We start from the raw sequence: 58,827 nt of genomic DNA, 5'->3' as shown, positions 1-58,827 counted from the left end.
TATTCTCCAAAAGGTTAAGCATTTTACTGTGTTGCTGCAAAAACAGCAAACAGCTGTAGAGCATATCAAAGACTAACAATTTTTTTTAAGTGGCACAAGCTTTGTAGACTATTGTCCATTTAATTGGATTCATTAATTGTGTGACTCACTGAAGTTAAACACACACACACACACTCACACACATAACTGGAGATAGGCTTGTAGACATTGGGGCAGTTGCTGAATGTGACAATGGCATCATTTGACTGATCATTTACCCAAACATCTTGGCACCAGATAAACAAATTAACCAATGTACTATGATCAGAACCCATTGTTGTTATTTGCTGTCAAGTTGTTTCCAGCTTATGGCAACCATAACAGGATATATGTGAAGATATCAAAACTCAACAAGAACAATATAGTATATGCGGGCCAATGCAAAGAAGAGGGTTTGGAGCTCTACACTGGAGAAACCAAACAGCCACTAAACAGGAGAATGGCCCAGCACAGGAGGGACAATGGCCCAGGACCACAATCAGCAGTGTTCCTTTCATTAGAAGGACAAAGGACACTCATTTGGTAACCAAGATGTCAAGACTCATTTTGGACCGAGAAGATAGGTGGTTTGAGAGAGGGGTCAGGGAGGCCAAACACGTGCATATAGAAAATCCCTCACTCAGCAAGAGTGGAGACCTTAGAGACAATTTGTCTCCTATTTATCATGCTGTCCTTTCATCCCTCCCCAGAAAGATCAGGACCACACACACCAGAAAGTCCACTGTTAACAACCATTAACGACCCATGACAATGGGTGGAGGACGACTGCAGAAGTGGGATTATCCCTCACCCCCAGTCCTTTGTCCTTCTAAGGAGCCTATTCAGACCAGGGAGAAGTGAAACCAAGGTGGAGGATATACCAGGGGGTCTCCTACCAACTCTCCTCAGACTGAAGAAACTACTTGGATGAGTAGTGAAACATTTAAACCTAACAAGAAAGAAGTCCAGTTGCCATGGCTCAACTTCCAGATAAACCTAACATATTTTTGCTGAGGGACATTAGATGTTCCAGCTGTGGTTTACCCATTGCCAGCCCCGAACAGGTTTTCAGGACTCTGTCCACTAGATCAGTGGTTCTCAAACTTGGGTCCCCAGATGTTCTTGGACTGCAACTCCCAAAAATCCCGGCCAGCACAGCAAGTGGTGAAGGCTTATGGGAACTGCAGTCAAAGAACATCTGAGGATCCTAGTTTGAGAACCACTGGACTAGACTATAATAATGATGTGCCATCAAAGATGATGCCTGGTTTCAGTGACGCTTGTTCACACACCCTTCCGAAGGCTTCTTAGTTTGGGTAAATCAGCTCCTTTTGCACTATCTGAAATCTGTTCCTTCCTCACCCTCTAATTGCTCAGAAGTGACACATCTGTGCAATTTATTTGTTTTTCCACAGGACTTTGATCTGTGAATGTTATGCTGAACCACAACTAAGCTCAACGCCACTTTGGAAGAGTAACTGTCTTGGAGCCATTCCCAGGCATCGGCATTCTAATCAACAAGCAAGTCAAAAGAGCCAGGCCAGCTGTGCATTCATTCCATTCATTCCAGCTAAAGATTGTGTGTGTGTGTGTGTGTGTGTGTGTGTGTGTGTGTGTGTGTGTGTGTGTGTGTGTGTGTGTGTGTGTGTGTGTGTGTGTGTGTGTGTGTGTGTGCGCACGAGCTCAGCAGATACAGAAGACTCCTCTAGGCATGGAGCAAGCAAACCCATTACAGACCATGCTGGCATTCAAACCAATCTTCTCAGTGGTGTGGAGGTAAGTTTGGAAGCGCAGGTGCCTGTTGTGAGCATCGCTATACTGATCTCCTTCCTCAGAACAGTCCAAAAATAAAGGGACGTGGATGGATTCCAAATAACAAATGAGTTTCTGTTTCTGCCAGCAGGAGGTCTTTTGTAAACAAAGTTGCTCTTGATGGTCCATTCAAGACCAAACCATCCCCAAATACTTTACCTATGACAAATGAGGTAGTTTGCACCAATATTCTCTTCCTGAGAAAAATCAGTTTCTTCTCCCATCTAATTTGGCAGAGAAGTTCAGAAGTAACAAGGGAGTAATCCGAGAAAGGTGGTAGACCATGTCATAGTCTTTGCTCCTCAGAAAGTCCCATCACTCTGACTGTGGAGGCCCTGACTCTACTACACCATGGCTCCTTATATGATTTCTGGTCAGACCCTGAATTCCATGACAAGGGCTCCAGGGGCTGTCAGAATGCCTGGCCATGTGTTTTTTGCCCCTCGCACATACTAAACGACCATTCTAAAGTCTATCCTAGTGTCAACATGATTTTGTTTTGTATTGTCGCACAGTGAGTTCCCTTCTTGTTTGTTTGGAAACACACAATTAAGACTATGTTTCCCAAGCTGAGAACAAATGAATGTGGGTAATTAGTACAGGAAATAATGTACTCCATTTCCAAAGAAATCTTGTGGTTGGAATTTCAATATCCCTCGGATGGTCGGCACTCCTGACCAGGGCTCCTTCTCTGTAGATGTACAAAATTATGGCTTTTAAACAATGTAGTCTGTATAAGATGATAGAGGTATTTATATGGGCAGTAGGGAGACCCTTTCAGAATTGGAATTGTTCAATAAAACCAAACTAATATTTATTTATCTAAAATGTTTATATGCTGTCTTTCTCCTAAAAGATCCAAGGCAGATCACAGAATTAAAAGAAACAATGTTAAAAGATAAATAATACATTAAAAGTTCAAGGAAAACAACAGAATAAAACAATCCCTTTTAAAAATCCCCTTGGTCAACCAGTCATTTAAAGGAAACGTTTGCCCAAAGAGAAAGGTCTACACCTGCTTGTGGAAGGACAGCAAAGATGGAGACAGTTTAGCTTCTGGTGGGAGGGAGTTCCAGAGTCCAGGAGCAGTGAAAAGAAGGCCCTCTCCTTTGTCTCCACCAAACACACCTGTGAAGCTGGTGGGACCAAGAGAAGGGCTTCTCCTGGTAATCTTAATATCTGAGTAGATCTCTTCTATGATACAATGTCCTTCCTCCCCTTTAGCAGAGCTTATCATTTTAATCATTTTCCTGCCAGTGCTTAGTACATACCCTTAAGTACCAGGGATGGGCAAGTGCTGCTCCAAGCTTTCCCTGCCATGGCTAGGATGCCAAGAACTGTTGGGAGTCACCAATAACATTTGATGGGTTGTGCTCAGCTCACTCCTGCTTTAGTCCCACTGATTGAGGAATGGCCCTTCCTTCCCTTTCCCAATCATGAGATCACATCTTCCAGTTTCCAGAAGGTTAATAACCAGTGCTTATCTGGATTTAAATATAAGTGTGGACAGAAATTCAAGTAAGATCTATGCTTATGCAGCATCAGATGGCACTAGCCAGTACAAACAGGGAAGAAAAAGTGCTCCATCTGGAGAACCTCAGTTTGGCCTATCCTCCTTTAAAAAAGAATGAAAGCCAAGCAAACAAAACAAAAATCTACCACCTGTCCCCAATTCCTTCTGGGAGGACACATTTTCAATTTAAAAAAAAAAAATCTAAAAGGTACTGTGCATCAGCAGTGCTCTAATATGATTTAAAAAAAAAAAACCTTTCTTTTTCCCCATCCAGTTTCAATTTCCCAATATTGTTATGCTTAACCACATAATGATATTGGGTAACTGAAAACAGGAGGCTCAACTTTGGTTCAATTCCAGCAATCACACATGTTGGAAACAAACCAAAACACAGCGCTCTTTCTCACAACTAAAAAAAGTAGCCCCTGACAGGGAGCCAGAAAGGTGTGGGTTGGGGATGGGCTGGTTCATGCTGGCACTTGTGTCGTCTGATTGCTGGCCAAAGGAGCGAACCGGCCCGTACCCACAGCAAACCAAATATCTGGACAAATGCCTATGTAACTAACCTTAAAACTACCTAACTACTTCTATCTGGAAAATGTGGTGACATTTGCAAGAAGTGCAAAAATAAAAAATAAAAAAATGGACCTAGTTGGGTTATTTGTACAAATCCAGGACAAGGAGCTACTGTTAATCCCCAGGTCGGAACAAGGGCCACAGTCAGTCCTTTGTAATACATTTGGCATTTGCAGGCTTGAAGACATGGGACAGTGATTGGAACTGAGAAAAGGAGGACTAGAAAGTAATGTTGAAAAAGCACTCCTGGTGCCGAAGGAGAGACCAGTGATAGCCAAACACCACGATAAAGCTAAAATCTCCCCTGGGCATGCTAACTACTGAGACACTAGGAAGGCCTATGTGTGGTATATATGCCCATTTGCAGCCACTCTGCTAGCTGTAGGGCAAGAAACAATACTCTTGTCACTGTTTAAATAGTTATTTCTCTTCTGGAATCTTCTTTTCCTTCTCTTCCTCTTCCTCCTCTTTATTTCACTCATCTTAGGGCCTGTCCACATTGGCATATAGTTAAGATATATGGTTCCCTGATAGCACTATTTGGTATGGAAAAAAGGCCTTGTCTGCTTGTGTTTCTACTTGGAATGATCCATTCTTCCCCTTAGAGAGCTGTCCCACACCAAACTGGCACAGTGCTGAGGCATGCAATCTATTTGGCAAGATTCATTGAGATGCAAAATAGCTCTTTGTTTTGTCTTCATGGAAGAGTTAAAAGAAATTGCATTAAAGGTAAGAACGTTTTAGGCAGCAGCCTGGTCGCACCAAATTTCACAGTGTGGACACTAGCTTAGTATACCAAAATTCACTAAAATAATATTATGCTACTAAGATTGGGTGTGTGTCACTGTGGAAGGATGATTGTTATAAGAACTTTGAATGGATAGGCCTCACCATCAGGGTGATATGTGCATGTCGTCGTCCCCCTCCCACTCCCCCCAGGTCAAAACTGTGTTTCTCCTCTGTTGTGCTTTTTTGATCTGGACATTTATTTATTTTTATTTATTTAAGGGATTTATTTTGCAGTCTTTAGCCTAATATCCCAGGGTGGAGTATAATGATAAGAACAATATATAAAAGCTCAATATTTTAAAACTATTTACAATCATTAATAATCACATAACTCATTAAAGCCAATGACAAATAAAAGCTTCCATGGTTTTGCAAAGAGGTCTTGGTGAAGAATCATGTTTGATTGTCATGGACCCAGGAATAGAATGGGTCAGAATGTTTCCTGTACCTTTCTTTGGATACACCATGAGCTGGTGTCTTAGCTTCCATTCTTACTGAATTTTTTGAGATTGTGTCACTTGCTTTTCATAGTGAGAAGAATCCACAACTTTGCTTAGAATTTCACACTGAGCAGTATTTCAATGGCTCAGTACAGTAAGACTTGGGACATTTTAAGGCTCCTCTCATATTTCTCATTCCAACAATCTTAATGTGGTTGTTTGTGGCACAGAAAAATCTCTGCTTTCTACTTGTAGGCACAGGAGTGACTTGTGGGTGTATTCCAAATTTGAATTTTAAGGAAAACACGAACTTGCAGTGGGTGAAACAGTCCACAGAAGTACTAATTTGGTGAATTTCTTGCTCTGCAAGACTAAATGGGATGGTTATTCTGGCCTTAAAGATAATGTTGCTGTTAATTATCATGAAGAAATCACCAGAATATCTGGACTATCATCCGTTGGGTGGCCAAAGTTAATTGCTGAACAAACAAAGATCTTGCCTGGAAATTACAAGGTGCAGGTTTTAGAAACCAACTGAATTAAGTATGCTTTTGGAAGGGTGTGTGTGAATGAGAGCAAAAAAGAGATTGACAGAGGAATTTACGTGAAGATTTGTTAACTGTGAATAATGCAACGCAGTGCATTTTACTCTATTTTCAATGTGGCTTGCTCCCATGCAAGGAATGAGAACTGAAATCAGGTTAAGAACATGTTGCAAAGCTATGTAGGACACATCAGCAAAGGGGGATGAGAAGGAATCAGAAAAACAAAACCACAAAGGATAATTCTGTGGTCATATTTACCACTTTTACAAATATTCTGAATTTTGGGTTTCTCCATTAACATCATGTAGCTCAGTTCATCCATTCAGTGCTGACTGAGGGGAGGCAGTAAAAGGTGGCTTTCCACCCATTGCTCTGCCTGGTTTTTGTTGAGCCTGCTTTGTTGTTAGCAGCCCTCACTACAGGCCCACCCATTCAGGACTGTCCACCACCCTTGGGGAGGATTTTCAGAGTGTTTCTGGGGTTTCCAAGGGGACGGTCATCATCTACTTGCTCCATTCTGCAGTTGGGCCCACACTTACGAAAGCAGCGTTTTGCATTCTGTAAATATAAATGGTGATTTAAATTGAATCATTGACAGTGCTAGCCTTCATATGTCTAGATGTATATTTGATTCTGTTCAGTTTGGGCCAGGGAAGGGAGGGAGATGCAGAAGGAGCCTCCCCAAAGAATGCGAGGACTGTGAACACATTTGGGCATCCCCTGGATAACTACAGCGCCCTGTCAGCTGATCCTTCTATCCTAGAAGGACCAGTGGATCCTTTCCAACATGAGCAAAGAGGAAGACAGAGAAGACGATTACATCCCTTATGGGTTTTTTTATTGTTTTGATTATGACAAGAGTCTAATATGAAATCTCAGCTGTCAAATATTCTTAAATATGAAGCAGCAGCACTGTATGCCCATTGCTAAACACTTTAGCATGCTAACAACACCCCTACATGTCAACAAAGGCTGTGCACTAAAATACATTCTCATAGTCAGATGTCAAGTCTTTAAAAAACATGCTATCCCATGTCCAATAACATATTCCTGTTTTCACACAATCTGTGATAGATATCTGGATTTAAAACCGGAAAGTAATTTTGAGATCACATACATTTCAGAGGTTAGTCAAACTAGATTAAGGATATGTTGAATAAACAGAACCACCCTCTTTAGATGCAAACATGCTTTTCCCCGGTTATCACCATCTCCTTAACAAGGTATTGGATGCTATCTCAAACTTTAGAAAGGCACTCCCTTATTTCAACCGGTTAGAGACTTGTCCAAACTACTTGTTGTATTCTTTTTTGTTGTCAGCGTTTTCATTTTTTTTCCAAGCGTGTCTCAGCATTTGATTCCTGCTTCCCAAACTTCTAGATTCCTATCTGGGCATCAGGAAGAATAGTAGGAAAAAAACGCAAGGGACAGCCTGATATAGTTTTATGTTGATGAGGTTTTAGATTAAAATCTGCACTGAACAGAGTGTGTGACTGTCTACCCGGCCATAATAATGATTTAGTTACCTAACTTCATAAATGTATTCCACATTGTGGACTGCAAAATCTAGTGTCCAAAGCCCCTCTAGTAATAAAATGAGCACCCACAGAGTGCATTTCTACATGTCCAAAATCATCTGCCAGTTGTTCAACAGATCTGTCAGATAGATCAGTAATCCCAGCATCGCTGATGAGAGAAAAATGGATTAACTGAGTCAATTTTAATAATGTTGTGGGTCACTATAGGATTGTTTAGATGTGACTAGAAAGGGTGAGTATTTCGGTGCTTATACGTAGGCCCACGTTTTGGTCCTTTCTTATAGAAACCAAAACATTTTCTGTAGTGGGGGGTGTGGCGGCAGAGGAATGGTCTGTTTTTCCATGAAAAGGAGCACAAGGATGAGTGAAGTGCCATTTGGCAAAGAGAGGCAACCATCAAATTTGGCAGACCCCGAAGAGCCTCTGTGGCATCTCCCCAGCCATTCTTCCTAACATCTAATGCCCTGCGATGCACACAGCTCTGTCATGTGATGCACACAGGACAGAGCTGTGTGCATCACATGACCCATCTTGGACCCCCCCAACTAACCTTCAGATGCTTTGGATGGTGCTACTCCATCCATCTTCACCAGTCTTGAAGTATAACACATTGCCAATCCAGTTTGTTTTGGTATGTGAAACTGAGGGTGGAACACCATCTTGTGCTTTACCTCACACATAGCAAAACCCTTGGGGACAGCCCTGGTGCAGTAAAACATTTCTCTGTCCCACAGCACCCCACACAACTCAGTTGCTCAAAGCCCTTTTCTCTCACAAAACAGGAAGTGAGCCAGGCAGCTGCAGAGTCAACTGCCTGAGGGAAAAGGTGGTTGTGAGATAAGCTGGAGGAGGAAGGGAAGAACTTCACCCACACAACTGTCATGGGCTCCATTTTATACAAAGAAAAGTCTTCATTGCACCTTTATAGATGAACTGGACAAATGTGTGAATCGGTCGGAGTTAGTTTAATCTCCATTTTAGCTAAGCCCCATGGAGAGAGCTAAATAAACTAGTCCATTATTTGTTCTTCTTGATCTGTATGTCATGTACTTTATAGGCCTTCCAAGTCCTGAATTCGCTCAGAGTACAGAAGCAGCACCTACTTTAACTGGATGGGTTCATCATCCTTGTAGGCTAGGAGTAATAATACATTGTGTTTCTGAACATGCAGATTTTTCTCTCAAGTGAGAAACTACAACTACCTGACCACATCCAGTTCTTTTCAGAGACAAGAAAAATATTCCCAATTCAGTTTACTTATCCATGCCCAAGCTGCTCGTGGTGTTTGTGATGTCAGTGGTATGGAGGTTGAGGAGAAACAGGCAGATAGCTATTGAAGAGAACAGGGTGTTTGTTTGTTTGGAGTGAGTAACCCTGGTATAGTTGATCCATATATCCACAAGAACAGCAGTGGCTGCAAATACTCCCACCTTAATTTCTTCTGTGAACAAAGAAGAGGGGTGCCTAGAATTATTCAGTATTCAGTCTGAAGGTGCTTAAGGTGGTGAATTGTGATGCAGTTGCAATTTTGGGGGGGGGGGTATTTCTTTGAGGTGGAACTAATGCTGTGAACAATCCATCTCTCAAACTCAGACTATTTGATGTACAAAATCATTAACCAAAGCATATCCTTTATTTAACATCCTTAAAAACAGTGAAAGGAAACAGACTGATGTAATTGTTTTGATTTATATACTGCCCCTTAGTGTCAGAATAATCTCTGGGTTCCAAATAAATAAATAAATACATATAGGTGTACATTCAGTTGAATGCCTGAAGCAATGCCAGTGAGGAGATTTTAACTCTATGCTAAGAAAGAAGTCACAAGGATTGGAAGAAGGGGCATACTTTTACTACTTGCCCTGTATTTCTAACTGGATCACAGGCTTTACGTATCATTATTATCAGGTGTTTCTTTAAATTTTCAAACCACAATATGAACATTCATATTGTTATGGTGCACAGAGAAATGGATCCTTCATGTCCTGCAAGCTTTCCCCAAGGAGTGGTGCTAAAGGCTGTTGTATCCATGTTGTGCATGCACGGTGATGCTGGCTGTGTTGGCTGTCTCCTTTCTTCCTTGCCTTTAACCGGTCCTTCAGTCAGGAGCTGTACTATTCAGAGAAACATGTCCCCTGGACTGATGTAGCCTTGGCTACATTTGCCTTCTATCACCAATAACTGCTTCTGTGGTCATCAGAGCCAGCTCTCAACTCAGGCAATAAGGCCACCGCCTAAGGCAACAGATGCTGGAGCAGTGGCAAAGTGCTCCCGGGCAGATCGATGTGTGCTGTGGGGCTTCTCCAGCATCCATTCAGCTGTCTGCAAGTGTAGTGGGAGGGTGAGGCCCTGCTGCCATTTTCTGAGGAAGTGGCACAAAAGTGGGGACTCATCACCTTGTGGTTGTTGAGGGTTTTTCGGGCTCTTTGGCCATGTTCTGAAGGTTGTTCTTCCTAATGTTTGGCCACTTTCTGTGGCCGCCATCTTCAGAGGACAGCACAGCTGAAGATGCCGGCCACAGAGACTGGCGAAACGTTAGGAAGAACAACCTTCAGAACACGGTCAAAGAGCCCGAAAAACCCTCAACAACCATTAGATCCCGGCCGTGAAAGCCTTCACGAATACATCATCACCTTGTCATTGCCTTAGATGGCAAAGTATCTTTCAGTGGTCCTTCTGGCTTTCTTACATGCTTTGGGCTGTGTTGAATAAATCTTTGATGTCTTTGGTCTGTACCTAGACTCAAAATAATAATGAATAAGTAAACAAAATTGTGCATGCTCTCAGGGTTAGTGCCAAGATGGCAACCTTCTCTGAAACAGATCATGCCCGCTACTTATGGCTCAGTGATTGTAGATGGAAGGTCGTAGAGTCGTTGCTCCCTCACCTGTTCGGCAGTGGTGGCTAAGAACTGAGCTTCCAAACCTCACCTGTGATGGCATAACCACAATCTTCACGGTGTACTATAAATCAATTTTGTATTATGGGAGCATTATTAACCTCCTATGCCTACCCAGAAAACTCCAATCCAAGAATGCTTGAAATGTAAGAAAATCCATTCCTTTTTTAGATTCACCATCCTGGCCTCTGCAAGAGGCAATTTCCCTTAGCTGGGAATTTTTGAAGTTTGAGAAGGGGAAATTCCATGCTGTTGTATCATTTTCAGATAGCCAGTCAATTTCCTTCTCCCTAAATATGGGGAGGCTGATTGAGAAACATAAAGGGAAAAACCAGACTTTCTCAGCTTGGCCTTCAGTCCCATGGATGGCTTGATGTGGTGGAGGAAATAGTGTTATAATGGTTTGATTTTTCACAAGGACAAGGAAATTAGTAAGCCAGCACCTCCTTATTTCACAGATTTCAATGTGGCTCCTCTAAATACAAGGACTCGACCCAACTCATTGTTTGAGAAGAAGCGATATCTCCCTGTGTCAAATTGACCCTGAAGGGTGTGAACATAAGCCATCCTCCATATCTACCATATTTTCAACTTCCCAAAGTGCCTCCCCAGGCCTGCCATACCTGTTGAGGGTAGGGACGCTGCCATTAGCTAGAATGCCCCTGTTGCCAGTGTCTCTTATGGAGGTGGAAGAAGGGGACAACAATTGCAGGAACTCATCAAGAGGTTCTGGAGGGTGAAGAACCTGCCCAAAATGGAAAGAGTCCAGAAAGTGAGGTTCAGGGTGAAGGCTCTAGAAGTGGGAAGGAGAGTCTGGAAGCTATAAAAAGAGAGGGGAGCTGTGATTGGTACCAGTGGCTGAGAGAGGAAGATCTGTGGGTATGTATACGCCGGTAGGTCCAACTAGGGCTAGAAACAATTCCTGTCTGAAATACTGAACGGATACTGTTGATGAGAGAACAAGACCCAATGGGTCAGTGATCTGTTCTTAGTATAATGCAGCTTCCTCTGTTCTGGCAAATAACGTGGCTTGTATTGTGAGTGCAGCAGAATTCAGGTTTTCTTCTGCTATGAAAATGGCCTGATTAGTCATATTCCCCATTTTAAGGGATACATTTTCAGTCTTTTCCAACGCATGGGGAGTCATGCCATGTCACATACGGAGTGTTATCTTTCTCTGTGTGGTGCAAGTACTCTAGCCATCTTGATTCTCCAGCTTCGATTCAGCGTGGGAGTGAGACCGAAGCATGATTCAATCTAGTAGATCACTTTGTCCAACTGAGAGCAGGTAAGCTTTTTATGAGTATCAGTTACTGGAAAGAACTGAAGCAGGAGGCAAAGGTAAATAGCACTTTTTTCCTTCAGGTGTTTTATTCCGTGAATCATCGTCACTGAAATATCTCGGGCAACCATTTTATTATTAATGCACTTTCTTATGGAAAACACCAGAAACATAAGGATTTCAAGCAAGTTCTCAATCTGTATATAGTGTTACTATTTTATGTGTAAAGACGGAAATATACAGTACTTTTAAATTGAACCTGAACCTGACAGATCCATCTAGGCAGGCAAAGGAATTTACATGCTAAAGTCTTTACAGTCTGACTTTGAATATCTCTGGATAGTCAACCATGTTTGTGGTGCCATGTTAAGAGTTGTTGTCTGTCCCCCCCCCCCCCCCCCGTGAGATGCTTCTCATCTGTAACAGTTCCATTGTAGGCTAGTACAATTCGTTTATTTCCACACTGAGAGATGGCTGAAAATTTCTGGGTGGGCTGAGATGGAATTGGTTATTTTTGTTCAAAACAGGAACTTAACAAAATCCCCCCTTTTTTTCCAGAATGGAACAGCTTGGGATTGACAAAAACAGTACGAGGACAACAAAACAAAAGATTTGTCCATCCCAAATCATGAAACACTAATGTAAAAGCGGGATAAAAATCAATTATGGTTCTATCTGACTTAAAGTCAATGGGGCGTAATGGGGCGGATGCCGGATCAGAACTCAGGAGACTTAGCATCATATTCCTGCTCATCCATAGAAACCTCCCAAGGAATGCCCATGGTAAGCCACAAGTGGAAAATCTCACATATCTTGAAATCTCTGTTAAGGGGTACAGTCAGTCAGAAGCACATAACAACAAACCAATTCTAAGCATTGTAAAGAAAGGCTAAGTTTCCTTTTTTTTACAGCTCTCTGAATTAAAATAAAAACTAGAGGACATTGGCACCCCTTGTATGAGATGTTTGAGGGAGGGGAGGTGTTTTTACTTTACTTTTCTTTTGTTTTAAATTACCAATTCCAAGAATATGTTTCATGAAGCTGCCAGTGCCAAATTAGTGGAGGAAGCATGTCTGATTCAGCAGTAGACATTTCTCTTAAAGGACAGGAAAATTTCCATGCACTGAAAGGCACTAAAAATTTAGATGAACCAAGATATGCAGGCATGTTGCTAAAAATATTTCATGATCAATGTTTCACACCCTCAATGCTAGTAGGAGTTCTGATTGCTGCGGCTAAGAAATTGAGAATGAATTTCTTTCCAAAATGGGAAGTTTTACAAAGATTTTTTAAACTGTGGGGTTTCTTAAGGGGCCTCTCCTGCTTCCAGAGGAGTAGCAGCTACTTACAGAGGTGCTACTCCTCCAGTGAAGCAAATATCACCTACTTGTCCAGGGTAACAGACACCCACAGGAGCTTGTACTGCTCCAGGATAACACACATTGAGAGGACCACCTGCTCCTACACAAGGCATCCCTCCTGAAACCCCAAAACCTCCTGCAGCTGGGATGCCAAAACACGGTCCACCAATATTTCCAATTCCAAATCCAGGGTGGCAGCCCACAACTATGGGGCCACTGACAACTCTACGGCCCATCCCTCCATCCCCAAATGGGTGAACATCTACTGGTCTGTAACCCCCAGAGAGGTAGCCTCCACCGGGACACGTTTCTGCTATACCTCCAGAGATTTTCCCACTGCCTACATCCTGGATGGATCCATGCACAATTCCTGAGCCGAATCCCAGACCTTGGTTGGTGCCTCTTCCCACCCGAACTCCTCCAGTTTGACAGGAACTGTCAATGCTATGGTTACCAACATAACAGCTCCTGGAGTAGGGGACTGCTCCAGGGTGGAATTCTGCATCTGCAGAGCAAACTCCTGGAGTCAGGTTGTGGCTGCTGTCCTTGGTCCTCGAGGGCTCTCCAACACTTCTGGAACCATAGCTCCTGTTGTAACTTCTCTGGGCCCATCCACCATATCCTGAATTGTACCCTATACCCATAGGACTGTAACCCTCTGAGCTGCTCAGGTGGAAGGGTTTGACCACATCTGCAAAGAGAAGACAGAATCATTTCATTTCAGAGCCACACCAATGCCTGATTTCCCACCTGTGTTGTGGCTGAGATGCCAGATGGTACAGGATGAGAAATACATTCAACAATTGTGAGTGTTTGTGTGTGTGCGAGTGAGTAAAAGAGAGGAGGGGAAGGGGGATGGGTGGGGTGCTTTGAACCCTCTTAGAACAACCTGAAGTGGAATGGTTGGATTAAATTACTTTTAAGAAATCCCACCTGATATAAAGAGATATTACAGACTCACACCCACAGAACAAATTTGGTATCATCCTATTATATTTTATTAATAATAACTTATTTACCATTTTACAGTAACACTGGCTGAAATCTAGTTATTAGTAACAACCAGAGTAGGCCCATTGAATCAGTAAAGCTTATGGAGGAGGTGATTCACCAAATCTCCACTGATGCAATGGGCCTATTCTGGTTGTGACTTATTACTGGATTCCAGCCAGGAAACTATGGGAGTGGAATGAGGCAGCCGGGAACATGGAGAAACAGGGGAGACTCCTGGAAAAAGAGCGGTTATGCTGACTTTTGTGGGGGGGGGGCAGGGCAACTTTTTTGGTCTACAATAGATATGGACACAAACCAAACTACAAACTGGGGAAAAAAACATGAACCAGGCTGGTTGGTGGTTTAGTTCATGCAAGCCAAAATGAAGTGTTGAACTTTTTTCTGCTCATTTTTGTTTGTTTGCTTGCTTGGGCAAAATGGATGCCGCCCACCCCCTTCCCACTGCCTCCCTACCTGGTCCTGCTGCTGCCTCCTCTTCCTCTTCCTCCTCCACCATCTTCAGAGACAGGGGTCCAGCTTTCCTTCTGGACACCAGGCTTCCTTTCTCTGAAGAAGGTGTTACTGGAGGAGGAGGAGGAGGCAGGACCAGGTAGGGAGATGATAGAAGTTGTAGTAAGGGGGCAGGTGAGCAGCTGAGCGGGTAGAGGCATTGGGTTCTCTTCCTCCCAGACACGAACTAGAAAAACGAAGCACTAACTGGTTTGTTTTTCCAGGGTTCAGTGGTGGTTCAAGCTTCATGGTTTGTTGTTTGTAAGTAGTCATCATGAACCACAAACTACTCAGGTTTATTCTTTTTTCAATTCCTGTCCATCTCTAGTTTCTAGATCTTGGAAACCCCCCAGCTCAAATAGACTTTGACCAGACTGACTGCAAATAGATCAACATTGGAAACTTTTCAAAGCTCTGTGCTAACCCAAGAAGACTGCATGGGAACTCCAAGGGAAACGGATTAGGGCTCAATGAAGGGGTGTGCAAAGCCTTGCCACGGGAACTGTTTCTGTGGCTTCTCGGCCCTCTGGCAAAACAAAAGGGTGGACAGCAGCTTCTTGAAGCTTCCAGGATCTTCAGAGGGACCCTTTAAAATGGCAATACTCCCTTCCCCAAATTTCCTTTTTCCACTCAAAGATGGCAGTGGACATGTAGCCACTTCGGTTTTTTCTCCTGCAGTTTTTAAGCACTATGGTAATTAGTGTATCTCCTCATGGCCACCACCCCTGACTCGATCTGAAAGTACGGGGGGGGGGGGATGGCTTCCAGACGCACCAGAGTTGCCTGTGCTGACTTAACAGGACTATATTATGTACTAGAAGAACTCAACCCAGTGAAATACAGCAATTCTTACTTACCTACGCTGGTGGGATTTCCTTTGTGTAGTCTGTTGCAAGGGAAAAAATGGAGAAGTATAATCGCCATTTGATTACGCTTAGGAATTTGAGACAGAATACAAAATCCACTTTTCCTGAGCAGCCCCCTGTGTAATGAACTGGAATTGCAGGGCAATATATTCCTTAAACTTGAAGAGATCCCATTAATTTATGTGGGGCACAGGAAATGGAAGGCTGGCTGGACAGCTCAGTGAGTAAGGCATCTGGCTGGGAGTTCACTTCCTCACAGCGCCTCCAAGAAAAGAGTCAGCCTCTGTAGAACTTAGGCTGACTGCCCAGTCCCAGGGCAACCCAAGAAGGAGGGAATCATAAACCATTTTGGAATACAGTACTCTGTACTTAGAAAACCATGGGAAGGGTAATCATAAACAGCTAATGACAGGGGAAAGGAAAGCTGGAATAGCCTGAGACTTAGAATGAGTTAGACCTGAATGTTTCACTGGAAATGATTTCTAGTCAATGCAGCGATGGGGGCGGGATCAGAATCTGCCATAGCAAGCATTTTGTGCCATGCCAAAATATAATGCTGTCAGAGAATTCAACTTAAAACCAATTTGGAGTTTGAATTTCAAGATTTCAGCTCATGTGAATCACCTAGGGTTTTAAAGAGGAAGCTAAGTGAATCTTAGCAATGCCAACAGAAATATCTTCAGGAGACTTGGACACATTTTGAGAATGGCCAGTGAATTTTGTTCAGACCTAAAATCGGCCTATACAGTAATCAGAGCCACAGTTACTCTAAATGGTTTGCATAAATTTCAGAGGAAACTAAAATGATCCTGTTATATGTGAGGTCTCTGTGTGCAACTGGTGTGCGAGTTTCTTACTCACCTGGTCTCTTCTCCCTCCAGCAATGATTTATAAGCAGCAATCTCAATATCAAGAGCCACCTTGGAATTCAGGACCAGCTGGTAATCCTTCAGCATGCCAGCCAGGTCATCTTTGGCCTTCTTCAGAGCAGTTTGCAGATCCGTGTGCTTTTCCCGGGCGTCTTTCAGAGAATTATCTCCACGCTGTTCTACATCGCAAATGGCTGTTTCCAAAGCACTCACCTAGCCCATCAAAGAATGAATAAAAGGATCTGGATTAAAGGAGAGCTGGTATTGGTTCATGGTCAGCAAGGAAATTGGATTGTACAATGACACAAATAAAAAGAAACCATTTTTTAAAATGCACTCTGAGGTTGTTTATGGACTGTCCTTACTGTAGGTAGGACAGTTTTTGAAGTTGTCGTGGAGTTGTTGCTTCAAAGGAATTGAATGCCAAAGACGGGTCATAAATAGAGATGGGCACGAATCACCAGTTCATTGGTTTGTACTGGTTTTGCTGAACAGGTTTTTGGCAGTTCCCAGCCCCTCCTTCTCCAGCAGGCACCCATGAAGAGGCAGCACTCCGAGGAACTAGGGCAGGGAACCCGGGGTACTGCCCCTGAGTGGGTGCCCACCACAGGAGGCGGGGCTGGGAACCGCTAAAGATCTGTTCAGCCAGAGGACGAACCGACACAAATGTCCAGTTTGGGGTTTGTGCCCATCTCTGATGATAATCATTGCCAGGTGTGAAATACAATCAAACACTACTGTACAGTTAGCTGGGAGCTTTACCACATTGTCTCTGTATTGTAAGACGTATGTCTGAAGAAGTGTGCAATGTTCCACAAAAGCTTACATCAAAATATAGCAGTTCGTTTTTAAGGTGCAACAAGATTTATTTATTTTTTTGCCTTTTTTTCCCTGTTGAAATCCTTAGGTCCATAAATCCAGCTTGGAGGAAGAGGATGAATGAGCCAATGGCAAACCCAGCTTTTGGAGTCTGAATCTTTCCCGGCCCCATGTGATGGCAAAATATTTTGTGGCCTCTCAAAACCAGAAGAGAATGAGGATGAGGACAATTCTTTGATGCAAAGTAAGCAAGATTGCATGAACCTTCCTTCAAGACACAAATATTGCTTTAATCTAAGTCATGCAAACTGCACAAACCTCTGCTTTTTAACAGAATTTTTTAAAGGATTAGAAGCATCTGAGGGGATTGCTTGTGTCATTTAAAAACAATCCACTTGTCCTTCGCTGCTTGCTCCATGTGGGGGCTTTTCTCCTCCAAAAGAAACGGCCCTAGTTTTACACTTCTTGTGTCCCTTCCCCTGAAGATTAAGAATCTCACAGAGGTGGAAAATATCTAGCTGAGGCGTCTCCTCAAGTGGAGACAACAAGAAAAAAAAATTTGAGCAAGCCTTCATTACATCCACAGGAAAAAGACATTCCAGATGAGCTAAGGGTTTTAACTAAACGTGAAATGTGCAAAGGTGTGTGTGTGTGTGGGGGGGGGGGGGTAACAGAGGAAGCGGAAAGAGAACAGAGCCCAACAGAAAGAAATGAGGAAAGAGAACAACAGAGATGAAAATGTTGCAATTAGAGGGAATGGATCAAAACCATAAAACGACTTGCTAGCCCAATCCACACAGTTAAAAAAATGCAAGAAAAATATGAAAACCTGAACAAAAATCAAGAATAATTAAATCACTCCTATAGTGCAGCTACAATGTAAGAATATTCCTTTCCCCTCACCTCTATTTCTCTTTCTTGGCTTTTAGTTCCACAGGTGCTGCTTCTGAAGCTTTCTGACAGTCTATTTCAGGTACTTAGGCATTACCTTGGACCTTTACATTTATGCCCTACACCCCACCCCCACCCCCATCCTTGCTGCTTGCTATAATCACTGTCCTTACACAGTTAACATCTGAAAAAGAGTTTTGGATGGATCAAGATTCTGTTACTTATGTGGACTGACCACATAAGGACAAAATCATTTCAATGCTGCAGCAGTAGTGCTAGTGAAAGACCTTTATATCTCATATAGACATGGGATACATCCAGAATATAGTTCAGATATGATCCCTGGAGATTCTCTAACCATTCACCCTATTGGCTTCTTCCCCAGTTCCTGCCCACTCTCCCCAGGTTTAGGAATTAGCTCCTCTAAGAAACTAAATCTAAGATCTTTCTTTGATTGTTGTTGTTTAATAATGAGGAGAGCCTGCCCAGTTGGGAGACTCCTCCCCCAACAGATCTGCATGGCTCAGCCAACAAAGGGGTCCAAGAAGAACATGTCAATGATGGGGATGGTGTGTGTTTGTGTGTGTGTGTTTTGTTGGACGGGGTTGAATGGATGATTCCTGTATATCTGTGAACAGTGTGTGAGAGGGTGGGATGGCCTTGACCATGCTGTGCTCTGATCCAGAGAAGGGATCCCAAAATGACAATTCACCTTTCTTGCCAGAAACAATCATCACCCTTGATTTGAGCAAGGAAGCAATCCAAAATTACATTACTAGATACAATACTGGTGCAATCGTCGGGCCCCAAATAAGAAATGACACAGGTTCCAGCTTTCTCTTACCTGCTTTTTAACACTATCATTTTCACGCTGCAACTTGTTGATCAACTGGGTCAGCTGTGCAATCACTTGTTGGTTGAGCATCAGTGCGTCTGAGTGTTTCCCCCTTTCCTCCTGAAGCTCTTGGAACTGATGACCAGAAAGTATAAGGAGGTTAACATACTCACTACCTATTGTTATCCTCTGAAACCTGGGAAAGCATCTAGTAAATGATGAAGTTACTAGATGCTTCCATTTGGGAGAATACATTGCAAATGCAGCAGAAAGCAAAACAGACTGTCCTGGGTGTGTCTGTGTGCCTGAAAAGACACATCAGACAAAGGATGAACAATCTTTACTGCTTCAGGTAAGTGTCTTGAGTCAGCATTTATTTTATTTTATTTATTTATTTATTAAATTTATACCCTGCCCGTCTAGACCGAAGTCTACTCTGAGTGGCTAACAATAAAAAATAAAATAAAAACAATATAATAAAATAAAAAACAACAATAGTGATATAGTTCAAGATGGGGGGGATTCAAGTGATGACAGGAGGGAAAGCCTGCCTAAAGAACCAGATCTTAAGTTTGCTCTTAAAACCACCCAGTGAGGGAGCCAGACAGATCTCTAGGGGCAGACTGTGCCAAAGACAAGGGGCCACTGCCGAGAAGGCCCGGTTTCTTGTTCTTTCTTTCCGGGCCTCTCTTGGTGTTAGGCCCCTCAGCCGCCCTTCCTGGCTAGAATGAGTGATTCGGGTAGATCTAGGTGGGAGGAGACGTTCCGCTAGATATTGAGGTCCTAAACCATTTAGGGCTTTATAAGACATCATTAACATTTTGAAATCAATGCAGAAACGAACAGGCAGCCAATGCAAGGCAGCCAGAATGGGGGAAATACGCTGATATTTTCTCATCCCACTGAGAAGTCTGGCCACCGCATTCTGCACCATTTGAAGCTTCCTCATCAATTTCAAAGGTAGACCCATAATTATTGTTGTAGCCCATTCGGTTGTTGTAGGCCTGGCTGCTTTGATTAGCTAGGCCGGGCAAGGGTCAAGGGAGGAAGTGGTGGCCCGACAGCGATCAAGTGCTTTGTCCACCATATCTGGCATCACAGGCTGAAAGAGATCAAGTCTCATTGGGCAAGGCGGAGTGCTGGATGTCTCTGCTCGATCTACTGTGATCAGAAAAGGAGAGAGCTCCTGGCGGATGGCCTCCACTTTTGATGTTAAAAATGCTGCAAATTGGTCCAGTGAACTACTAGTAAGGGCCCATCATTTAGACCAATTCTGGATAGATTGCGAACTATATGGAAAATTCCACCTGCTGATTTGATGCTTCACTTATCCGGACAGTGAAGTGAGCTCGACTGGCAGCCCTCACCTTAGTAAGGTAATGGTTAGTTGTAATACTGACAGCTTTCTGATTATAATGCATCGGGTTCCATGTCCAAATGCACTCTAGCCTTCTCCTCTTTTGCTTCACAGCTTGTAGCTCCTGGTTAAACGAGGGCGCAGGCTGAGCTCTATGCCAGAGAAGGCATTTAGGAGTGATCATGTCAACAGCCCTCCATCAACCAGAGCCTTGACAGGAGCGCCAGTCAGATCAGCCCGAATCCCTCTCATGAAGTCCTGGAATCCTATAGGATCCAGTAGCCACCATAGAGCACCTAGCAAACTCCAGCGTGTTTCTATAAACAATGGCTACTCTCCACCCCACCCCTCCAGTCTACCCTGGTGCTGGACTGCATAACTGGGAAGACAGGCAAGAATCAAGGGAACACCCCCTTCCCTGCCCATCCAAGTTTTGGTTATGCATGCCAGGTCTGCATCCTCCCCAGAATAAGGTCTTGGATAGTCTGGGATTTATTGGATACAGACCTGACATTCAACAGCACCAGAATTAGAGTGGAGACCAAGACTCAGGGTTGACTTGGCTTTGGTACAACTCCCCAACCCAAGACAGTGGTTTCTGCACCCCTCATCCAATTTGTCTGTCCCCCTTTGCTGGGGTTTAGTTCCTCTCACAGCATTCTTCAAGTAAGGTTAGTAGGCGCTGACAGAGCACTGTTTCCACAGAGGGAAGGCCTCTTCCAGGACTCAAGCAAGCTGTGAGAGAAGCGAACACTGGCAGTAGTGGAACCAATGTCTCCACAGGGTGGGTGTGGTTCCAGATGGACGAGTCCCCTTCGGTCTTCATCATCAATGGTCCAGCAGGTTTCAGCAAGGCAGAGATGGGTCCTGCTACCCCCAGTGTTTTATTAGTTGGCAAGCGTATTGGAGGGGAGGTGATGCAAATGAATGGAAGGCATTGAAAACTGTGGCAGACAGGGAAGGTATTGCATAAAGCTCAGAGAGGGACAGGTAGAATAACAAACACAGGCATTTCCTAAATCAAGGCCAAAGTTGGGATCGGCAACATTTCTGGAAAGATTCCTAGTCTCACATTTATCTCGTGGTAAAGCCTGTGGTCAATTCAGCAGTAACTCTTCCGTTCTCCATTCACTACTGGTATGCAAATCGGAAATGTAGGAAGCAGTTCTGGGAAAACTAGACCCCACTTTCTCCAGTGTTTCCCTAGGCAGTTGACACCCAGACACTCTCATCAGCCAATTGTGCAAGCTTGGCACATGCTGACTTCACCAAGAGGTCATAGATCAGGAGAAGAGGAGTGGCTCAATAGTAAGTCTATCCATGCTTAAAAATATAGCCTATATAGCAGTGTCCCCAACTTACTCTGTTTTCATAGAAAGCATTTGCTTCTTCTTTACTCCTCTGGGCAATGCTCTGGTACCAAGCATCAACGTTTCTAAGAATCAAGTCAAGGTCCAAGTCTCGACTGTTGTCCATTTGCAAAAGGATCTTCGCATCACCGATCTGGCTGTCAAGTTGCGCCAGTTCCTGCAAGCACAGAACAGCCACCCAGGGTTAGTGGATAAAACATCTCTCTTGCAAACAGGACTTCAAAACTGGAAGATAGGGCCAAAGGGGCAGAAGATGGCTGTGGATATTTAGCAGTGAATGGGGGGAAGCATTCTGCATGTCCTTGAAGATGAATCATAACAGTAGTAGCAGCAGCAGCAGGAAGAGGAGGTGGAGGAGCAGCAGCAAATGATGATGATGACAGCTATAGCAACCGTCCCTGGCTTAGTTCTGGTATTAAACATATGCTCTGTGATTTTGCTCTCACCTTCATACAAATGCACAGTTCTTACGCCACTTAACCCTGAGAGTACACCCTGTCAAAATACAATTCTCCAAAAACTGCAGATACAGTGAAAAATGCAGCCACATGCAACTATCTGCTGATTTCAACAACTCTACTCTTGATCTTTTAATAAGCTCTCCTCCTTTTCTTTTTAAGAATGTTTTAATTACAACAGACTCTTCCCAGAGACTCTGATTCTGCCCAGTTTTTCCTCAGCTCTGGAGAGAAGAAACCTTCCTCACTCTTTTGGCACCACTGAGGAGAAAGAGTGTGTAAAAATCTTCCACTGTTATCTGTGGACAGAGAAAGGAGTAGGAGACCATTTCACAGAATCCCCTCAGGGGCAGGAGAAATTGTCTAGCAATTTCCGGGGAATGGGGATTCAGTGTTACTGGTGTAGTGGCGTAGCTTCCTCCACCCCTTAAGGATTTCTCCACTATGGTTCCAAGAAGACCTGTGCCCATGCTAGCTGGGGGATTGTGAGAGGTGTTTTTTTTTTTTCTCCCCTTTCTTTCCTTTTTTTAAGTAATTTGTCCAAGAGGGAGAGAGAGAGAGAGAGAGAGAGAGAGAGAGATTATTCAGAGAAAATTCTGTAGCATCTTTTTCATCTAAGACATTTTGACCCAGCTTCATGTGCAGTTCCTGGATGAAGAAAATCAAGCCATATAGGAGAAGCATTTATGATGCAACTGGAGGCACCTCTGTAGGGACCCCCTCTAATTTTCTTATGCCTGCATATCGCAGTCTCCATTTCTGCCTGACACCCCCTTTTTGCAGTTAGTGGGACAAAGAAGAAGTCATAATTGGGTACATATTCTCTATCTGGTACTTTCCGCTTGCAAAACAATGATTATTTCTGCAAATCTCTGGCAGGCTCTCACGATGGTTAACATGGTGAGTAATAAAATTTGCCTGGTCCTATTTCCAGAGAGTCAGCTGTGTTAATCTGTAGCAGCAAAAACAACAAGGTAACTTAAAGACTAACACATTTTACTCAGCGTATGTTTTTGTGGACTGTATCCCAGTTCTTGAAATCCATAGGGCATATTTCCATTCTTCTCAACCTGCAAATCTCTATATTTAAGACTATGCTGTTCTTCTTACCTCTGCATAAATATGTCTGCGAAACTCCAGTTCTCGGCACAGTAAATCTACTTTTCCCTCCAGTTGTGTCTTGCTCAGAGAAATTGAGTCTACATCCTGAAGAGAACAAAATAATTTTTGAAGCACTGATGATGTCGCTGCAGGAATGCTGGGAAAGCCAGTTGCAGCTCAGAAGTCACAAAGTCCTCAGAACAGGCTAAGGCAATGATTTAAAAAATGATGCTCTGTTGTTGTTTTTTTTGGTTGAAACAAAGAGTAACATCTGACAGTTTTTGAACAGAAAATAAAAGTTTTTGACAGTATGTGATAACAGCTAAGCAATGTGACCCAGTAAACTTTATGTTAATATGAGTTCATTTAGGCAGTCAAAGCAGATAATCCTTGAATGTTAAGAACAAATTTGGATACTGAGATTAGTTGAACAATCAAACTTCTGCATAATTTCATTCCATTTCAGTTTGACTAAGAATGTTGGCCATGTAAAAGAGAAACGTGGATAAAAGAATCTTCAGAAATCTGGTCTCAGGGAGATTTAGTGTAATGTGCGGCCAAGTTGTTTCTGACTTACGAAAAATGGTTCTCTCATTAAGAGCCCTACCCAGGTTTGCATAATAAAAGCTATAGCTACTAAAGATGGGCATGAACCACTGGTTCGTCAGTTCACATTGGTTCATCTCTTGGTTGATCAGCACTTTCCACCCCTCCAGTGTGGGCCTACTTAGAGGCAGCAGCTGGAGGAGGTGGGGCAGGGAAGCCAAGGCACTGCCTCTGAATGGGCGGCCATTGGAGAAAGTGGGGCTGAGAAGCATCAAACACCTCTTTGTCTGAAGGATGAAGCAGCACAAATCGCTGAACCAGCAATTCATGTTTATTTCTAATTACCACCTAAAATGAGTCAATCTATCTCACGTTAGGTTTTCCTCTTTTCCTACTACCTTCCAGTTGTCTTAGCAATGTTGTCTTTTCTTGTGAGTCTTGTCAGGAATGGCTGGCCAAAAAAACAAAACAAAACAAAACAACAGACTTACTTTAGTCTTTTACACTTATAAGATATATATCTGTATCTATGTATCTGACATATATTGGCCAAAATCCTATTGATGTTTTCTTCTCCTTTTAAAAAAAATCTTATACAAACATTTAGTGATGCATCACTTAATGCACTATAATGGTGAAAGGTTTTTTTGTCAGATGAGTACAGCCATCAATTTCCGTGCCACTTTAAAAAAAGAAGACAAATTATATCTGAAAAGCATGTTCCTAAAACAGAAAAGAAATGAAGCAATTTCACCAGCCAGAACTGTTTTAAATTACAAGAAATAAATTGATTTCAGTCAAAGTCAAATCAGCTACTGATTTATATACCATGTGATTTGAACCTGATATATAAAAAAAGTCAGAACAGGAATCAATTTAAGTTTCCAGTGGGCCCATACCTTGAAATGTACCTGGTATTTTTTCTCTAAGTCACAAATCTTACACAAATGTTTCGTGAACTCCATTAAGAGTTCTGGCCATTATCTCTTATCAAAGCTCAAGATGTACAGTTCAGTAACACAGAGGACCTAAGCCTGAGGACTCTCCCTTTAACAGAATGAGCTGTTAGTGAACTGGTGGGGAAACAGAGATGGAACAATCTTCCCTTACCTGATGAGCAAGGCAACTTATGACAAAGAAGGAAGGTGTTTGATCTGATCCTTATGATGTTCCCAAACAATGCAATTTAGAAACCAGTCAAGTCAAAAGCAACAGTGGAAGGTGCCACTCCTCAACTAGCAGACTCCATTCTGAGCAGATGGGACCAGCTGCTTCTTCTTGTCTGAAGGGGTGCCTCTAATGTAGGAATGGCCAGGTAGGTAGTCAAAGGTAGGAGGCTGCATCCTTGGTCTCACCATATACTAAATAGGTAACCTGGTCCTCCAGTTGGCACCCAACATAAACAAAGTGCTCTGAACTTTGTGCTTCATATCTGAGACACTGAATTGGATTCATCTTACCTTCTTGAGCAACACAAATTCATTTTCTGCAGCCGTACGCCTTTTGAATTCCTCTTCGTATCTGTTGGAATATGGAAAAGTGATATGCAGCTCACAAGCACCACACAGAATGAATTATATGAAGTCAGAAAGATAGCATCACCATGGAACAACGTAAAGCAGGTTATTAAGGATTGCTTGATGTTTTGTAAGGAAGGGCTAATTCTAAATCCCTCTGGCCTTCTCTGCTGTGACACATTTTGCTCTGAGAATGAACACAGACCAGATTTTCTTCTTCTGCAACTTCAGAGAAATCATAGGACTTTTTTTTCCAGCTTTACAACATTGCTAATATGTTTATGCATAATTTGTACTTATTTCATTGAAGCAAGAGATGCAAACTTTGAAGAACAAAGATGCTAGTAATTCACCAAGTAAAGAAATGACTGGTGCTTTGAGGAAGATTCCACACAAATGTAGAGCTTGTTGAGAATGCAAGGATAGCATCTTATTCTTTCCCAAAGGTTATTCTATAAGTTACTTCTTTTTTTTCCTTTATCAAGATAATAAAACTATAACAAATCATGGGTCTGTTATATTGTCTGAAGGTTATTTGCATTTTTGTCTTTTTTTTGTCCTGTCCTGCAGCATTATGGTTTAAGGTTTGCTATTATTGTGTGAAGAAGCCAGGGTTCAACAACACTTGTCACTTTTTGAATGTTGGTAACTTTGAGAAGTAGACTTTCACACATTGGAAGCAAATGTGTCTTGAAAGTATCTCCCAAAACTTTCATAATCAAACTGCTATGGAAGACTAGATAGATAGATAGATAGATAGATAGATAGATAGATAGATAGATAGATAGATAGATAGATAGATAGATAGATAGATAGATAGATAGATAGATAGATAGATAGATAGATAGATAGATAGATAGATAGATAGATAGATAGATAGATAGATAGAGAGAGAGAGAGATAGATAGAGAGAGAGATAGACGGACGGACGGACGGACGGACGGACGGACGGACGGACGGACGGACGGACGGACGGACGGACGGACGGATGGATGGATAGATAGATACATAGATACATAGATAGATGGTAAAAATAGAAATGAAGTTAGTATGAGAAGAATTGATGCTTGTATCACAAGCATATCCCATGACTGGTCCTACTGATAAATTTACAGGGCTACATTTGAAAAGGAAGGAAGGGAGGAAGGAAAGAAAGAGATACTGGAGTGTACTGAAAGAGATACTGGGTAGAATCCTATAAGCTGTGCCCCCCAGGTATGACACAATTGGTGTAAATCTCAGCAGTTTGTTGCCAAAAGATAATAAATCATCTTAGACATTTGCTGTTGTGCAGCTGGTTGTGTAACACTTACGGTATTCAGTGCTGAGATTCATACCATTTGGATTAACCCAGTATAAAAACATATCAGGATTCTGGCCAATATCAATGCCTTACCATCTTTTATAGCAGTAGTTCTTAACCTTGGTTACCCAGGTGTTTTTGGACTGCAACTCCCAGAAGCCTTCACCACCAGTTGTGCTGGCTGGGGTTTCTGGGAGTAACCCAAGGTTAAGAACCACTGTTTTATAGGATCATTTGTCTCCAACTCACAAGGAATTTGAAATAAAACTGTGGTGGTGGGAGGTGAATGATATAGCAAGAAAGAATAAAATAAAATCCCTTACATGTTCCTATTTCCTTCTTTAACAAAGACAGTTGCTAGGTATTTCTAAAACACTTCGCAAAGGGAATCAGTCAAACCCACTTATATCAGCTGAACACTTCAGAGGTCTCTTGCACTTCAGGCACCTCATGACCAAGGTAAACGCCTCAATAAATTTTAGGGTGAGGTGCTCCACCTGGCTTGGTCCATAACCATTTACCGCTCTGTAATATTACAACTATTACTACTTATACCCCTAGAGCTGCTGCCACTGGTGCTCACAACAACAATAGCAATCAAAGAAAGGGAAGAGTAAAAAGAAGCATCTACTTAATTACTTGCTCTTGAGTTCCTCAACAAGGTGTTGAACAGCATCATTTTCTCTTGCTAGGTTTTCTCTCTCACTTAATAAATAGTCTATTTCTTTCTTCATGTTGCTGATGAAATTCTCGTAATAGGGCTCCAGGTTTTTCCTGGCTGGCAGAGCATACTCTTGCAAGAGGTTCCACTTGGTTTCAAGGGCCTTGTTCTGTTGCTCCAGGCTTCTGACCTGTGTGAGGAAGAAAGAGGTGCTGAGACCTTTCAATAGGTTCCAGAGCAAACATGGTTTCAAAACAGGCCTTTATGAAATTGGCTATATCCATTCTGCATCAGTGTTCAAAAGGAATGTGCTTTCAGGTGAGGTCAAAGGCCTTGTCCAGCATTCCCATCCCCACCATGGCCAATCAGAAATCTCTGGAAAGCGCTCAAGCAGGAAAGGAAGAAAACAGCATCTTCCCACTTCTGTTCCTCAGCTGCTGTGCAGACCAGTGTGTCTCTGTTGACTGTTAGTCACAAGGAAATGTGTCGCCTGCATGTTTAGCAGCCAGTGGTAGCCTTATCTTCCCTAAGTTAGTCTCATCCTCTTTTAACACCATTTATGAGAAGAGCCAGCCTGTGGAGCCTTGAGCACAGTTCCAGGGCACCTCCAGAAGCAGGAAATGGTAGAATAATTTCCATGTATTCTCTACCCGGGAAACCCTGAAAGGGGTCACCATATAAGTCAGAATTTACTTGACAGCACACATATGCGCACGCAAGCACAGACATACACACATGTTGGTAGTCATTATCATATCTTGTGATAACAAATGCCATCGTTTTAACGACGGCATGTCTCAAGTGCCCTGTGTGAAGCAGCACAACCTCTCTTCCACCACCACTCCTAACACAAGATGAGAGCACCATCTCTTGGGATGGGCACTGTCTCTTTGTGCACCTGGTAGGGAATGGAATAGGTGAGAAGGAAGGGAAAGAAGGGAAACAACCCACACCTGTAGCATAGCTGTGAGAAGAGGAGTGCTCAATATCTACCTCTCAGCCTAAATGCAGGGCCCACTTAGTCACACCCAGTACCTATTTATGGATGTGCATCAGCCTTGAGGAAGAACATACTTATTCTCTACTTGGGGGGCAGGGTGGAGAGCCTGTTTCCCTGAAACACTGGGGCCAGACATCACAATTGTACATCATCTATGATAATAATATACCTTGAGACACCTGTCTTGTCTCAATATGTTGTGGCAGCTGTATATTTGTCATGGCTAGTTAGCCAAAGGCCTGCTAGTCTCAACACCAGTTGGTGGAATCAAAACAAAGGAGGGTGGTATTGTCTCCAGGCCCTTCTTCAGTTAAGCCTGTGTGGGAGAAATGTTGGTGGGTTAAGCCTTTGGCCTTTTTGTGCCTTACCTAAGATACCAACATATCTTAAAACAACTTCATTGGGTGATGCTGAGATGAAAGTGCAACAAATACAGATTTTCAGGTGCCCAAGGGAACAGAGTGTCTTCAGACATTAATACATTCTATTACAGCAGCAGCAAAAACATTTGCAGCTCCCTAAGAGTGAAAAGACTGGTACATTCCCCCATCAGCCATACTCTGGAAATTTCCAATCCTGCTGACAAAATGTAGAAGAAAACAAAGAGTTCATCTTCCGCTCTGGGAGACTTTGTGTTGGTTGACTATTCTTGCCCGTGGCTGTGATATATTGGTGGTGAAACTGATTTCATAATGGGAGCTTGCCAAAGGGACAGGCATGCTTCTGTGATTTCCCTTGTAGGCAACAAGATATTTGTCCAAGTTTTCAGTGCAAAATACAGAATTTTGTGCAGGAAAACTCTCCTGGAATTTTCTGGCAAAAAGGCTGCTGAAATGAAAAGAATGCTCAAAAAGCTCTTATAATGTGTGGTTTTTGCCCAGCAGGCAAAAACTTCAGAATTTTTAAATTCTTGCCTGCAAGAAAGAAATGAATATTGACACTCCTATCCTGATTCTAGTCTTAGGAGAGATGGAGATATGGCTTCATACCTCTGTCCATGCCTGTGCAAGCACACCACACTTAACATGCATTGTTGTTATTTAGTCTCAAATGTGTAACTGCATTTCCAGGTATGAAAGGATTTCTTGTTTTCTCACAAGGGAAAACAAAATTGGAACCAGCAGATAGAAGCCAGGAATTCTCTTCTCTCTCCAGATTTATTGTTAATTATTATGTCACAGTGGGTAGGTCCATGGAATCAATGGAACAAGAATGACTCACTATATCCCCACTGACTCAGTGGGCCTACTCTAGTTGCTAAGCAAGAGAATTTCAGCCAATGAAACAAGGAATATGAAAAACAGACTGCCTTTGTGCATCGGATCCTCATTCATTTCTGTGGGGAGAAACTATGTTAATTTGTGCAGTACATATAGTAAAGGGGGAAATGATACCTGACAAAGGAGACTCCTAGTCTCTTAGAATGCATCGATGCATTCAGTTACCTAGTAATGCCTACAAACATCATCATCATCATCATCATCTTAGAACACTCAAGTGTTTAACAGAGCTATTAAGACCTGATATAGTCAAAGTGTATTATAATGTAATGTAATGTAATATAATATACAGTAATATAATATACAGTAATATAATATGATATGATATGATATGATATGATATGATTTGATTTGATTTGATAGATAAATGCAGGTTTCCTGCTAGGCAATGGACCTTTTCCATTTGGAGCAAGGTGGAATGAGAAACTTCAGAATGTTTAATTGTACACATGTTCAAATGCTATGCTAGGTAGCTGATAGGTACAGTGGCCTGTGACTTGTGCCTTTGTAGCAAAACATCATGGGCTCAACATGTGACAACAATATGCTTTAAATACTTTAAAAAATCCAATTCCCATTATATCCAACCCCCTTCTAGTAAGAATGTCACAAATGATGTAAGAAAGGTCTAGGAACCAGAAGCTTAGGAACCTCCCTCTCAGCATGTCTTATGAAGGTCCAGAAGTGGATCCAATAAATTAATATATAGATGCAGAATTATTCAATCAGAAGCTCCCCCTTGAGTGAAATAGAGTGCCCAGTGCTGCATACTTTGCAGGGCCTCCAGATCAGATTTGGGGCTACTACAGGAACTGGATTCAGGAGAAAAGAAAGACAAACTGGGTAGTATGATGGACTTGTGCTGATCTGACAGGTCTTCCAACCTTTCCTCATTGCCAACTGGGCATCGCTCCACACATCCATGCTGCCCACTAGCATCACCAGCTATTCAATGGTACCATCAAGCTGATTGTTTCTGATTCCCTTTCTGGTCCTCTACCAAGCAGGCAAAGCAAAACACTCTCCCAACCAAAACATTTCAGAAAAAAAGGAAGGCAACAATTCCTACCAGCCAAAACGGATTCACCAGAGGTTGGATTGCTAGGCCCAGCAAAAGGGCAAAAGCAGCTGGAGCAGTGGGTAAATATTGGCTTATATACTGTCATGGCCCATGATATGGCAAGGGAGGCTGGGTCAGGAGTAAGGATGTAACAAATACAAATTTTCTCAATGAAAAAGGGTGGCAGGGCACACAGTAGCATAATGAAAAGAAAATGTGCTTTTGTGCAGAAGATGTGTATTTTGGGCAAAATAGAAGTTTTTGTATAAAATGCATTTTCTGTTCAAAATGCAAGGATATTTTAGGCTCTCTCTCTTTTTTAATAAGTACAAAAACATGTTTATGTGTTCAGAAGCTGGTTCTGTGATTTTTTTTAAAACCAAAAAGTCCTGAAATCCATTATGCACAAAAACTCTCATAACCTTGATCAACCTGGAGAAAACAACTTACATTTTTCATTCTCACCTGTGAAATTAAAGCAAGAAAATATTTGTGTTTCTAGTCAGGAATGGCCAGGAATCTGTAGGATTTCAGGTCCATTCTTCCCCCACAAGATACTCCCAGAGGTGGCAGCTATATCAGGCTAAGAACTGGCACAAAAATCGTGCACATGTATTAAATCTGAGAAGTGGAACAATTGGCTTTCAACTCATAATGGCTCCTTACAACGGTTATGTTCCAAGGAAATTTATAGGAAAAATTAATTGCAACCGTAACTTTCTTTTCTTCATGTGCTGTCAAGTCAATTCTGACTTATAGTGACCCTTTTCAGAGTTTCCCAGGTAGAGAATACTCAGAAGTGGTTTCCCATTCTCTTCTCCTGGGGTGGGGTGAGCCTTGGGACTATGCAGCTTGCCCAAGGCGACACAGGCTGGATCTTCTCATAGATGGTGTTAAAAGAGGGTATTGAACTCCCTCTGGCTCCGTAGCCAGATATCTAAGCTACTGAGCTATAACGTAAGTCCTATTTATTTCCGTGGGATGCAATCCTAATTAACTATAATGGAATTAAGACTGACACAATGTTTCCAAAACCTCTGAAATTCAACATTATACAAAACCTAGTATGTTGTAAAAGCCCAAACCAGGAACTTATTGATCCAACTTTTTCATAAAATTTAGTTCGAAGAAAGTGTTAGTGAAATTTCCCTTTCATTCCTTTGTACTTCAACACAGGTGCGTAATCCGATGTGCATCAGAACCATGCACTACAGGTCCCACTGGTTAGTGGCCTGAGAACACACAATTGCATGCTCATGAATTCCATATAATTCATTATACATATCATGGCCTTGGCCCACCTTTTTCCTTCAGTTCAGGTAGCAAGCATTTATTTTGCCTCACCTTATCGATGAAGCAGGCAAACTGATTGTTGAGGTCCTTCATTTCTTCCCTCTCACGGTTTCGGAATTCTTGTTCCTGTAGGTCCACTCCCACTTGTAAAGGCTTCAGGAGATCCTCATTGATCCTGACTCCATGGATTCCATCACCCCTGGAGTTGGAGTATCCTCCAAAAGGCCCACCACTTCCAATCCCAGGGCCATAATGAGCCACCATGCCCCCAAAGCCCAGACCACCATAACCTGCATGCCCGTAGTTGCAGCTGCCATAACATCCAGCGCCGTAACGACCGTAAGAAATTCTTCTGTTTCCACCCAGACTGGAAAGACTCCGGCTGCCGAAGCCATGGATCCCATATCCGTTTCTGACTGGTTGACGTATGGAGGCAACATAGGTTCTGCGCCCGCCTAGTCCACACGCAGCAGAGGCAGAACTGAATCCCCTTCCTCCCATTCTTGCAGCAAATATCTGTTGAGTCATTGTGGCAAGTTGGGCTGGGTTGGTTCCAAAGAAGCAGATGCAAGAGAAACACACACAGAGAGAGAGAGAAAGAGAGAGAGAAAAAAACAGAGACAGCCACCCTCTACAACCTTGAAGCCAACACTTATATAGAGTTGAAAAGCTGGTCATGATTGGCTTAGCATCTTAATTTATGAGCCTTCACAGGTTTGGTCTGCCTCAGGCCCAGAAATGCTTTTTCAGTGTACAAGTCATTATAGTAAACACAAACTTAAGAAACAATGAGAATTTTTAAAGGAATTGCTTAGTTAGCAAGCTTTGCTTGGAGGATATTACACTTGATAACCGTTTCTCTTGCTTGCCTTAATTATAATTTAGAGAAAGTTATGGAAGAGAGTCTTCCTCTTTTGTTGACCACAGATAATATACTAAGGGCAGTTGAGTTCTACATAATTGCAAATCCTGGCTGTTGTTCAGGGAGTCATTTTTTGTTATCCCTGTTTCTCTAAACATCAGTTTAGCCATCCATATTCCAAATAAAAAGTAAAGGTTCCCCTTGACAATTTGGCCAGTTGTGTCCAACTCTAGGGCGTGGTGCACATCTCTGTTTCCAACCTATAGAGCTAGCGTTTGTCCGCAGACAGTCCTCTGTGGTCACGTGGCCAGTGTGACTAGATACGGAACGCCATTTACCTTCTCACCAAGGTGGTAACTATTTATCTACTCACATTTTTGCATTTTGCACTCTTTCAGATTGCTAGGTTGGTGGGAGCTGGGACAGGGGCTCACTCCGTCGCATGGATTCGATGTTACGACTGCAGGTCTTCTGACATTGCAGCACAGAGGCTTCAGCAGTTTAACCCGCAGTGCCACCACGTCCCTATATTCCAAATGGATACATATAAATTATGTAGAATTGTCCCAAACTTTGTTAGTAAAATGGCCAGTAAGTATGTGGTTTCTTTTCAGAGATAGTTCAGTTGTGAGTCAAAATGAGGCAATCACATCAGCCAGCAGATAATGAAAGGACAGCAGATACTAGCAAGTTCAGGACAGTATATTTTAAAAAGAATCAGGTAATGTTACTCATTACCTCTTTGTAAAGAGGTTGTTGTGACCTTTACATGCTCTGACTGTGTAAGAAATTATTTGTGTTCCATGTCATTGATACATTGAACAGACCTTACCAACAGGCCAGAAAAATAGAGGGAAATTGTCTCTAATTCCTTCTGCTGGCTAGTGCTGCTGCTGCAACTTGAAATATTTATAAAAATACAAAGACAAAATATTTCCCATACCACTTCAAATTGCTAAGACAATAGCGTAACAGAAAATGTTCTGTTAGAAAACCTCTAAATTGTCCTTAGAAACCTTTCAAATAGACATTGGGACAAATAAAAATAATGGATCGTGATATTTGTCAGAAATTGCTGATTCATTAAATATCTGTCCCTTCATATTCGTGTGTTCCAGAGACCCCCACGAATAGAAAAGAATGAATATTTCCCCATTTCTATTCATGCCCCGTACGAAGAAGGGGATGAATAAGTCCCCACAAGAAGGATAGCCTTCCCTCTCTTCCTATAGCTTTCCCATTCTGCCTACTAGCCCACAAATCAGCTAATTGGCAAGCTGATACGCTCTTACATGTTCCTATTTCCTTCTTTTAACAAAGACAGTTGCTAGGTATTTCTAAAACACTTCACAAAGGGTATCAGTCAAACCCACTTATATCAGCTGAACACTTCAGAGGTCTCTTGCACTTCAGACACCTCAGGACCAAGGTAAACGCCTCAATAAATTTTAGGGTGAGGTGCTCCACCTGGCTTGGTCCATAACCATTTACTGCTCTGTAATATTAGAACTACTGTATACCCCTAGAGCTGCTGCCACCGGTGCTCACAACAACAATAGCAATCAAAGAAAGGGAAGAGTAAAAAGAAGCATCTACTTAATTACTTGCTCTTGAGTTCCTCAACAAGGTGTTGAACAGCATCATTTTCTCTTGCTAGGTGGTTCTCTCTCACTTAATAAATAGTCTATTTCTTTCTTCATGTTGCTGATGAAATTCTCGTAATAGGGCTCCAGGTTCTTCCTGGCCGGCAGAGCATACTCTTGCAAGAGACTCCACTTGGTTTCAAGGGCCTTGTTCTGTTGCTCCAGGCTTCGGACCTGTGTGAGGAAGAAAGAGGTGCCGAGACCTTTCAATAGGTTCCAGAGCAAACCTGGTTTCAGAACAGGCTTTTATGAAATTGGCTATATTCATTCTGCATCAGTGGACAAAAGGAATGTGCTTTCAGGTGAGGTCAAAGGTGTTGTCCAGCATTCCCATTCCCACCATGGCCAATCAGAAATCTCTGGGAAGCGCTCCAGCGGGAAAGGAAGAAAACAGCATCTTCCCATCTCCACAGATGAAGCCGCAGCTGCCATCTTTGCAAAGGGCGGCATTGTCTCTTTCTACCGACCATGGCTGTGGAAACCAGCTGGAGACGGCAGTGGTGATTACAGTGGGGAAGCGTTGGAGGGGATGGCGGAAGGACATTGGCAGAGTCAGTGTTTTTTTTAAAGTAAACACCCCCCACAAATCAAAAAATAAATTCATGCTTCTTTGGTTCATGGGGGGGGGGGAGCTTCATGCTTCATGATCTTTGACGAATCACAAAGCAGGACAACTTGCCAAAATGGTGAGTCTTCCCCATCTCTACTTTCAAAGGTATCTGTGGAATGTTGGTAGGTGTGATTCATTTCACTTAAATCACTTCCATTTCATTCATTACACCTAAAATAATGTCGTATCTTCTAGTTACATTGCTCATTAACCAAAAAGCAACTAGATCTTAGTAATTACATCATCTGCAACTAATTATTTCTAAGCTCTGGTTGCTTAGACAGTGTGAAATATTACTTCCCCCCCCCCTTCTTTTAACGATGACCATATTAGCTGGGACAGGTTGCAGGGGTTTACTCAAAAAGTAGCTTTTCTCAGCTCTGTAGCTTCGTAGCTAATAGTCCTGAACAGAAATGTAAAAACATATCAGTCCCATTTTGTTTGAGGCTGGCAGGGTTTGTTTTATAGTATTAATTATTATTATTCCAAAGTTTTATATTGGGTTGTAAGACTTTTGTTTTTCACACTTTGTGCCTAGAAACATGTGTTTGTTTTTGTGTGTGTCCCCTGTACCCTTTCCCCCCCATTCATTTCACAATGATTAAAGTGTATCTGTGCAGCTTTTTTTCAGGTAGATCCATATTTATCGGTGCACAATTTTCAATGACACAAATGGATCTGTGCAAATGTTTTTCTTCTCTGAAACCCACTGCAAGCCTTAAAATGTGTGTGTTCCAAAGGCAAGATGAACCTATTCACATTGCCTGTCTCAGGAGTTGTGAAATTGATATTTTCCTTGGAAAACATTTATGCGAGAAACATCTTCTCCATTCTCATGACACAATTCTCTTCAGCCACCATTTTTCTGTCAAAAGAGAGAGCCATGCAATGTTGTGCAACCTGTCCTGGGCCTCCAAAGCTGTCTTGCAGCCTCCAGGGTAATGGAGGATGAGATCCCATCAGCAGTCCTGAAGCATTGAGCTCTCACCCAGTCAGCTTCTCTGTGTAGAATGAGGAGAGAGCACCATCTTGTCCTTTTCCTGAGGCACCAAAATGTCTTTGGCCAAACTTGTTTGTTCTTCCGAAGGCTGTGTGCCTGTGTGATGTTTGCTTGGCTCTCGTGTGTAATAACATAAATTGACAAGCTGCAAAAATAGCCCCTCACCCTCACACGCAGAAATGTTGGCTTTAAAGTGTAGTGGCCAAAACGGGAAAGTAGAAGACCGATCTATTTTCACCCCATGACTTAGCAGGTGCTACAGTGGCACCCTTCCTGAGCAAATACTATGAAGGAATCAAAACTGAATAGAGCTGGAATTCCAGTTCTGGGTTTGACGGTGGGCGGTAAGGGGGAGATGTGCACCCTCCTTACTGGAAAACAACCACTGCTGTAGGCTTCTTGGGAAGAAATGGACAAGTTTGGGCAGAATTTGTTTTTGAATTACATTTTGATCAGGGGTATAAAATGGGGACATTTGGGGCAGGGGTGCAGAAATAAAAACAGCTGTGAGATGCCTTTTCTCCATCTCTATTCTAAGTCTAAAGCACTCCTCTCAGGGGTTCACGCAGAATGATTCCATTTCTTTTCCTTCCCTCTCTCTGTCCTCCTCCTTCCCTGTTGCAGTGGCACAACCGACTCCCACTGCAGGGGCAACACATCTTCTTCCATTCCTCCCTCCTCACTGCCTGATGTGCCTCCAGTGTGCTTGGTAGCCATTAACCCAAAGCCCTAGAAAGCTGAGGCCACCTGATGTTGGTGTGGAGTGGTGGGGGCAGTGACAGGGGAAGTACCAAACAGCCAACAACTGTTTGTGCTTCTGGCACCTACACTAGATTAAAACATAGAAAGAAGAAGCACCACAGCTTGGGTGTGTATTATAAGTGGTGCAACTGCCAAACTGCAACAACTACAGTTTTCCCAGATTATCACAAAGGTGTAGTTTCTGTCATGGAATGAATGAATTGCAGGAAATCCAGTACAAGAAAGATCTGCATTCTTTATATCAGTATTCACAGCAAAATCTCAAGTGACAAATAAGCCATCACAAACTTGAAATAAATCTAAATACAAGGTAATCTACACACACGCACGCACACACGCACGCACGCACGCACACATGCACACACATACACACACACACACACAGACACACACACCTGCTTAATTTCATTTTAGGGATATTATTTCAGCCTACTTTTATGGGTGTGGACGTGGAAGGAAGACAGGAGATGGAAAAGGATGTTAAGCTGTCTAGGATGAGGACACACAGAATTGAGGATATTACCATCCCATAATGCTTTGATGGTTGAGATATCAGTTCACGTTTCTGCATATTTCACTTTTTACTCTCTTGTTATAGGCTGAAGACTAAGCCACTTGCTTTAGGCATCAATGGCATCTCGTTAAGGAGATGTTAATATTCAACAGTGGGGATAGCTGGCTGGATACCTGAGTGAGTTGTGTGGCCAGGTGTTTGATTCCCCACTATGCCCACAGAGAGAAGAGCCAGTCTGTGTACTCTTGGGTTGGCTGTATAGTCCTAGAGTGCCCCCAAAAGAAATAAACCACTTCCAAGTACTCTCTACCTAGGCAGCCCTGAAATGTGTCACCAAAAGTCGGAATCAACTTGGATTGATTATTGCACTCATTATTATTTTTGCCCCCCAACCCTGGAATAAAGACACGAGACAGTAATATGGAATAAAACATGGGCCACACTTTATTGATAATCATTCAGAAAGTTTTGCCAATCAATTGGAAAATGGGGGGGGGGCTGCTGTAGTGCAGAAACAGATAAATCAGTAATCATATGGGCGAGTCCCTGGCCCCAGGTTCTTGCGGTCATAAGGACAGCAGGAACCTGGCTGGCCGCTAATAAACACCCCCAGACCTCGAGCCATCTTTACTTGATGACTGTTGGTCCGGAAGTGGCCTAGTGCATTTTTCCTGCGCAGGTGCTGTAATCGCACAATCCGCAGCCCTGGGAGGTCTGATGCACTGTTAGCTTACCTGATCTTAAATTGGGACTCACTGAGAAATACTTGTTTTTTCCGCACTCCCTCCCAGTGCAACCAAATTTCCACCATAAAATTGCCAGCAACCCTTACCAGTGTGGGATAGGCAAAAATATATATATATATATCCCCCTATCCAACAGCCAATCAGGATGAAGGTCAAAAATTCCTATCCAGCCCCTAAAAAAGGCAGCCAGAAGAACTCACACTAGAATAGTGTGAGAAAGTGGGTGCCTGAAAAAGAAGAGGACGGTTAGAGAGGAGAACTCCCTTTATATAGCCAGGGGCATTCTCCTGCTCTTTGAACAAGTCTCGTGAGATCCTGAAGTTCTAGCACCATCCGTGTGTGGGGGGGGGGGGGCAAAGCTTAGTTGCGTTGCCCAAAGCCTCGTTGGCTTGACAGCATCTTCGTCATTACGGATTGCAAGGTCCAGCACAGTGACAGAACAGAGTTTGAAGGCAACTAGTTTCAAATAACTAGTTATTTGTAATGAATTCCATTACATAGTAATTAAGACTTAATTAAGTGACATTGCTATTGTAACTGGAGATGGGCATGAATGGCCAGTTCAGCAGTTTCAGCCAAACAGGTGTTTGGCACTTCCCAGCCCCCACTTCCGCCAGGTGCTGCCAATGAGTGAGTGCCCACTGGAGGAGGCAAGGCAAGGAAGCGCTGAACACCTGTCCGGCTAAAATTTGAACTGGGACAGATCACTGAACTGTCAGTTTGTGCCTATCTCTAATTGTAAAAAAAAAAGAAGAAGAAGAAGGGGTAACTTCATTTGTTTTGCAGCATAACCGTAATGTCTAGCTATCTTTATAGCTATCAGGATCTGGCCTAACTAGATGATGGAGAAAAAGCATTCCATGGTTCCTATATGAGTTTATGCTGGGCTGGCAGCCATTGTAATCTGTTCTATTGTGGTGTTGAGAAGACAAGAAAGTAGAAGAGAGAGGGGGGGGGCAGTGGATTCTGCATTACAGCCAGGTGGTTTACACCATTCAGATGGATGGGATGGGGTGGTGGTTACTGGCTGCATAGTTTCAAGAACTGGGAAAATTAAATTTTGATTTGTAAAAAAACTGTAACAGTAACTGACTATTGGGGGGGCTTTGGAACAATAATTAAGTCATTACTTTTCAAAATAACTTTCAAAACTCTGTAATGAATCTTGCCAGGTATAAATGAGTACTCTGGGGGGCTTTGAGACAATAATGGTAACTGATTACTTTCAAAGTAACTTTTTTTAAGATTTGTGATTAATCTTGCAATAATCCAGAAATTAGATATTATTTATTGGCTGCCTTTTCTCCAGTGAACTCAAGGTGGTGTACATAACTCTCCTCTGTCCACATTATTATTTTCACAAAAAGCCTGAGAAGTAGATCAGACAAAAGTATTATGGCTGTGACTTTGCCCTGTGACTCGAGTGGCTTACGGGGGAGCTGAGCCCAGGCCTCCTAAATCAGTCGAACACTGCAACGATAACATCACACTTTAAGGGTGTATCCTTTGCATCTGCATGAGTAAGCATGTAAACATGCTCTAAATGAGCTTTTTTTGAGAGTTGGGAAAAGTATGAGAAAGAACAGGCAAGTAGATTAATATTGTTATTATTATTGGAGCTGGATGGCGCAGTGGTTCAATTGTAGCATTGCAGTCAAAACTGCTCACGGTCAGTGTTCAATCCCAGTTGATTCTGACATCTGGCTTGAGGTTGACTCAGCCTTCCATCCTTCTGAGGGTGGTAAAATGAGTACCCAGCTGTATGATATCCTGTATAATGAAATTGTAGAAAAGTGCTTTAAGTACTGTGGGGTAGTATATAAGCAGCACACTTTGCTTTTACTAACAGATGAATAAGTTCTCGAGAGAGCAAATTATTTTGATGAAAACATTTTGGAGAGAATGGTAGTGTATACTTCACTAAATGAGGGAGCAAAAGTACTCCATGGTTCCAAGTGACTGTCCAGTAGAATAAACCAAGATTAATTGAATCTTAAAGTGGCAATGAAGGGAGAAAGGATGATTGGGGAGGAGGGGGTTAAATTATTTGAACACACCATATCTGCTCTATGATCAAAGAAAAGGAGAGAAGAACCACTTAAGAGGAACAGATCTGCTGACCCCAGAGAGTATGAATCATGTTATTGTTAGTATCAGTTAAGAAAATTAGGAGGACTATACAAAAATGTATGTTGCATGAGGGAACGATGGCCCTTCTAAATGTCTACAAAATTGCGCAGACATGTATGATTTCTGGCATAAAATGTCCTTTCATATGTTTCCCTATGTGGAAATATGTGCACTCTCTTCTGAAAGATGTTCCTGGTAGGATTTGATATTTATGTGGACTGCCAAAGTATCAGATTATGTTGTAAAGTCTTGCTCCAAAGGGTTTACCACATAATATTCCTTGAGCTAATATTATGCTACAGAAGGAGCTATTTGCAGTTTTTGTGAGAAAAGTGGAAAGCCAGGATAGGGGTGGGTTCAATCTTATTTGGGATAGGGGCATGGCGAAGAACCTCATTTGCCAAACTCACTAAACAGGACCAGAATGAACTTTGCACAAATATTAATGGAAATTAAAGTTGTTGTCATCATAACATGTGAAATAAATCAGAAAGAAAGGCACAGATCTCTGCTTCATACACTTCAAGAGCAAAAATAGGTCAAATAATGTCTATGGTTTCCCACAAATAAATGTAATTTCAGGAAGAAAAGTGCTATTTTCATAAGAGATCCGTTCTGCATTCACCTTTGGCAAACTAGAGTAAGGCAATAATTTATATTGTCAGGTGTGTACGTCATTGTATATGTACTGTAACTGAAGTTGTCCCTACATGTTACCAATCAGTGGCGCTCATCTATGCTGGTTTGGGATTTCAGGCCAATGAAACACAGTGCCAGGACAACATGATAAAATTCACTCATGCAGCGGACAGCTCCAGTGACCAGGTACACAGTCAAGATGTGTACCACCACCTTATCAATTAGCCTCAATTAACTGCAGCATGTCATGAAAATCTTACAGGTACACCAGGAGGATTCCATCCAGCCTTTTTCTAATATAATGCTTTGTGCCTTTGGCCTACATGTGCCAAGTGCTCAGGAAAATACCACCCACCCTTCTTCTTTTTCCGACATTGAGAATACTGGAAGTGTAACTTTGAACAGCTACGCAGGGCTCCATTGAAGAGTTATATGGCACATGGTATTTGAACAGTTGGAAATGGATTTTCCTGGTTTCAGAACTTATGGAGAACTGGAAACAGCTGACACATGATGTCTATGATTCACAGTCATATATGTACGGTGATGTAGACTTCTGGGGAGATTCCAAAATTCTAAAGTTAGATACAGCATTTCTTTCTACCAGTAGAGAGAATTTTTAACTTTGCTTATATAATTGCTTCTTCACAACAATGATACATGCTTCCTATCTCATTAAGGGTTCTATTGAGTGCTGCCTCTTAACACTGCCCATTTCCAAATATGAGTTTTTAGAGAGATAAATCATCCTGATACCTTAAAAAATAATGAGCGACCAGTATTAGTTCTTCCTTCAAGGTTATTGAAGACATAACAGAAAACATGGAACATCTAACTTTAGGCACAACTAGATGGGGAAATTTGGAGAAATTCAGTTTGTAATTAAAAGGTTCTTATCTGCAGCATGATTTATTTTATCTCACACTTGAATGATTTTTCTGTTCACACAGGAGACATTTCTTCTCTTGTGAGAAATATCTAGACAGCACTTTATACTACTTGAATTTCTCCACCTTTTAATTATTAATACCCCCTTCCAATTCCCTGCCTTTTGTTTGTCTGCCTGTCTGCCTGCCTGCTTGTTTGTTTGTTTGTTTAACTTATATGCCGCCCACACTACCCAAAGGTCTCAATTTAACTACAGTAAAAAGGATTAAATAATTAAAATACAATTAAAATACATACACTAAAAGTTGCCATCAGGACCCACAGTTGATATTATTTCAATTAAAAGCCTTCTGGAACAGTTGCAGTTGTCATTCCATAGGCCACAGCAACATCTTCTTTCTTTCTTTCTTTCTTTCTTTCTTTCTTTCTTTCTTTCTTTCTTTCTTTCTTTCTTTCTTTCTTTCTTTCTTTCTTTCTTTCTTTCTTTCTTTCTTTCTTTCTTTCTTTCTTTCTTTCTTTCTTTCTTTCTCTCTCTCTCTCTCTCTCTCTCTCTCTCTCTCTCTCTCTCTCTCTCTCTCTCTCTCTCTCTCTCTCTCTCTCTCTCTCTCTCTCTCTCTCTCTCTCTCTCTTTCTTTCTTTTTGGTCCAGTTTTGTAAGTGGCATAGTGCTACAGCAACATATCATCCTATCATGGCTACTTTCTTATATCTGAAAGAGTGCTGCGTCACTTAGCCAGTACATGTGAAAAGAGGAAAATACGGGAGAGGTCTTCTCCACCATCTTTTCTACTGCCACAATCCATCACAGGGTTGTCACTGAAGAGAACACCACGCACAGTTCTATTTGAGAGCAAATTAAGCACCACACAGATTACAGAATGGGATAACCAAGAGCACTCCCAATCACACCAAATACTGTACATTGCATCCCCTGGAGTTGTACCAGAAAGGAGCAGAACACCTCACAAAAGGAGTGGGATGGATCACTCTTACTTGAAACACACATGTTCACTGGAAAAAAAGTGCAAACCAGACTGCACACAAAGGGAACCAAAGGTTGAGCTAGATGCTCCTCTGACTGCCCCCAAAGTATTCTTATTGACAGTGGTCCATAAAGCAGTGAAAGATGTGAAACACACATTGGAGAGGTAAGATAAAATATATTTCTCCTTAGAAAACAGGCCAATAAAAATGTTTGAGAGATGGTGAACCATATTTGCTAGTTTATTTATTGGTACAAGACTTACCACACTTTTACACTCCAGCAGAAGTTCCTGGCTGTTATGGAAACTAAAGGAACTCACAAGAATATTTTAAAAAGCAAAATGATACACAAAAGTGACGTACTAAAATTAAAGCAGTGGAATGCAATAGCAAATAAACACCAAGCACACCATTACTTGGTTAGACATTTTCACATTTATATCCAAGCAACATAGAACAGCACCACATGCAATAGTACTCGTGTATTTGCATGTATGCGCCAAGAAGGACATAGGGTTTCTGTAGGCAGATGTTGTTGCCAAAGCAACAAAGAGTCCCATGGAGCTTGAAGAATAACCCGCTTTATCTTGCATAAGCATCTGTGGTCTGAGAACAGTGAACCAACTAAGCCATCCAGTTACTCAACCAACAAACCAATACAAATGAACCAGAGAGTAGAGAAATGAAACACAAGAGAGGGCAATGGCATGATTTTCAGAGATCCCTTCTGGCTAAAGGATTAAGGAGGAGGGGAGGACGGATGAAACAAAGGGAACATTAAATGCTTAGGTGGCATCCTTGAATACAATCCAAAGGAGGAGACAAAGAAGGCAATGCCATTTTCACTTGGAACAGTTAATACAATGGCTGAAATCTCATCTGTAATACTTGGCAAGTGCAAGACAAGCAGCATACCTTTTGGAATGCTGCTTGTCTTGCAGCATTGGACATTTCCCAGGCCCACGCGTTTATTTTATATTTGGTTTCTTCGTTCTGGCTTTGAGGGCTTTGTCCTTCTTACAGCTGGATGTTCTTTGTGAAAAATGAGGGGGCTGCTGACATTTTCATACTGCAGTGACTTGGATGCCTGGGCTAGCAGATATCCACTGAATTACTGGCCCTAGAGTAGTCACACACACATCTTCCAATGTGGGCGGTGCCATATCCACCAGCTACACAATTGCTACCTCTGTGGCTCTGGAAATCTCTGAAGATGTTGCCACAACCCTTGGTAGAATAACACCCACCACCCGGGCTGGAATCTTCACCTCCAGAGGTACACGGATTAGCCACATTTTTAGAAATCTTTCTAGCAATGCATTCCATTTTGTAGAAGTCTTTATCTCCGTGGCCTGTTCCGTTTCTTCGACTTCCAGAACTGTATTCTCCACTTCTGCTGCTGAGCCTTCCATTTTGAGAACTGTACCCAAGGACACTGACACAGCCACCAACGCCTTTGCTTGGGTTAGAGAATAACGCTGGAATAGAGAACATGTCCAAAGGATAGCAAAGCAATACCAGAGCAATACTAGATCCAGGGTAATAATATGCCATATATTTGGTAAAGATATACAGTATTGCCATATAAGATTTCCCAGAACACCCTTTGATATGAATCCCATTGTTGCCACATTCTCCTGCCTGATGTTTGATCAGTATCTTTCTCCGACCCCTCCCCCAGAGTGTGACAGTGGTCAAGTAGACACTTTTGTTTGTTTGTTTGTTTGTTTGTTTACCACCCCATTAGTACACACAGTACTCTGGGTGGTTTACAGTTAAAAGTTACAATGTTATAAGTTACAAAACTTCAAGACCCTACATGATACCACATATAACAATGCAGCAATTTAAAAAAAATTAAAAAGGAGAAAAGAGAAAACAAGAAGAGAAAAAGAAAATAATATTAACAGCACCAGGAAGACTCAGTTGTCAAAGGCAGATTTTATTATTCTGTTTTTAATAATGTTCTGAACATAAGGAGGGAAAGAACACTTATGGGAGTGCTGTCCGTGGAAGAATCCACCATTTATACTTAAGCTTTACATGCTTCATTGGATGAAATCCTATTGGTGTACGTAATTATATCAATAGAAGGGTTATGGTGTCACTGGCATGAGGACATTTTCAGCAAAAGACAGTTTGCTTGATTTGTGAGTAATCCATTTCATCACATGGCAGCTGTAGTAGCCAAGAGATGGAAGGAGGAAGTCTTTAATGATTGAGAATAATTCCCTGCCAGTAATGCCACATAGTGACACTGATTTGGGGGGGCATGAAAGACTTCTTCCTTCCATTCCAGGGCTCCCACAGCTTCCATCTGATGAAATTAATTACAAGTGTGGCAGAGAAGAGAGAAGTCTTAAATTGCAGAAAAGTTGCCCCAACTGATAATATCATCTCTTTTCTGCACACATAACTATGCCTAGTAGAATCCAACCATTCATTCCTTCACACTTCCAAGGATTTCAGACAGAAAGTCTAAGGAAGACTTTTGCCTTAAACTTTAGGGGGCTGCTTTCAGTGTGAGAAGATACAGAGTATAGACCCGACACTAACTTGAACTACAGTTCCCAGAATCCCACAGCCACTGGTCATGTTGGCTAGAGAGTCCTGGGGCTTGTAATAATTTTTTTTTAAAAAAAATAAGACTTCCAGGCTTGAGTAGATGGCATTGAGATAGAGGCTGGACTATTAGCTGAACATTACATACAATGGTTTTTAAACTGAGCAACAGAATAGAGTAATACATGTAAGCACTGGAACATTTCTATCTGAATGTACCACTTTTAAATACTTCCACTGTTTAGATTTTTCTTTTTCTTTTATTTTTTAGAAAGTGAAATTCCTGATCTCTGCTAGTTTTCTATCAGCAAGGAACTGTTGTTAATAAGGAAGCATTCAAAGGTATACTTAACTCATTGACAGTTTGAAATGGTTGGCTTTTGATCAACACAGATCTCAAATGCCTCATACCTATCACATTTTGTCACTTGTGTATAAAGATTCACAGCCTTTTTTTAGAATAATATTTACAATATCAAGAGCTAAACTTTACAACTACTTACCTCCATTCCTATGATTTCCAGAAAATAACCTGTATGGGATAGATAAATAATATAGCAAGATCATACGAGAAACCATATGTTTTCTCACAGAAGTAGGAATTGTATTTATCTAGCCAATTACTCTTTATCTGTATACAAAATACATATGCCATTTTTTGATGGGAGAAATATCCAGAGTGGTAAATAGAATGGAAAGGGAAATAAAACAATTCAGAAGAAATACTAGAAACAAAAATATCAGGAAAAAATTATACAAAATAAGGAATTGGCCCCCATTTTTGTAAGGGCAGCTGAGGAGATAAGTCAAAATTGACCAGATAGGCGGGGTATAAATGGAATAAATAAATAAATAAATAAATAAATAAATAAATAAATAAATAAATAAATAAATAAATAAATAAATAAATAAATAAATAAACGTGGCAGAAATGGTGCCTCATTGCCCAGATTGAAGGCCTGCCAGCAGAATGACATTCCTGACAGACTATATATAAAAGTCTTCCTTTTGTTGCATATCTCTGAATCCCATCTACATTTTCTTCTGGTGCTTCCTTTGGATTGGACACTGAACATTTATTTTTCATTGCAAAATAAACATTTTTAAACATTTCCCCCAATGATGCTGGGCTGATTAGCTCAGTGGTTTAGGTATCTGGTTGCAGAGCCAGAGGTTGGGAGTTTGAGTCAACACTGTGCTTCCTCGAAGAGCCAGCCTATGTGAACTTGGGCAAACGGCACAGTCCCAGGTTGTCCACAGCAGATGACAATGGTAAATTTCTTCTGAGCATTATCTACCTGGAAAACTTTGAAAAGGGCTGCCATAAGTCAGAATCGACTTGAAGGCACATCATGCTGATTATTTCCCCAGCATCTTCCTTTAGTTGTACACTTTACTTCACTGATGAATTTTTCATATTGACAAATATGTGTTTGTGTGCATCCTGCCCTTGCATGTATTTTAGCCATTCACATTCTAAAATATGTGGATTATTTCCTGTGCACTGTTTCTGAGAAACATCCTTTAAGACTTGCAGACTCATAGATTCTTAAGGCAAGGTGCGTTTCTTCTCACCATGACTCTTGTGATGATGAAAAAGAATTACTTTCGCTGAAACAAACAAAATCCTTTCCCACTCCTAAAGGGGTGGGGAGGGGAAGATCTTATGAATCTAAAGTTTCTGTTACCAGATGGATTGAGACAAAAAAAAAAGGTTCATCCTTAGTCCAGCCCTTGCTGGTGGACTCAGGAGGAGCACATAGCTGCAACATTGATATAGACAACTTTTCTGCATCTCATAGGAAAGTAGTCAAATAATACCTGGTTTCCTCTCCTTCCAGCAGTGACTTGTATGTGGTAATCTCAATATCCAGAGCCATTTTGTCCTGGAGAAGCTCCTGATAGCTTTGCCGCAGGCGGGCCAGATCATCCTTAGAGTTCTGCAAAGCACCATACAGTTCATCCTGTTTGTCTTGGGCATCTTTAAGGCTACAGCTACCACGCTGCTGGGTGTCGCAAATGGCGGACTGCAGGCAAGCAACCTGGCGATGGAGTAAACAAGATGTCCTACCATCTCCAAAGCGAAGCTTAACATTTGTCATTCCAGAAATTTACCCTTTGTCCCTCTCACATCAAGCATTTATTTGGCCCACATCAAATTCAAAGACCGGGATCCTGATATACAAAGGGGGCAAATTAACCATCAGGATTCTGCTGTGTCCCTTCTACAGGATCCCTATGAAAATCTGGACTGGGGAAGCTTTTGTTTACAAGAGATGTAATCCAGTAATTCTGCCTCATTAGTCTAATGATATCATCAGACATGACTGTATTTTGGTAATTTAAAAAAATTCTTCTCTTCCTCCCCCTGCAAAGGTTCGCAGGCTCCTTTCAGAAAACTTTGGTCCTGAAAATCACTACCACCGGTTCTGGTGGATGTGGCAGGACTAGCGGTGGTGATTTGCAAACATTTCAGACTTCCTGCCCCATCCAGCTGTTAAGATGTAACATTTTATATGTATAGAATGAAAATAAAAGTTAAGGGGCGTGTGGAAAACGTAGCCCTGAAAAATATACATTGTACTTTTAAAATGAAGCTTGAACAGCAATTTACTAAAAGTCACTGTCACCCCAACCCATTCACTCGAACCACAGAGAGCATGCATGCAAGGCTGCAAGCAAATCTCCAATAGTAACCCTTTGCTATTGGATTTCAGTCAATATTTGTTTAATCAGATTTTTCTCTCAATGGCAACACTGCAAGTGGCTTCTGTTAGAGGCCACTGTATGAAATGCTATTGGAGACACCATAATTTCAGTAATACAGTAAAATTCCTCCATGTTTACCTGTTTCTTTTTTCTCTCTGTTTCACTCTTCAGCCTCTGAACCATCCAGCTCAGTTTCCCAATCTCACATCTGAAGGTCTTCAGATCCTGATACATCTGGCATCTTTGCTTCTTGAGCTCTTGGTACTGAATGCTCAAAACAGTGGGGGGAAATCATTAGGTATGCTAATTATGAGGTTTTATTCCCTTTATGGCATTAGTTTGCATTTCTTATAACACATAGTTTTATTCAAATATTGCTCTAGTCACACTATCATCCTAAAAAGCATCCCACCCTTTGCTTGCACGTTCCCACTGGCAAAATGATTAACCTATATTTTTCAAAAGAAAAAAAAGTAAAGAGAATTGACCGTTTTGTGGTGGTTTATCAGACTCCTAGGTTTTCTGTACAAGATACACATAAGATTGTTCACCTTGCTTCTGTACAAAACATTAGCTTCTTCTTTGCTCCTCTGTGCAACACTCTGATACCAGGATTCCACATTCTGGAGGACAGAGGTCACATCCAGGTCGTGTCTGTTGTCCATCTGCATAAGAATGGCGGCTTCCTGAATCTGTTCTTGAAGTAGCGCAATTTCCTAAAAATTTGAATATCACACTCCTAGTAAAAACACAGCATCCATGATGTTGTAAACAGATTGAAGACAATCTCCTAATGCCTGTTAAAGAGTACTGTGTCTCAAATCATCCATCAGTCAGTGCTTGTTCAGGTTCCATGCATTCAGTGAGTCTAATTAGTACAGACAACTGGATTTAAGGTATTACTTTGGAGATTTAAGTTTGGGGTGATTTATTTATTCTCAGCATTTATAACCTGCCCTTGATATTGGCTCCCACCCTCCATGGAGAGCTCACAATAAGAATGTGAAAAACAATAAGAAAAATATCATAATCTGACCTTAACCTACAATAACATCAGGCAGCCACTGACAAAATAGAGAAGAGAAAACATGTTATTAAAATCCCTGAGGGTATCAAAAGATCTCAGTTTGTACCAAGATGACATCAGAAGAGATGCCAAATGAACATCCCGGGGGATGGCATTCCAAGATTGGCTGTGTCCACACTTGGGATCCTATCAGATTATTTTTTTCTATTTCTTTCCAAAATTTCCTAATAAATTTGCATCCTCACCATATATGATATAGTGTTCCTTTTATTGTCTTACATCTCCAAAATTTATCTTTCTCATTTTTTTCACCTTTGCCAATTTGATGCCATATGCCATCTATATAATATTTTCATATAATTTTCTTTCAAATCTGTACTTATTAATAGTTTTTGGTTATCATTCCATGGTCTAAACCAATCCTTTGTTTGAATTCTTCTACCTAATTCCTGCATCCATTTTATCATATTTTCTTTAATTACTTCCTGTTCCATATTTCTTTCCAATAATAGTTTATACAACTTCGCGATTTGGTGATTTTCTTTTCCCCATATTATCTTGTCTAGTTCCATAAGTTCTCTAACCAATCCTATTAATTTATTATCCATTTTCATTGTTTCTGATAGCTATCTGTGTGGAAACCACTGGCATATTATTCCTACTTTTTTCTTTTCTTGTCTTGTTCTTAATCTTAGTTGTCCATCATCTCCCTCTATGAGCAGATCTTTATATGTTAACCACTTATCATTCTTTATGTCAGTTTCCTTTGAGAGAACTTCATGGTTTGCAACACTGGAATCCCACAAAAATTTCCCTTTATATTTCTCCCATACTCATATTAATGCTTTTCTTATTACATTATTACCAAAAGCTTTGTTCACTTTCTTTTTTCCATACCATAAGTATGTGTGAAATCCATATTTTAAATCTTTGTTTTCTAGTATTAATATTTTTTCATCCTCCAGTCTTATCCACTCTCTTAACCATTGTAGTGCTGCCGCCTCATAATATAATTGGAGGTTTGGGAGACCCCATCCTCCTCTCTTCTTGTCATCTTGCAAGTATTTCAATTTTATTCTTGGTTTTCTCCCCTGCCAAATAAAATTTGAGAGTTTTCTCTACAAATGAAATGGCTTGTTATTTATTATTATTGGGATATTCTGAAATAGGAATACAAATATAGCCATTCACATACTAAAATACCATCATTTTGATAATTGCTATTCTGCCCATCAATGAGATTTTTAAGGGTTTCCATCTTTCTAAATTTTTCTTAATTTCTTTCCCTTTCTTTTTTCAAATAAGTCCTTTGTCTTTTTAGTTATTGTTATACCCAGGTATCTTACTTTATTCACTACTTTATAACCTGTCTTAATTTATAATTTTGAGGAGATGTCCACGAAAGCTTACACTGCAATGTAACAGTCTTTAAGTTGCCACATGTTTTTCCCTTGTTTTGTTTTATTTTGTTTCTTTGGATTTTGCTTGATATAGATTCTCATTGGAGGCAAATAGGGATGGTTCCATTTGGAGAGAGATCCATAAGAGGATTCTTTACCTCATTATGCACACATCTCAGGAATTCGATCTCCCCTTTCATTGCTGTTGCCTTGGCTTCTAGCTTCACTTTGTCCATGAAAGCACTGTCTACATCCTGGAAGGCAGAAAGAGAATGCTTCTAAAATTTTGCTCAGACACAATCAAAAGCATTCAGGGTATTCCAAGCTACATATAACCAATTTCATGAACAGGATATAAAAGATGACGTTTTGACTGGATTTGAAGCCATTCATTTACCTAGACACAAAGAAATCGATTTTCTACACAGAAATACAATCTTATGAGAATTTCTTTGTTTGTAATGCTGATTGAAATGCTATGATGTGCATAAGAAACTGCTATCACTCTTCGAATGAGAAACAACAACAATATGGTGTCAAGTCCATTGTGACTTTTGGTGACCCTTTCCATGATTCTCTAGGAAAAGAGTGCATAGGAGTAGTTTTTCATTCCCTTCTCTCAGGGTGTCCTGGACAGCGTAGCTTGGCCAGGGCTATACAGGTTGGCCCTTCTACAACACACAATGGGGGAATCAAACTCCCAACCCCTGGCCATGTAGTCCAACTCATGAGTGATGTAATCTCTGAACTAATCACATGTCATGTGATGAATTTTGGTAGATTGCAACAAAGGACCTGCCCTGCTATGTACTGAACCTTGACTCAGAATCAGAGCATATAAAAGCTCTTCCATGCCCCTTGCAGTTCAGAGAAAGAAGTCTGTATTCTTAGCAAAATAAGTTGATAGAGACCATTATTAAAAATTAGGATTGCTTCCTGCAAAATATAGATTCCTATAGATGCTGATGCCCAGTAGAGAGGATGCTCCTGTTTAAGGAAAATCACATTAGGAACTCTTCTTAATGCTTCTGCCGCAGTAAAAAATAAAAAAGTGGTCCCATCATGGCCATTCCCCCCACTCATCCCAAAAGGAATACCAATCTGCACAGAATTACAAAGTTCATGCACAAAATGGTGTCTTTCTTTCACCAGTTTCCTTGAAAAGAGGATTGAGGTACACAGAATTTTGTATGGGGGGGACCCACAACCCCCCCAAAATATTTTTTTTTTAAATAAGAAAAATGAGAATCTTGTTTTCACAGGAAGCCAGAAAATCTTGCTGGTGCTGGGGGAAATCAGAGTGTAGAGTCTTAACATAGCAAAATTGGGGGGGGGGGGATCACCAAGAATGAATGAGAAAATTTTCAATAACTTCCTGCATCCTTCACCAGTCTCACCAGTTGCAAACTTGGGCTTCATCACTGCAATCAGCCCTTAACACTGCATATGGATGGGACAGGGAAAGGGACAGGTCAGGAGAAAGAGAGGCAGCACATATTCTAGATGAGTTCACCTTTAAAGTCCTTGGACCACAAGCATGGAATCCTCACTCAAAAAGGGAAATGATTCCAGTGCCAGCTTTACAGACATGGTCTGAGCAGAGGAAGATCTCACTCAACAGGGGTGGAATGAAGTGCCCCTTTTGCTTGGACTATGAACCTGAGATATTTATGGTGAAATAGTCACTTTGTTAATTCCTGTCTGATTTTGATTCTAGGAAATGTATTCTTCTAAGGCAGACAAAGAGGGAAAGGGTGTGGTTGTTTCTGTAAGGCAACGAGAGAATTTGCAATCTTTAAGCATGGGTGGATGGAAACGTGGGTTTTTCTAGAGCTCTGTCTGTCTTGCCCTCCTCTTCTTGCATTGTTAACTCTTGTTAAACAGGATCCACAGATGGATCCTTAGATGGCATGTCAAGCCAACCATTCCCTCTGCAGCAAGTGGAATGTCTTACCTTCTTCAGTAGAACAAAATCGTTCTCTGTGGCCATGCGCTGCTTGATTTCTTCCTCATACCTGTTTTGACACATGGTGGAGAAGAGAACACGGCATGTGACTTGACAGCACAGGGCAAGTTTCCCATCCACTTTCAAAGCTTTCACTGTGCATGATCCAAGTTGCCTTATAATGTAGGCAACCACATCTAACGCACACAGCACATTGGGCACCTTGCTCACGGCAGCAGATTAAGAGAGGGAAGATAAAAGAGGTTGGGAAGGAATGGGATATCCAGAATTCCCCTTTTGGCAGTTAATCTAAAGGAAGAACATGAATGATTTGATTGCGGCTATATTGTAGAGAGATAGATCAAGTCACTTCCAGAGTATTTACCACATATACTATGATGCATAGCTTGGACTTCTTGGTCTAGCCTCATGTTAACTGCCCATGAATGAAGATGATGCCAGTATTTAACAGGGCACGGGTGCCCCCTGAGATCTTTGCAGGCCCTTTCTTGATTCCCTTATCTATGCCCACCTAGACCACTTCTGGATCATTATTGTGCAGCCATGGAAAAATCTGTCTCCTTTCACTTTTACTTCTTTGCATACTTTCTGGCAATGATTTTGCCCTGTTCCCAGAGCACCGTGCTGAATTTTAATGTATTATAAGATACTTTGAAGCATTGGACACTGTGCACGTAAACATCTCCTTGTGTAAAAAGCTGAGAACTGTAATATTGCTTTTCAGCTCTCATCCAGTGGAAAGAATTAGGGCTAAGCATCCTAGAAAATCATTGTTTTCAAAACCCTATTTTATCTGTTTTCAATCACATCTGTGTCGCAATCAATGAACAGATGGGTGTTTGGGACTGATAGACACACATGGTTGCCTTGAGACTTCTGTCATATTTGCCTTGCCTTTTAATTTGGATTGTATCTAAACTTCACACTTGTAGCAGATTTTATATCTCTTTAGCTGTCCTAGCTTCATCCTGTGGACTCCTGGGACTTGTACTTTGCCAAAGGTCTTTGGAATTCTCTTTCAGTGAGGTCTAGTGCCCGCCCCTGAGCTGTGGTAGAGAATTTTGGGTACCTCCCCAAACTACATTTCTCAGGGTTCCAGAGGATGGAACCATGGCAATTAAAGATGTATTAAGATAAAGGTAAAGGTTCCCCTTGACAATTTTTGTCCAGTCGTGTTCGACTCTAGGGGGCGGTGCTCATCCCTGTTTCCAAGCCATAGAGCCAGCATTTTGTCCAAAGACAATCTTCCGTGGTCACATGGCCAGTGCGACTTAGACACAGAACACTGTTACCTTCCCACCAAGGTAGTCCCTATTTATCTACTTGCGTTTTTAACATGCTTTCGAACCGCTAGGTTGGCGGGAGCTGGGACAAGCGACGGGAGCTCACTCCGTTGCGTGGATTTGATCTTACGACTGCTTGGTCTTCTGACCCTGCAGCACAGGCTTCTGCGGTTTTGCCCGCAGCGCCACCACGTCTCTAAAAGATGTATTAAACCGCATCGTAAAATCATGGCTACACTTACTGTCACATTTCCTCATTCCTCATTCCTTGTTCCTCATTTTCTTATTCCTCGTTGGAAACAAGAGATTCATCTCAGTGAGCAAATGTCACAGTAAACAAGAGAAAGGGCCTCCCTGATTCCTTTTCATCCACTGAGGCACCCATGATAAACATAATGCCTCTGGAATTATATAAATGACATTTTATATTTTATATGATATCTGTGTCCCGCTAGTAGGCAATAATGCTGGCCACTCTCTTTATAAAGCTTCACAGGACAGCTGTCTTTACAGCTGAGTGGAAACCAAACATTGACTTTCCTATATTCAGAAAGTACCATCTAAAAACAAAAATCATACAAACTCTGTCTTTTTAGTCTTCTGGACGTCTTGATCAATACATGTGGCAAGTATTTACCGGATTGCCGGATTCAGAGAACTATGAAAACTCATAGACCATTTGCGGAATGGCTTGCTCCAGGGGAGCTGAGAGGGACTGAGTCATTTCACATCAGAATTCAAAATGATCAAGTCTCTAAGTCTAAAGCACGGATTCCCAACCTAGGGTAACCCAAGGGTTCTTGGACTACATCTCCCAGAAACCCTGGCCAGCACAGCTAGTGGTGAAGGTTCTGGGAACTGCAGTTCAAGAATGTCTGGGTTAATAAAAGTTTGGAACCACTGCTCTAAAGTACTTTTACCGTCATAGTCTCATGAAAGCACAAATATGCCTTTGCCATGTAACAAAAAGGTTGGTGGGAATATAGAGGAAGTGTGGTATTCTTTGTATGGGTTCTGCCTATTTTGCTAAACCCTCTCCTTGAAGTGGTTTCTTCAGCAGAATGAAATTTCACTCATGTTTGATCAAGTGCTACCAACACCTACTTGCTCTTAAACTCCTCAACCTTCTGGCGTATCTTGTGCCGCTCTGCTTCTATTTGTTCCTTTTTGCTCATCAGGAACTCCAGCTGCTTGCCCAGGTTGGAGATGCAGTTCTCAAAGAGGGGCTTGAGATCTCTCTTGGGAAGGGCCACGTGCTTCTGCAGGAAGTGCCATTTGGTTGCCAGCACCTGGTTTCTCTGCTGTAAGCATTGAACCTGAAAACAGTGAAACAAAAGTCAAGATGTGATGCACACAGATGTGAGGACAGGGGTGGGGGAGAGGTGTAAGACCTAGAGTGACTCTTTGTCCACTGAGCTTCTGCCTGCAACACTGCACTCCTCCAGTGTTTAGGAAGGATGCCTGATTTTATAAATCAAGTAATAAAGCAAACAGCAGGCCAGGGGAAATGGGAAGCGTGTAGCTTTTGCTCACCAGTCAGTGTGCATCCACATTGGGTCCATTGTGCTGTCTTCCCCGTTACGTGACTACTTAAAAGTGGGAATTCTAACTTCTATTGGCAACAATTGATATTTTTTAAGATTCCAGAATGTAGGTGTAGCGTTCACCCTTTGTTAGGTATAAGTCATCTATTATTCATGTTCTATGCAAATGTTGTTGAGAGGCGGAGCCGAGAGAGAGGTTAAAAGGCAGAGCCTGAGAGGAAGAGTTAGTCAGTCAAGAGTCAGTCAGAAGTGAGTCAGTAAGTTAGTCAGAGTCAGAGACAGAAGAGATAGGGATTGAGTTAGAGACTGGTTAAGATAAATAGAGAAGGTGGAAATTATATGACAAGAGAATAATATGTACAGTGGTGCCCCGCATAGCGACAATAATCCATTCTGAAAAAATCGTTGCTATACTGATTCGTCGCTATGCGGAACAAAAAAGCCCATAGGAATGCATTAAAACTCACCATTATGCGAAAATCCTCCATATGGCCACCATTTTCGCTGCCCGGTAAGTGAGGAAAGGGCGCGAAAACACTGTGGGTGGCCATTTTTTTACCCGGTGGCCATTTTGGAACCACCGATCAGCTGTTTAAAAAATCGCTATGTGAAAATCGGTAAGCGAAACAGCTTACCGATCGTCACAAAGTGATGTTTTACCACTGTACATCTGAAGAACCTCTGTGATTATTCAATTGACTTCACGTTAATGAATAAGTTTTGTTTGCATTCACCATACAAGTGTCTGATCAAACATCATTTATTTTGTGGATTGAGGTAATCCACTGGTGGCAGTGAAAGGAAAACAACTGGAACCTTTGTGAGGACACAAAACGTAGGTGCCTCAAGGAGGTGAACATCACAAAGGTTTTATTTTATCTGACTGAAAACAAAAATGCCCCCTGATGTTACAGGTTTCTAGGCATGGAAACCGAGCATCATAGAGAGACGACTTGTACTTCACTTCTTGCTTCATCTCCTATTCCTCTCCTCCCGTTTGGCTTCATTTAGTTTGTTTTGTTAATACGTATATGGAAGTTTGTATCTGCATATGTAATGATATATAGGCCTGGGGTGGTGGTAATCCCACAGGATGCCTAGACAAGGGCAGCTTGTGATGGGGATGGGGGGTGTCCCCCACCCCAATTTCAGAGAGAGGCCCTCTCCCTTCTCAGTCCATGAGCCCCCTTTGCGCCTAAACCATAGACTGCAGCAAGGCAGGGCATTCAAATGGGCCTGAGTCACATCTGTTGTCATTCTTTGCTCAATGATGTGGCTCAGCACAGCAGGAGGGATGGCTCAAAGCCCTCTCCCTGCTGACATTTAGGAAACAATTAAAGATCTTGCTTTTTGTCAAGGAGATTTTGCGATAACACTTTTCAGGGAGACTTTCCACACTGGTCCCAGATGACCACTCCCGCCTTTTTCCCCACTCCCTCCTTCCCCCACCCCTTTTTCTCAGTCCACGCTGGGTTCATACGATTAGTTGGTGCCATCTTTTTTTTAAGGGTTATTGTTGCTGCTGTGAATGTTTCTACCTTTATTTTTGTTTTCTATTACAGTGGTGCCTCACTAGACAATGATAATCCGTTCCACTGAAATTGCTGTTTAGCGAAATCATTGTCTAGCAAAAAGCATTTCCCCATTGGAATGCATTGAAACCTGTTTAATGTGTTCCAATGGGGAAGAATCGTCGTCTAGCAAAGATTGGGCATAGGAATGCCACTTTGCAAACTGCCAATCGGCTGTTTAAATCGCTGTCTTGCGAAGATTAGGTCCCAAAAACACCTGCTTTGCGACCGCGGAGGAAGCTGTCAAAATTGTCGTCAAGCAAAAATCGGTTTGCGAAGCAGAGACCAAACATCGTCCAGTGAAATTCCCCCATAGGAATCACTGTTTTGCGAATCGCTATAGCGATCGCAAAAAGTCAATGTCTAGTGAAAAAACTGTCATGCGGGGTAACTGTCTAGCGAGGCACCACTGTACACGCGTTGTAACATGCCCAGAGTAGTGCCTCGACACTAATGGGAGCAAGATACAAATTGAATAAATAACATAAAATAAAATAAAATAAAATAAAAGTCTTGTGCTGTGTTTTTTTTAATAAAGCAAATAATATGAATTTCTATGAATTTTTTAATCAATTCAACCTATGCTTTTGTGAACAAGTCGTGACAAGCAAAGGGTTCTACTTCTCACTTTCAAATTCTTGTCCTCAACAAATATTACCCATTACTCATTAAACTGATTGGTACCCTGCAAATAACTGCCTTGTGTCCTTTGATAATACTGTATATCTATTTCACAGAGAAATGTTCAAGATTACAGGTAGGCTTTTTAAAGGTCCCCATGAGACTTGCCATTCACTCCTCTCTTTGTGATCAAAGCCATTATGAACCAGGCTTAGGTGTTTCACCTGTGGATATTTCTCAGTGAGATTCAGCAGGTTCTCATTAATTACTCTAGATAGTGAGGATTTCATTCATAAAGAGTTGGCAGCGATTCTTGTAGGGGCTACGAGAATTGAAACTACCCCATCCTGGGAAAATGCTCTAGGACTTTCCCTCTGAAGATCTTTGGATAGAATAGGAGCAGTAGCACTAATGGAAAAACTGCTCATCTTAGACTGCTTAGAACAGAAATGAAATAACATTTTATTAAAATTTGGGATCCTTTGTTAGTTTTTATTTTGGAATAGAGAGGATGATATTTTGAGAAGTCAGCTGGAATACCGGTCTGTTGAATTGTAGTATTTGTGCTGATAAATATATTCCTGAACATCCAACGATATTGATAGTGGGGTTATAAAATAAAATAAAAACTTGCCTTCAGAAAGTGAGGCTCGCCAGGTGTAGAGTCCAGAAGGGATGGCAAACAAAATTACTCCCCTCATCTGTCATTCTAGTCTCCAGTGTCCTTGAGCGCTTTAATATTTTAATGACCTGTCTAGACTAGTTTGAAACCAACCATTATCACTTACCACTCACCACGGCATCCAGCCAAAGAATTTTGGGAACTGTGGATCTCATATTATTATGGACGAAAGATTTAATGCCGTGAATTCCATTTCGGCTTTCATTGCTTTTCTTAGAATCTCAGCAGTATTCTCATCTCATCGAAATTCACAATTGCAACTAAAAGATTTTTCTCCATTTTTATTCTTATTCCTACTTTGACATATAGAATATTGATATGTTTTGGTACAAACTTTTCATAACATAGCTGTTATTGATGTATTTTTAAATCATGTGTACATTTTCCTCTATATTTTCCCCAATGATATAAGCACACATTTTATGTATGATGATTTACTTGGGTATAATGTGAAAAAGGTGTGTTTTGGGGAGAGAATCTGATGAGCAATATTTCCATTTGATGCTGATGCAGAGCTGAAAGATGTACATGCACACTCATTAACATGGTCCCAGACCATAAACTGAATACATTCATTCATTCTTAGTTCTTCAGGGAGTTCATGTAGGGAAATTGGTTGAATGAGATGAGCATAAGAAAAATTAGGAGGATTTAATGTACTTGAACAATGACTCTCTGCTAATTCATTAAGGGAAACAGATGTGTAAGTCTTCCTAAAATATATATTTTGCTGAATGACTGATTTTGGTGGACCTGAAATTGGACCACCTTTGCCTCTTAAAAGCAAGGACTTTGCAACTTGGACTTCTTTTTCTGAATGTAATTTGCCAATAATTTAGAATTTTTATTACTAAACTCAAAATATTAATTAAATTATTTGTGGAAGTTTCACATGTTTCTAGATACTCCAGATTTAGCAATGACAAATCTTGTTATTATAATAGCACAAGCGTCATCATGCCATACTGCAACAATAAAAAAGAAAACTTCAAAATCTATCTTAGGATGTTCTGAAAGGTGTCATCTAGTATGCTTTCAGTAAAAATAATTAAAAAAAAAAGCTGTCAGTGCCAGCACCTCCTGGTCTGGTGAAATCATGTTCTGAATGAATCTATGAACAAGCAAACAAACAGCCATCCATATTCTTACCTTCTCTATGAAGCAAGCAAACTGGTTGTTGAGA

At 41.6% G+C, this 58,827-nt stretch overlaps 1 protein-coding gene and 1 non-coding gene across 2 annotated transcripts; both read right to left on the bottom strand.

Annotated features, from left to right (window-relative positions):
• Window positions 1-11,474: 11,474 nt before the first annotated feature.
• On the bottom strand, window positions 11,475-32,030 carry LOC110090292 (keratin, type II cytoskeletal 75). Its single transcript, XM_072987082.2, has 9 exons — window positions 31,554-32,030; window positions 26,848-27,059; window positions 24,849-24,909; window positions 22,852-22,947; window positions 21,276-21,440; window positions 18,566-18,691; window positions 16,004-16,224; window positions 15,134-15,162; window positions 11,475-13,464 (listed from the first exon to the last, which is right to left on the bottom strand). The coding sequence occupies exons 1-9, from the start codon at window positions 32,028-32,030 to the stop codon at window positions 12,758-12,760; spliced, it is 2,094 nt and encodes a 697-aa protein (XP_072843183.2). The 3' UTR covers window positions 11,475-12,757.
• Window positions 32,031-41,684: 9,654 nt separating this feature from the next.
• LOC110090291 (uncharacterized) lies at window positions 41,685-46,855 on the bottom strand. The gene is made up of 2 exons (XR_013541231.1): window positions 46,663-46,855; window positions 41,685-45,373 (listed from the first exon to the last, which is right to left on the bottom strand). It is a non-coding gene; the product is annotated as an uncharacterized LOC110090291 (transcript).
• Between the last annotated feature and the right edge of the window lie 11,972 nt (window positions 46,856-58,827).

Source organism: Pogona vitticeps, chromosome 2 (genome assembly GCF_051106095.1).
Source record: "Pogona vitticeps strain Pit_001003342236 chromosome 2, PviZW2.1, whole genome shotgun sequence".
NCBI lineage: Eukaryota > Metazoa > Chordata > Lepidosauria > Squamata > Agamidae > Pogona > Pogona vitticeps.
Note: the sequence above shows the minus strand (reverse complement) of the source record. Positions and strands in the feature narration are given on the sequence as shown.

What these genes read in the sequence shown, in the direction of transcription:
- LOC110090292 (XM_072987082.2), bottom strand. Translation starts at nt 32,030, where the DNA reads ATGACTCAACAGATATTTGCTGCAAGAATGGGAGGAAGGGGATTCAGT. An exon ending in GTTGAGGAACTCAAGAGCAA is followed by an intron (nt 24,910 to 26,847) that starts GTAATTAAGTAG and finishes ATATTCCAACAG; the next exon opens with ATACGAAGAGGAATTCAAAA. An exon ending in CTGGAGGGAGAAGAGACCAG is followed by an intron (nt 15,163 to 16,003) that starts GTGAGTAAGAAA and finishes CCCTTGCAACAG; the next exon opens with ACTACACAAAGGAAATCCCA.